At 39.2% G+C, this 61,281-nt stretch overlaps 1 protein-coding gene across 7 annotated transcripts; it reads left to right on the forward strand.

Annotated features, from left to right (window-relative positions):
• The first annotated feature begins 13,225 nt into the window (after positions 1 to 13,225).
• On the forward strand, positions 13,226 to 60,337 carry tnca (tenascin Ca). 7 transcript variants are annotated; one of them, XM_035183807.2, is made up of 30 exons: positions 13,226 to 13,433; positions 27,897 to 28,104; positions 35,268 to 35,830; positions 36,471 to 37,784; positions 38,126 to 38,389; positions 38,484 to 38,599; positions 39,177 to 39,330; positions 41,189 to 41,458; positions 42,147 to 42,332; positions 42,445 to 42,534; positions 43,148 to 43,411; positions 44,185 to 44,583; positions 45,844 to 46,290; positions 47,150 to 47,425; positions 48,867 to 49,139; positions 49,265 to 49,537; positions 49,644 to 49,916; positions 50,397 to 50,705; positions 51,671 to 51,943; positions 52,199 to 52,321; positions 53,105 to 53,248; positions 53,385 to 53,504; positions 53,704 to 53,847; positions 54,757 to 54,887; positions 55,327 to 55,459; positions 56,423 to 56,574; positions 56,745 to 56,841; positions 56,932 to 57,093; positions 58,038 to 58,201; positions 58,823 to 60,337. In XM_035183807.2, the coding sequence occupies exons 3-30, from the start codon at positions 35,353 to 35,355 to the stop codon at positions 58,931 to 58,933; spliced, it is 7,140 nt and encodes a 2,379-aa protein (XP_035039698.1). In that variant the 5' UTR covers positions 13,226 to 13,433; positions 27,897 to 28,104; positions 35,268 to 35,352; the 3' UTR covers positions 58,934 to 60,337. The 7 variants fall into 7 exon arrangements, with proteins under 7 accessions (XP_035039698.1, XP_035039704.1, XP_035039699.1 ...); XM_035183808.2 differs by lacking the exons at positions 13,226 to 13,433; positions 45,844 to 46,290 and having other exon boundaries at positions 27,760 to 28,104; XM_035183809.2 differs by lacking the exons at positions 13,226 to 13,433; positions 44,185 to 44,583; positions 45,844 to 46,290 and having other exon boundaries at positions 27,761 to 28,104.
• Positions 60,338 to 61,281: the final 944 nt, after the last annotated feature.

Here is a 61,281-nt window from a genome sequence, read left to right on the forward strand (position 1 = left end):
AAGTGAAAAGAAGAATCCTTAATCTGCCCCTCAATCTGCATCCACACCAAACTCTAAAAGGCTCTTCTCCAGCTCCATTCCTCCACCAAGTGTTGGAAATCTGTGAATTAGTTTTTGCATAATCCTTTTTAAAAACCAACACCTGTGAAAACATAACCTCCTTAACCTCCATAACCTATTGTACTTCATAATCGTATTTATTTTTTGTGGAAAATATTAATTCATCAGAAAAGATACTAATTAGCAAGTTTATAAACATATATCATATAATCTATTTTTTAAATTTTATTTAGAAGTATAAAAAAGCCTCAGTAATCCTTCAAAGTTGCATAGGAGTAAAGTATTTAAGTGAATGTATTTAGTTACTTTCCAGCACTGCTCACTAGAGGGAACTATAGATCCATTAAAAAACAGACAAAACCCTTGGGAGGCTGTTCTGGTAGTTACCCAGTACCCAAAAATAAAACATTAAATTACATTACATGTCATTTAGCTGACGCTTGTATCCAAAGCGACTTACAATTAAAACCTGATTGAAATAGACTTTATTATACCTTTCCTGGCAGTGTAATTTACAGACTATTTCCAATTTCTAGTTCAATCAAATACAGGCCTTTCATTACTGGAAGTGGACACACTGGCCAGTTGGACCCACCAGACAACACTGTGCATTGTACACAGCTGAGAGCTGATGTCCGGATGCACATTTAGAGGATGACACTCATTTGTTTCCTTAATAGATGGACAACGACAGAACCTCTGTGGTTCACACAGGACGTGTTGTACAAAACATGTACAGAGCTTCTTTTTTTCGGAAATGAGAGCAATTTCATTTCTCTTTTATATTTTTAGATGTGAAGTATCTGCCCTCGTGTTGCAGATGTCATGTTAACCTCAGAGTGCTACTACAGGCCTGGTTGGTGGAGGAAGTGCTGTGATGAAGCTGTACAGGATGTGGTCGGGTGAATCGATTGGGACAGTGACGCAAGTTGCTTTTTTCACGATCCCCATCTGTTAACACTGATGTTGTTTTTTTTTCATCTTTGTGCAGCCCTGTGCAACCCAATGTTTTTTTTATTTGCAACATAAATAAAACTCAACACACTGCACTACTAATAATAGTTACAGTAAACAAAAATGACAAGAAAACCACAATATGGTGACTTTAGATAGGTTTAAAGAAAAACACCAGTCTGTGGAAAGTAACATTACTCAATTATTGTAGGCAGGTCAGATATTGAGCAATTTTGATTGATGTGATATATGTAAGGTGTCTCGAGAGGCACCCATGAATAAAATACATTATTATTATTATCTACACTTTTAAGGTACTTGTACTTTTTTGGTGGTACGTTAATTATGTACTGCATCACATTTACCACTTTTTGACTCTAGTACATTTAGTCCTATTAGAAGAACTGTAGTTAGGCCCTGTCTTTGTGTTTAAGTAACTGTTTTTTAGTATTTTTTACTAAATACAGTGTTAGTTGGTGCGGTGCTACACTCTCACTTAATGTAAATCAAACGCACTCTTCTCAATGACGCAGTTTAAATGGTCCTTGCGTCTCACCTGGACAGTGGCTAACGGCTAAGCTAACGGCTCAGCTAACCTGGCTACCTACAGTGAAACACGCTTTAAAGAGGAAATAACCGTGTTTGTGTTTTGTCGTTAGCACCGTTAGCAACTCCCTAAACAGACACTTAAAACGTGGGCGCCGGTTTCCTGCCGGGTGGAGATGGAGACCAACGCCGCACACCAGCTAAGCTAAGTATCTGCTACTTGTGCTAACAGGCTATGGCTAATGTCTTGGGGCTGTACGGTCAGATTTGAACAGTGAACAAAAGCAGAAACATTGTGAGCTAACTTGAGGCTGCTGGTTGTTTGCTGGTCCTGCAGAAGTTGACACTGGTCTGGTGGATTCTGAGGGTTTTTTAAAGGCTGAAAGTGCTGCTGCATATTTGTATAACTTCTGTGAATCAGCTGTTTTCTGTATCTGACTTGAATCTTCTATATCACTGTACCTGAACATGATTGACAGCCTGCTCCCTGTTCACACTGGTATTTGTGCGTCTGGATCTGTGCAGTGGTTTATGGGGGGGGAGGCAGTGAAACCTGCTGTAACAACAAGGCCTGTCTTGTAATTGGACTTGTGTAACAGGGGACCTGTCACTGGCAGCTGGAGAAAACAGCTGTCTGATGTTTGACAGACTCAGTCCCAGGTGTGGGTCACAGAAGGAAAATGTAAGAGTGTTGCTGAAGTGTGTTGTCTAAGTGTGACTGGAACGTTTCTCCATCCAAATGTGGGCGTTAAGTTTGTTTCACACTGGCTGTGAATGACCTAGGTCTATACTCCTGCTTTTCTTGACACAAGTTCCTCTGTTTCCTGCTTCACAGGAAGTCCACTTATCTTAAGTCACTCAAACATTATTTTCATGATCTTAGAAAGCAGAAAGACAGGGGGAATCTTCTTCTTATTTTGAAAGCAGTGGGGGACCTTTACCATGAAACTGTGTGGAAGTGTTAACCCAGACATTTACAGTGTTTATTTGTCAAACTACACATATTCTCCACTATTTGCAGAGAGAGAGAAACAGTTTCACGACACATCAGTATTGTTATCAGTGTAGTTAACAGCCTCATTTCCACACAGAGGTGTATATGTGTGGAGATGTTGAATTTGTGGAAACATGATGGATACTACTGTTATTGGGGGGAGAATATGTTGATGGATGCTATTAAGCACTCTAAAGAAGAGGGCATTTGTGTGCTCCCTGGTTTTAGGGTCTTTATCTTTTCACTATTCAACACCAATATAAATGTATATCAAGTAGAGCTTTGACTGCTTTACGTGGCCTTTGATGCCACATTGTCCTCCATTTCCAATAGACGTCAGGGAAAAATGCATTTAGTAATTTAGCTTACAAAAGGTACAAATATTATATTTTCATGAGATTGTATCAGTAAACAGACAGAGAACAGATGAGACACACATCACAATGAACAAAACAAACAAGAATGATGGACCAGTAACTTGTACATAAGCCAGACATTGAGAACAGCATATTCTGAACACCGCTCCACTTTTGGATTGCTCTCTTTAAGTCTGACATCAAGCTCTAATGCCAGCGGCATCCCTCAGACTAAACAACTAGAGTAATGAATGTGTTGTTTGGTTTCATGGAACATACTGCAGCTTTGACCCAATGTGGGATTACATTATGTCTAAGCATGATTCAGCCTGCAGAGGTTTTTATTAAACCAATCAATTGGAATTCAGTCTATGTGACTGTCTATCTATCCCTATCTGAAATACATTGATGATTTGGTCAATTCCAATAAACTTTAATAATATTATTATTAAATATCAGACAGAATGCAAGTTTGCAAGGCACATAATAATGTCCTGTGTGTTGTCAATTGTGAATTGTGTTGACGCTGTCAAAAGGAGAGTTCTTGTCACTTGGGACAGACAATAAAGTGTATCTATCTCTCCATATATCCATTCATCTATCCATCCATCCATAATGCACATAATTCAATTTCTTACTTTTAAAACTAGAATGGCACTCAGTAGAGAGGCCCAACAGTCTCCTCATGAAAACCCATTTAAAAGGACTAGATCCAGATACAAATTTGGATCTAGTTGATGATGAACAGCATTTAGGATTTGGGTCTCAATTCATTTTCCTGTGCCTGCTTTACATTCGCTTTGTCTTCCCAGAGATTGAGGTCAGCAGTGTGGGAAGCACGAATTACTCTACTCATAGTCATGTATACAGTAGCAGCAGTTGATGTCTGATGACCTCACTACTCTAGAGACTCTGCACAATGTAACTTTAACAAGAGGTGAAGCTGGGACACTCATTTCCCTGTTATGTGGTTGTGTAAAGCATCGAGCCTGCAGCATTAGTGAATTTAAAATAGAGTGGTCTGAAGGATGTCACAGTCTCTGGTCTGTTAGGTGAAGAATGTGATGTGATGTGTTAGGTGTCATCAGTGGCTTAGCAGAGACAGGCCTGCATGTTTTTGGCGGAGGCAGTGACGTAGATAGGAAGGGCAACGTCAGGTAGTTGGTCATCCCACCACTTTAGCCCTGACGGAAATATTTCAAGAGATCTTGGACAACTATTCATGGTCCCCAGATGATGAATTGTAGTGACTTTGTTGATCACTGGAATTTTCCTTTAGTTACCAGCAGAGCAAACGTCTTATCATGTGGAATATGTTGATTATCTACTAGATGAAGTGGTAATAATGTTGTACAGACTGGGGTACAGAGACCGCAACAAAATTAATCAGCAATTTTTTATATTATCAAAATATTTTAAATTTCAACCTTCTGAAATGCGATAATTCACTGGTTATTTGTCATATCTGTAAACTGATTTTTTTGTGTTTTTTGGACAGTTTGTTTAATAAAACAGCAATCTAAAACAAATTTTCAGATTAATTGATACTAAAAATAATTATTATTTGCAGCTCTAGTATACATTCATGTTCCCCTCAGGATGAATTATCTTTGCTGATGCAATGACTTTCAATTTAGCATCATCATTAGGTTGATTGATTATATCAAATGCCCTTTGTGATCCATGCCATTAGCTGATATTCCTATCATCCTTAGCTGTGTTAAAATAAATACTAAGACACAAAGCTGTGGACAGAGGTCTGGCTATGAGAGCCGATGTAAATTGTAATTTTTTGTTCTACTTGATGAGATTAAAAATAATTGCATATTTGACACTAGATTTAGTTTTAAATTTGAATTGGACTAAAAGTTTTTTTAATAGTTTCTGTGCTTCAGGACTTATCCTGTTAATTTCTTTTTTAATCATGTTTCTCCTCAACACCTGAACATGCGTTTTTTCATTTATTAAATCTGTAAAATTGTACAGCTGATCCTACTTATCTTTCCCTAATAATCAGAGTCAAACTTTCAAATGATCTGACCTTATTTGCCATGTACAGTATTTTTATTTGATTCAGCGACAGCATTCCCATATGGAACAAATGTGTCCCAGTGGTGGTAAACTTCCACATGTTTTCTTAACAGACACATGTGGGAAACGAGGCAGTCACAGGAAATACTTAACACAAGTGGCGCTAGCAAATACCGTAAACATGGGTGTTTGGACATAGTCGGGTACGATACCTGCTTAACATCCTCATGTTAGCACTGTCACCTTGGACTTGTTGTTGGCATTAGTACTTAACTCAAAGTATCTCTGTGTAGTACAGCCTCACAGATCCGTTGGCATGACAGTACTGTAGAATCTCAGTCTTCATTTCTTTACTAGTGGCAAACATTCATGAACTTTAGAAAAAGACTCTGTTCCTGTTAACAGAATTCAGTATCCTTTGTCATCGAAACATTTACTTGTGCTGTCATGGGTGACGTATGCTGCCTTTGTCTCACTGAAATGACAAAAAAAATGTTTTCATGACAGTGATTGTCATGGCACGTTTGGTCTCCATTGTTTGTTGGCAATTATTCAGAGGGGATTAGAAAGAACACCTGCAGAGCCTCTGTTTATTTAGTCTTCATACTTCTGAAAGTCTGATTCCAAGAAATCGACTTTAAAGCATGAGGCAGTTTGAGGTTGCCAGGAACCACGGCAGTCAACAACTGAAATTGGATTCTATTAGGTTCTTGTAAAGCCCACTGGATATTAATGTGTCTATAGCCGTTTTAAGACAATCTGGAGAATTGGCTACGCAGTTTGCCTTTCACACATGCACAACACAGTGGGAGGTTCTCTGCACAGATGCGTTCACAACAGCTTTAGAAGCGTCATCAACCTCCCCAATCGCTGTCTGTGAACATAGTGGGGGGGTCAAATATCGATTTCTCTTGGATTTCTACGGACTTTATGGGGGCAAAGCGTCTCACGCGGACATTTGCGTTCACCCAATTCTGAGAAAATACGGAGGAACTGCAGAGTTCAGTGCATGTCTGAAAGCAGTTTAAGGGAAATCCATCAGCTGCAAAATGATAGAAAATACATTATTTCACACAGATACGAAGTCTGTTAAAAGGTCTAATGAGTTCAGGCTGTAAACGATGTGTGGACTGTGGCCACATGGTGATTCTGTGGATTTTACAGGAGCCACAGTTTCCATTGCCGTTTCCTGGATGCCATTTTACTGCTTGAGATTAAGCCAAATGAGCTGTGCCTAGAGTTTATTAGCATGATTAAGACCATCAAAATGCCTCAGCTGTTCAATTTTGTCTGTCTAATAGTAATATTTAAATGATACAGATACATAGATAGATCCTGACTATTGTAAGTGACTTTGATAGAGCCTAAAATCATTCGCATAATAATTAGAAAATCTGAGCTTTTAATTTCATTCTTACTTACTGTACTGAATACAGTTTCTACTGAAGAGATTACGGTACCAAACCTGCTACTGTGCATCATTGAGTAGTCTCTAATTAAGGCAACTGACACTCACTTCCTCCTACCACTGTTTCCTCTCACTGTAGGACATCATCAGACTGTCCTATAAATCACATGACTCAGTGTTTTTGATGTTGTGTGTTTGTGTTATTATCAGCACAGCAAAAAGCTTCTAAGAGACTCCAGTCAAAGAATGGTTTACGTATTCTTTGTGCTGTATTGTGCCGTGTTCTTGTTTGCTTCCATGTCCCACATGGGCTCACTAAATGCTTGTCAGCTATGAAATTAGGTCACTCCCCAGGGTCTTGTCAATACATAATTAAAAAGACAGGATACAGATAAACGTCTCTTGCACACTCTGCTTGCACCAAGCAAACCATCAGTGGTGGATGTATCAGGTCATATGTTAAAGACATTTAATTAGTCTTTGGAAAATGTAAATAAGTGTAATTTGAGCGTTGATAAGAAACATTTTTCCATAATATTCACGTTAATTAAATAACAATTAATCATCAAATCTGCAGTAAAGGAGTGAATAATGAAGGGCTCTGCTGATGTCAGTGGTGCCACTGTAACTGAAACGTTTACATGACCAATGTTACTCCCCTGCAGCTGATTTATCCTCCACCTGGAAGCCAGTGAGCTCATTCAATAAATAGTTTCTGTCTCTCTAAAATATAACTCAAAATGTATGTCTCCTCTTTGGTAAGCCTGCCATACAATATTTGAGACAATATATTAGAATTTGTTTCACATTGCATCACATAATGAATTGTATCTTAAGCTGAGTGTCATTTAATCCTTCACATAGAGCAGTATTGATTTTTTCCCCACCAATGTAGAATTGTGATGAAACAGAAAAAAATGAGATCATACCACAAAAATATAATTTAGGAAGGCAAATAGCACCTTTGAACAACAAGGCCAACAAATTATGAAAATGGAAAGCAAGATTTGTTTCATTGATGACAGATATAGTTAAATAGCTATTTGCTGGATTTCCTCTGGCAGGGCGGTATGGGGGTGTAGTGGTTAGCAAAGAGAGAAGGTTCTAGGTTCGAATCTGAAGGCCAGACCAGAGCATTTCTGTATGTGGGCATGTTCTCCTTAGCTGTGTCCCAATTTAGGGGCTACATCCATCGACGGCTGCATTCGTAGACTGATTGTGTCACGGTGGACTGTCCCAATTCGAAGGCTCCTCCAAATGCGGTTGACAAATGTGTCCTTCCAACCCAGCGCAACGAAGGCTCACTGGGTGGATCCTTCCCGGTTCAACATATCCCATGATTTATTGCGCTTCAGGGACAGACTGTTTTTCAAAGAGTTAATGATGGCAAAAATGACGGAGTATTTTTAAATGTAAGTACTCAACCGAATAGCTAAAGGTACACATGTAAAAAAAACATGTTCAACATTTGAATTAACCGAAGAAGGCCAATAGGTAGACCAGACCTGCTCATTTAGGTTTGGCTGACGTGGTGTATGCAGCCGTTGGAGGATGCAGCTGACGTCAGCTGCGTATATACCAGGTCCTTCGCAGGATGCGACCGCAGAATTGAGACACAGCTCTTGTGTCTTTCTGGGTCTTCCCCTGGGTGCTCTGGCTTCCTGCCAAAGTTCCAACGCATGCTACTTAAGTTGATTTGAGATTCTAAATCACCTAATATGAATGGTTATTTGTCTCTATATGTTACGGATCTGTCCAGGGTGCACTCCATCTTTCACCCAATGTCAGCTGGGATTGGCTCCAGCCCCCCCGCAACCCTCAAAGGATAAGTGGTATAGATGATGTATGGTTTGTGACAAGAAACTAGCTTCTTACCTCTGTTGCTGCAATGTGCTGTCTTGATAATCAGACTTGTTTTTCATTCAGTTCATTAATTGAACATTGCCAATGTGTTTGTTGTAGCCCAGCCAATATACATTGACACTGAGAGCACCTAATTATATTAGTATTAACAATCTTATGTTCCTTTCCTAGATTTACCTACACTTTTTAATATTGTGAACAAGATACATTAACATACCGTGATTGACATTTTGAGGTTAAATATCAACAGTGCTCTCTTCGTGACAATGTACTATAGCAGTGTAAGAGGAAGCAGGCTGTGTAATAGTAGATGCAACAAGAAAAGCGCAAATAAAAAACAAAATATGAAAAAGGGCAAACACCCACAAACTATAACAAGTTAAAGCTATATAAAATATTTTACATTACAGTGCAATAATGAAGTATATAGATGAAAACGAGACAAAGAAGTCACTGAAGGACATTTTTTGGATCAAAATGTCTTAAGTTTTTGTAAGTTAAATTGATTGATTGAAAATTATTTTTTACTATACCATTAAAAAGGATAGTATAACTATAACTAGGATAATGGAAAACATTGATAACTAAAGGAGTGACGTATAGAGTATAATCTGTAGGGTGACATCACAATATTGATATCCAAATAAATGTTTAGCTTAACATAACATGAATTCAGTTTTATTGTTGTTTCCAAAATAGCAGTGTTCCACTAAATTAAATAAAGGGTCATGTTCCAGAACCGCAGTGTTTTTATTAGTGTTCTTGGATCAAGTAGCTTTGTCGAACAACTTCCTGAGATCTTCTAGGGCCACCGGGGACCTTGTGCTATTTGGAAAGACTCCTGGAGAAAAGAGAATATTTATAGTTTGAGCTTTCATATCCACTACACTACTAATGACATTGCCTGCTACAGGACATGTAGACAGAGACAGATACAGGTAGCTAGATAAATGTCTACAGGGGCCACGAACGTTTTGTTTAAGTTGCAGTAGGCACACAATAAAAATGGTACCTGCATGTGGTTTAATTTCTTATATATTGTTATAAGCTTTTACAGTGTTTTAAACAAATAACAAAAATGTGTTACATATACTCACCCAGTGTATTTTCATGGATGAAGTGGGAGAATATTCTGATAATTTGATTTGATTCAGAATCATTTCTCAGTTAAAAATAATTCATTTTAAAGAAAGGGGGGGTTACTATGTTTTGGCTTTCAATCCAGCTCTGCTGCTTTTTGTTGTGCCAACACAAAGTTCCTATTTGAAACCCATTACAGAATTGCCTACTAAAGAAGCCAACATGTAGAACAGCACCATTGAAGAACAAGTTTTGTTAACTTGAAAGGATAAACTCCAATCGGAGGGACATTTCACAATTTCCCAATCGAAATGTTGTTTGAATTAATAGCTTATGAATTACAATTTATAAACCGTTCCAGGGTTTATTAGGGTTCTTTCATCCTGAAATGAAGAGAAGCTCAAAAACATAGTGTCATGGTGTCATTTATATCTGTGATGTCCCATGATCACCCCAAATTGGTGTATCAGCTTCATGTGATGATGTCATCTCACAACTCCCTGATTTATTAGATTGCTTTCATCACCAAGCTGATGTTGGTTTTGGTTTTCTTTTTTTAATAACCTTTAAAGGTTTTTGATTTTTCTGACCAAGTTTATTGTCTTTGAAAGTAAAAGTCTAACGACATCTAACATTATAAATTACAGTTGTTAAATTTGTGCCAAAATACACATCTGCAATCCAACACCAATGAATCCTGAATGTGAGACATCTTAAACTCTGCTACTGCTGGCGTCCGGCCATGATGGATAACTTATGTGAACAGTTCAGTGGGCTCTGCACCATGTATTCTTAATGTATTCACATCCAGAGCAGGCAGCACTGTTATTGTTACCCTCAAAGTTTACTGAGTGGCCCAAAATGCAGAGTCAGGACTCTTGTCAGCCACTTTTGAAAATATTTGAATTTATGCTCACTTTACTCCGTCAGAAGTTTCCCTGGAAACCAATAATAAACACAGTCCAGAAAATGAAAACATTGAACTGTCGGGATTTTAGATTTATTTAAATCATTGAGAATATTAAAAAAACTGTCTTGATCACTTTAAAAACAAGTGAAAACTAGCTTGCCACAGTTGCCAGATTTAGTTTGTGAACCTGAATTTAACAGCATAATGTAAAAACCTCAAGTACAAATTTTACATTCACAGCCTGCAGTTACTCCCAAGGTCTGGACTAAACTGGTGACAACATCATTCAAATAACAAAACACAACCTGTTTAGGCTTTTCCATGATTTTATTCTCACGGGGGAAAAGCCTGAAGCACTTGGCAGCAGTGTTGTGTGCGGGCCTGTTTTCTTGTTGAGCTCACTTGGCTCTAGTTACATAATAACTACCATTATAATGCTAATGGTGCTACATGAACTATGCTCTTGCACTGATGCATAATATAGCTTATTGTAACTTGGGATACACTCCCAGGGCTGGTTCCTGGTCAGCAAAAGACCCACATTAGTTCAGCTCAACGACAAACAAACCATTTATTTCTCCTTTATTTATATTTTGTTAGCAATTCACCAATTTTGAAAACTTAGAGGTAAATGTTCTGATTCATAGCTGGCGATAACTGTTGCTTTACTAGTTGATGTAACCATAGTGGATTAAATCAGATAGCAGATAGTTAATGTTGTGAAGCCGATTCGAGGAATGGTTTTGATGAGATATGCCTTCCACAGACATTTTCATTTTGTTTGTTTTGTCCAGTTTGCCGTCCAAAATCCAAAAATATTTAAATTACCATAGTCTGAACTGAGAAAAAAGCTAATGCTCACATTTGAGAAGCTAGAACCAGTTTGGATTTTTATTTTACATAATTTTCACATGAATGTATTTAATATATTGATAAAAATGTTCAGCAACTGATTTCTTGTAGATTGACCAGAATGAATGAGTTCAATAATTAATGTAGTAGTAATATCCTTGCTTCCTTAATATCACTAATTTCAAAAACAGGAATCATACATACTCGTTGCATAAATGCTTAGCAGTTGTCGTTCTCTATGCTTGGTGGTGGCGCGATGGTCATAACCACCAGCAATTAATCCATTTCCTGCTTAGGATACACAACATAGCTGGCTGTTGTGCTAACATTCCATGTTAGCTGCCAATGCAATGCTAAAGGGAAGTATACAGAAAATATAATCCACAACCAGATGAACAGATACCAGGTTCACCAGCTGCTGCTGCCTCCTCTCTCCACACATCTTTGATGTCCGGCACGACCTGTATTTACGTTAAGGTGATTTGATTTGCTAACAGCTGCACTTAAGTATTTGTTAAAACACGATTTGATTGGCTGGTGCCTGCACTGTTGCTTGAAAAGTTGAGCTTTGCCGGAACAACAATGTAGTTTGGCAAGGCACAATGACACTCCATTTAAAGTGACTGAGAAGTGTTTCTGTTGAAGCCATAATAGCAGACTGAGCTGTTTGACCAGTTTTGGCCTCTGCTGCAGTGATAGAATCATTCTGAAGCATTATGGGCATTATACTGCAAATCTCATGACTAATGCATGGAAATAAGGTTGAAAATTGTCCAAGTATTTCTAATGGGAATGTGAAGTCAACTGAAGACACTCTGAGGAAACATTTAACATCCTCAGATTTCACAAGAGAGGAAAACTGGTGAAACAGTCCTGATTTACTCATCACCTCCCAGTCTCAAGAAACACCCTGAGGTAGAATAACATCCAACATTTACAGTGAAAGAGGGAAAGTCTTATTTTGGTCCTGGAAATTACATAAGTGTTAGTACTGGCTAGCAAGTTCTGAGGACTTTCCAACACTTTTTGTTTTTCAGCAACAACATAAATCAGGGGCCAAATGATTAGTTTCCCAAGGATCCCTTCAGGGAAGCCTCTGAAGGAAACACATCAAAGATGCCAGTAAAGTATCCATGTCAGCTTTACTGCTGACCTCTAAACAACCTGAATCCAAAAAATGTTTCGACGGATTTAACACAGGACCTTATAATGCCTTTTTCTTCTTCTTGTGAGAGTGTGATTTCCTTTTTCTTCTATATCTTCTATAAAAAATAGGAAAATAAACATACATACATAATGCCTCTTAAGCCAGGAGTTGTAGACGTTTAATCAGAATTAAAGCTACATTAGGTTCGAGTGAAGAAGATTGACTTACTGAATGGAGCATTATATGTGGCACTTGCCAGACCAAGGACAAACTAAAAGACATAGATGCATTTAAAATGTTTCCACAAAATATTTTCAACTTATGTTTCATATTCTGTGTATCGCTTTAACCATAACAACCGGTGGCTCACACAAGAAAATATTATTCAAATGAGATGGTTTTCACGAAAAAGAAAACCCTAACCCAATTTTGCAGGAGTGATACACCATTACAGCAATTTTTTAGAAGAATCTTGTTATCATGAGAAGATTTCTCCTTTTATTTAGAAACCTTGAGTCCTAAATGTGCTTACATGCAAGATTTTGTAAAAATGGCTTAAACAGGCTATATTGTATTGGCAAACGCAGATTCACTCAAATCTATTTCACATGTTCCAGTAGAGGAAATAAAATACCTACTATTTTTAAGGGAATTAAGAGTAGCTCTGAAGTATGATGGGACTTAGGTTATCATGTGTTTATTTGAAAACAAGAAAATGGCCATCTTTATGTGTCCCAGTAAAGTCATAGAGACAATAGATTATACAGGACATCTAATAAAAGGAGATGATTGGTAGTAAAACTTCCTTTGGCAGTGTTGTGGAGTGTTCAGACCACTGTACCCAGACAAGCACGCCAGCTCTAATCTGTCTCAGTCTGGAGGCAATGACCTCTTTTGTTCAGTTGATGGCTTATTACCAGTATTGATTTTGGCTCCTTTATTTTGCAGACTTCCTGCAGGGAGGCAGATGACCCGTGCACATATCAACCACTGTTCGACACTGAGAACACCAACAAACATTACCAATTTGTTCCGCTCAACAAAAATGTATCGTTTACTTGTATATTTTTTTCTTTAAAAAAAATCACACCGCGGTGGATAAAACCTCTCCTGCTGTGATACTAGATCGTGGTTGAAGCTCTCAGACTCTCAGTTTTTCCGACTCGCTGATGGAAGCTTCTACTACAGGACTATCATCTGCTTCAGTTGGATCTGAGCTGAAGTGTAATACCGTAAGTGCTAAATGATGTCTGATTTGTCTTACTCTGGTGTTTCAGTTAAATAGACAAACTTCTTGTTATTTGACATTATGCTTGGTCTTAGACAGCAGGCTCATTGAAATAGAGCTGAAAAAAGTACTTGGTGTATTTACAAACTAGTAGATGTATGTATGTCCCTGTCTTTTAACCTTTCAACTGTATTTTTGTGGTATTTTAATGAAGTATTGATTGCACACCCCAGTTGGTCTTTGGTTGGTTGCTCTTTTCTGGATCTACTGTGATACAGTGATACTGTAAATGCATAGCGATAGCATTTTAGAGTGCTACTTTCTTTTATTCTTGTGGATTTTATATATATTAGCCCTGTAGAAGCAATATTTATCTTTCACATACCATTTACATTTTTAAAACATGTCATGACCAAATTCTGGTTTTCAACATCAAATATAATGATTTAAAAATATAAGTAGGATTAAGGAAAGAGGAAGAGAATGTTTTACAGCGCTTGATGTCTTGTAAACAACATGGACAAAGTAGCTCACAGCTGTAATGCCACTTTGGGTTTTGTTTAAGGGTTGCTGAAAACAGCAGCTGGCTGATTTTTCAGCACATCTGTTTTAGACCGACGACATCCAGCGTTCAAGCTCCCTGCATCACTGAGCTTTCCCCCTATCAGTCTGTTTGTGATGTTTGTGTTTTCCTCACCATGGTTTTAGAGACCGGAGTCACATTCTCCTGGAGACAAATGGGAGTTTGGGCAAACAAAAAACGGATGCCAAATGCAACCCTTAAAGTGTGTCAGAGGTCAAACTGTTGAGGTAAAATCTCTGTATCCTCAGGGGACCGGCATCACAGTTGTACAGTTGCATGAATCACTCGTGCAATACAATACACTATTCTACCTATATATGTATGTCTTACTGTAGGACAGTGAGTGTGATTGCTTTTGTAGAAAATAACTTGTTAAACGTAGGTTTTTGAAAGTGTAATGGTAGTATTATTAAATATTATTTTCATCATTGACTAATGTTCTGACAATTTGCTCGATTAGCAGTTGGGTCCAATAAAATGTCAGAAAAGTTGGATTGAACATTTCGACTAAAGTCCAAGGTCACATCTTCATTTTTCTGACCAACACTTCAAAACAAAGATAGATATTAAATGTACAATGTTAGAAAACAGAGAAAATCTTTGAGAGCCTGAAATCATTCATTTGTGTAACTGAAATATAAATTATTTACGATTTAGAATAATTGGTCATTTTTTTCTTTCTATTGAATGAATGACTTATCAGGTATTCAATGCAGCTCTAATGATGGAAGTGTTTTGCATAACTAAGTTGATTTTAGGTCTCTAACAAAGTATTGACTGACGAGCAGCATGGCTCTTGGTAGAACCTGGACCATCACTTTGTTCCAGACTCAACAATTACGAAATGGATTACCATGATGTTGTGTCCAGACATTCATATTCAACCGAGGATGAATCATAATTTCCTTGGTTCTCCCCTGACTCAATTACTCCAATGCCACCGTGTCGTTCTAGGGGAAATGTCACAAGAACTATTGCATGGCATATGAATTTTGCTACAGACATTCATGTGCCCATCAGGATGAATGGAATCACTTTGTCGATTCTTAAAAATTTCATATAGAACCATCAGAGGGTCAAAATATTTTTGACTTTGGTTTATGGCCAAATTTATTCAAAACTAATGATATTCCCATGTTTCTGTCTTTTAAATGCAATAGGTTTACCATTAAAGTCTGCCTGAAGTTTAAATTGACTGTGAAATGAATTGCGTGGTGTGGTAAGTGTGTTGGCCATGTATTCTATGAGTAACATTTACAGAAATGTTGTACCTCCCACAGTCGCCCACATCTTAGGGCAGCGGTTCAGTTGTCATGGTCACAGCAGATCGTCTGGTTGGTCTGGTTTGGGGTTTTGATGGAGGCGGGGGTAATGAGTAGCTCTTCCCCACGTAAACCATCAGAAATATCCCTCATTGACCTGATGTACATGGAAAGAACAGCTGGTGCACCATTTGTAGAGTTTTGGTTTGATTGGGTGAAACATGAGTGAAGCAGACCGGAGAAGAGTATGCCAATAGATGTACCAGACAAAACACTGCGCATGTTGGATGTCTTGGTTGTGGTTAAACGCCACATCTCATGACTCTGAGAGTTTTGTGGAGGATTAGGATTTCTTTCATCTCGTGCTGAAAGTTCAGTTTCAGTGAAGTTTATCTGAAGGTGATCTCTTCAACTACTTTCTTCCTCACAAACGTTTGTGGTACTGATCTTCTCTACTGGCCCTCACCACTATCTGACTTCATATTTGGAAGCACGTCACTCACGTTCTGCAGAAAGACTGGGTGGATTGTTGCTTCCCAGTCCATTGAATGTTCACTTGCACCAAGTTGTGGATGTGATTTGTTCTACGGTTGCAGAAGGTCAGTCCTACTGCTGTTTATGTGAGAGAAAGAGAGGGACAGTGCACACAGTGCTACAATAAACAGTGCACAATACTTAGATTGACTTTATTTATACATGTATATTCCTGGTAAACATTTTTGTCATCTATCTTTTATGTGATGGGGGCTAAAGTCTTGAAAGGGAGATGACTGCAGTCACCTCTAAGTAGTTTGATGACAAATCAAAATTGTATCAATTAACATACTTGAAGAAAGGAAAACTTGTTCTTGTTCTTACATTTTTAAATGACAGTGCTCTCATATTAGCTTCTTTTTAAGTTTTGATTACTTTCCATAGTAATTAATCCTATTAATGGACACTTGGCACAGTAATGTTTAACTTAACATCGACATGTTTATCCAGTAGTTTGACCAGATTTTCCAATAGCCTGAAAAGCATGACATCACTGCTCATTTTCCTGGCTGTGTGCAGTATCTGTTGTGTTTAGATCACAAAGCAGCTGCTCCATTTTAAACTCATCTTCATCTTAGCTCATACTTATCTCTAACAGTGATGACAGTCTGCTGGAAATGACAGATCTGTCTCAGTTTTATATTAACATAATACAAGAGAAAGATATTTTCTGCAAAAATGGTAAAAACAATAACAAAAATACAAGTTGTCTTTTGTCCTGCTTCCTGATTTAGGATTATTCACATGGGTAAAAATATGGTGAATGAATTCTAAACAGACTGTCTTTGGATTATGCTTTTTATTAATCCATTTTAGCCATATTATATTTTTTCTACAATGGTGACTGAGCAGTACTGAGGTGAAAAAATAACACATGGAACCAGTGTATATCTCTCTAGACAGTTGTATGAGTTGTTCCAGGAAATACCATCTGTTGATTGACAGTGCGTTTTCTTTTTCTCTTGTAAATGGCATGACCTCATCTGGTAAATATTTGGTTGCACCTCATGTTTGTGTGTTCATGTGTTAATGTTTCCTACAATGTTTTATACAATTATTATCAAGTTGTCAAGCATTGACCATGCTATAGTCTCCTCCTGTGGCAGCTTTGACTTCTTCAGACTGCAGCTTCTGTTGTCTTGTTGTAATGGTGTAACGGTTCCAATGTGAATGAGAAGAGATGAAGCTCTCATCTCTGCGTACGCTCACTCCGAGTTAAGCATATGAAAAACAGCCATCATCAATGGTGATCTGACACTGTGGCAACAGGTATAGAGAGTTCAGAGTTTATATTTTATATGTGTGGTAAGACACATTTATCGATCAAAAAACAGCAGCAGCACTGAAAGACTGTTGGAAGTTGGAGAAAAGAGTCAATTAGTCATTATCACTATCACATTTTATCCAGTGCATTCCACAGTATTTAGAGTTTTATTTCCTCGATGAATGATCAAGTTCTGCAATCCCACTTTTTGCTAGATTACATTTTTTAATATTTATATATTATGCTGTACACTGATGGGTACACTAAGTGCTGCTGGAAGATTGTAACCTTGGGGAATTTACAGTGGAAAAGGTGTCTGTAAATTTGAACCTTAGATTTACGAATATGCTGTCAACATTTAATAATCCTACTTACAACTGCAGTTCAGAAATTGTCGTTACATTTTAAGACTTTTTGCAGCCCATGAATACCTCTCTTCTAAAAACCCTAGTCCAGTTTTTAAATGTAAAAAACTTTCTTTTTACTAATGGTATCGTAAAGGCACACCACAATCAACCTCACTCAGCAATGTAACAAGATACATTATGATATAACTGTGATAGGACTGTTTCATGAGTGTGGTCAATCACATCATTAGAAATTATTATTTATAGATCAATGTCATGTGTCTAAAGCTTCACACAGATTTATTTTTATGTACAGTGAGAGATTAATGTAGTGCAAATGTTTCAGAGCTGGGAACTGATAGACAGCCAGACAGTTGTCTCAATGTCCTGCAGGCAGTGTTTTAAAGACAATGTGTAGATTTATTTCTGAGTTGATGATGTAGTGAAATATTTGAATGTAGAAGATTGCTATCTCTTGATCAGAACAAGCAATGTTAGCAAAGGTTTTGGACAATAAACTCATGTCCAATAGGGATTCTAAACATCTCCCAATGCAAACTTCAGCAAAATAGTGCTCTCCCATATGTGCTTTGATATTGACTGTGCGAACGAGGAAATGAACCCTAACCCTAACAAAACATGGATGGAGCCAGCCTGATGATGTTGTGGAGCCTATGCAGAGGGCTCCACCAAAACGAGACCGGGTTATTCAGCAAAAAAGTTGAAATGCACTTGTCTTTTGCTACAACTCAACATTGTCAAGCAAGAGACAAAAATGGCCCATAAAATACAAGGAAACCGTCATTTCTGGTAGATTATTTTCTACTGTCAAGAAAGCATCTCTAATGTTTAGTTCAGTCCTCACCACTTCCCTTGGTTTAGCAATGGAAAGAATCTAGGACTGACTCCTGTGCCAGTGGATGAATGTGTGATGTGGTGATGGTGGTCCATATGTTGTATTAAGGATATCTCTTTCCTCCAGATGAACAACAACTGCAAAATGTCATCTCCATGTCAATATTTGCCACGTTTTGTGTACAGGTTTTGTTTACGTTGTTAATTACACAGAGGAACCAAATTTCATTTTCCGTATCTGACAGAATATCTAATTTATGCATCCCCAACCTGCTTTTATAGAACTCTTAATGTGGCCTGGGAGCTAGTATGAAACATATACTGTCTCTCTATGTATTTATTTTAGCGGGCTATATTTGATATGTTTTATGCTCTCCGTGCTGCAGAGCCAGTGTTGAAAGGTATTGATAACTGCCTGGTTCATCTGCACATAAAAACTAAAGAAAAAAAAACAAATGTACATTTTTAAGTCCCCAGATGCAACTGCAGAACCTTGGGGTGCTTTTTCTTTTTAAACCTAGCCAAACAGACTGTCAGCAACAGACTGGAGAAAATGATTTAGCCCTCTCTGATCCCAGACCAGTGGTGCAGTTGTCACGTGTTAGTGCTGCCTTATTTCACTCCACCATGCCATGTATTTACTGTTCAAACAAAGCATTTTAACAAAATATGTGTTTGATTTTGTCTGTGCGAGCACATTTTTGCCACAAGTTTTGGAGCCATAACATCAATTAAGTTTTAGAAATTGGCCTTAGATAAGAAATGTGTTATCATTAAACATTTGTTTACAGATTTACCACAGAGATTTAATTGACTATTCTTATGTATGCAAAACTAGGACCTCACAATGAAAGACGTCACGGGAATGAGAACGATCATTTCGTGCTCCCACACATTTTCCATGTGTTGTCATCCAAGTGTGGAGGCAGCAAAGTTCCTGCATCTGCATGCATTAAAAAACTCAGTAACTGCTAACTAAGGCCAGACTGAGTAGCCTCTGTGAAGGCCAGCCATCTCCCACAGTGGGAGAAATGTCAGCTGGATGGAATGAGGCAGGCCTGGAAAACGAGACCCTGCTGCAAACACAACACAGCTCTGCAGAGAGCACCGGTTATAACTTATCTGAGACTGTATTCAGCTGGATGCCATGACTTCTGAAGGATAAGCTCAGCACAAAATGACATGTTTTAAAACCACAACATTAAGCTGCCAACATTGCTTAGGTCACATGTCAAAAAGGTAAGGAGAAACTACATTGATGAATATTAAAATGACCCTCAAGCTGTTTTTTAAAAGTTCAAAGCTCCATTGTTCATAGAAATATGCTAAGCAGAACAGAGATTTACCAGGACTGAAGCTGGCGTGAATGTCATCGATACCCGAGAGACAGTTACTGTCCAACACAGTCAACACTAACTGGGGCCTTGGCATAATTGTTAAGCATGATATCTTAGTTGACACATTTGCAGCTTTACTTTGGGAGATTTTTGGGACTTTGCTGATTTATTTTGCGGCAGTGTGTAATGCATGCTCTTAATGCTTAAGAAGATTTGTTTGGGGGAAAATACTGTTTTCTCTGTGTCCTTGAATTGGAAAGCTTCAGTGCTACTGTGATAATAGCACTGCATACTATTTGGAATAGTTGTGCTTGTCAGAAAAAATACATCAAAGACAAGTCATGAAAACTTTGCACTTTGTGACAATTTCTAGTAAAGAAAATTATAAGGTTATTTATAATCAAGCAATCACAGCCAATGCAGCAGTAATGGGTTTATTATAAAATTCTAGCTGAGACGGATGATATCTACGCACTGAATCATCTGCTGTGCTTTCATGAAACTGTGGTTAATAGGCTCCGAACACCTTTACAACACTGAGTTCACTGAAATGGCAACAGTGACAAAAGACCCTCATAACGCAGTCAATGGCTGCTTTTTATTCCTTTGTCTGTTATAATTGATGATCGTAATTTCTCTCTCCTTCTCAACAAGACCATTAACTCAACAAATGAAATGATCAAAAGGAGAAAATGAAGTAGTAAGATTATTTTGGAAATTATAATGTGTTGACTGGAACACTAGGCTAAGATTACTTTAGTTTTAATGATGGGGCACTATTTTAAGAATACCAAGGTCTTCAAATAATGACTATTGAGTTTTCGGAATAATTTCGCCCATTACATTTTTTTGGGGGCTCTCGGGATGACGGTCGTTCCACCAAGTGTTGGAGCATCATAATCTCCAGAGAATGAAGCCTACCAACTTAAGTGATCCTCAGAACTTTTGCCAACATTAAAGCAACTCAAAGTTTCCATTTGTACAGTAAAAACCTTCATCTGTGAGATGGATTGATAAAAGATTTTATAGAGACATTTTGGCTGTCCGAGGACATATAATGAAGTTTTTATCCAACATCAATAAGCAAAGGTTTTAAGTTTTTATAGACTTTTCTTCATCATCAAATTAATGACTTTTTCATCAGTCTTAGCTGCACTTTGTGTTTAGTGCTAATTGACAAATGGTAGGTGATAAACATTATACCTGTTAAACTTGAGTGGTAGTATAAGGACATATTCACACCTTGAAGTCTGGACCAAGGTCCAAACCAAGGTTAATGTCTTTGCTATGATATCTACATTTAATACAGTGAGTTTTTGTTTTACATTGTAACTTGGGGAGTGCAGTAAAAATGTTTGTTTGACATCCATATTTCCTGCTGTCGGCACCATGGAATGCGTTTACCTATACATGACATTGATTCATTTGTAGACAGACGTACATCAAATGTTGTAGTTTGGGGGATAGTCTGTCCTTTTGAAAGTCGAAAATGAAGGAATTGGTTAATTAGAAGAATTTTGTTGCCACTGTAATTTCATTATGCTATCACTACCAGCGTCACCAACTTCAGGCGAAGTACTCTACATGAGTTTGTTATTCAATCATTATATCATCTAAACATTTTTGTCTTCTTGTATTGTTTAATGCTGTTTTTAAACTGCAAACAAACCAACCCATGGTCAGAGTAAAAATGTTGGTCCTTCTGCCTAGACCTTGGTCCAAAGCACCTTTCACAATTGTTGTTTTGATTTGGACTGAAACGTCTGAAAGTCTGGACCAAACATGGTAGGTGTGAAAGCGCCTAAACATTGTTACTTTTTACCAAAATACAGCCTTACAGAGTTGCTAGCATGGCTGTAGACTCCTACTCTCATTCCAGTGATAGTGATACTTAAACAAAATCATTTCAGGTAACTTTAAAAAGGTGTGAAGAGTCAAGGTACAGTTAAGTCACAGTCAAGGTACAGTTAAGTCACAGTCAAGGTGCAGTCAAGTCAAACCCACTAAACTGAGCCAAACTCCAAACACATTAAATCTGTTTACGTGCTGTATATAAGATAAAAGCAATGTAATTCTTCTAATAACAACACTATTACCTACAGTAATGATTGACTCATCACTGATCCTATTAAGGATACCAGGCTTTGTTGTTGATTAACCTCTAACTCAACACAGCAAAAACAGCTGTTGACAGAGGGTCACATTCAGTCCAAGTCGCTTACCAGTGTCCCTCTAATCCTTAAACTAATGCCTGGACATGCGAATCCTCTAATCTGCAACCAGCACAAGCTTATTAGAGCAACCCCTTTGAGACAACAAAGCAAGTGGGAACTCCGTGCACAGATTGCAGTCTGCGGTTGTGGTTGAAGGCGCCCTCAGTAGTGACTGCAGTCAGAAGCTCTTGGCAGCAGATGTCCCTGCAAGCCTCAGGAGTGACCTGAGAGAGATTTGTGATGCCTTCAGAGCCATATTAGTTCATGTTTGTGTGAGCTGTGACAGCTCTGGTCTGCTCAGTGTCTGCTGGCCTGTAGCTGACGCAGGTTTAGACCGATGAGGATGTATTACTACATTTGAGGATGCAGAGCTCTCTGTCTTTGGGGTTTTGGTCTATGTCACTCATCTCACAAGTGTTGAGCTTTTTAATGCGGTATGATGTTTAACAATATTTTGAGGTTTCATGAAACACAGCTCTAAAATTGCTCACCTCACACTGCCAATATTTTGTCATTTGATGTATGTAGAGATGTCGTGCACTTGTAGCTTGCTCTCATTATTTGACCAGCTGGGATCTTGAAACCAAGCGCTGGCAGATGTAGTTTGTCATGTTATTGTAAAAGTTGTAGTGGGTCATTAAAAGTAATGAGGTCATCTGAGAAGTAGCTTCTTTGTGTTTATGAGTTACTGACAGTGTGTTGATAATAAATCTAGTGAGCCCACTGGAAAAAACGCAAAATCCTAAAGTCTAGAGAAACACATTTGGCGCAATGTTATCTTGGACTATGACCTAATTATTTTTGTGGTTTTTGGTTGTTTTTTTGTTTGTTTGTCCTGGAATTAGTCTTGTCTTGAATTTAACCACAATTAAGGATAGCTCCTCCAAAAAATTGTAAATTGGTATTATTCTAAATCTAATTCTTTCTTTATATCCTTGTATTTTGTCCCATTCAGTATTAGTGTTTATATGCAGATTTGTTTGCATGCTTTTGAGCCCAGACATTGAGGTTGGCAAAGTGTACAGATTTTTTGAGTTACTTACTTGAGTTCTTATTTGCAAAGATCAATGTAATGTTTCAGTTAGCTGCTTCTCATTTTCAGCTGACAGGGACATTTGCTCTGGGACTTGGCACCCTAGTTAAATACGAGCAAGCACACATATCGATGGCATTTCTAACACAGGATGGATGCAAAACAAAGATAATACAAATATCCGATAAGGATGAAAAACAGGTGACATGTATGTGATGATGTTGACAACGAGAGTCAAAAGCTTTAAGTGAAAAGGGCAAATGCCAGTGTTGACGTGCTGCAAACAAAAAAGCTGGAATATGGACGTCATTTCCTGCTTCCTGCATGCTCTGCTCAGATGCTACTCCTCACCTGAATGTTGAAATCTCTTGAGTTCTTTATGTGAAAGGCAAACTTGGCTTAACTTGACTCTGTAAAGGACTCATTGAGACCAAGGCTGTGCATTGAAGGTACAACTTTTGATGAGTCAGTATCATGGCAAAATAGAACAAAAAACTCAGAGCAACTCCAAGAAATGTTGATTGAAAGGCACAAGTGCAGCGATGTTTATAAGGAAATTTCTAAGTCACTGAACATCCCTTTTCAGTGCAATGGAATCTGTCATTAAGGAATAGCACAGCTGTAAATATAAATCTAAACTGTGCATGGAGACGAGTGAGGCAGGCCACCAAGAACTTTCAAGTTGGGTTTAAATTTTTTTTATCAACACTGTATTAAGATATGCATTTCTATTGATGCATTTCAGAATAAAGCTCCTGCATCAAAAAAAAGTCCAGAAATAACGGCACAAAACATTTACACAGCAACTTTGTTTTTAGTCATACTGCTCCCTGTTGTTTCCTCCTCAGTTTTGTAGTCTTTAACTAGAAAAGATCAAACAGAACATTCAGTATACCTCCTAAATTACAGCCACTTGAAGGTTGAATCGTACATCCAAAATGTACACCCTACATAAATAAACACTATGTAAGTTTCATCAACATCAGTAACAGAAGTCTTCTTTGGCAGGGTGGTCAGATTTATCTCTGCCCGTCTTATTTCAATCATTTTAATTTAGTTTTTGACATGTTCTATGTAAAAATCCAGTGTTTTGAAACATCCATATTTTATTTCTACGTCATGCTAATGCATTTAGCCCATACATACTTGGGATTACGAGACATCCCTCATTTATAAACACATACATCTTCTTTCGGTATTCTTGCGAACATTTTAAGTTACCTCAAAGATTATCAAGTTATTATTTGATATATTTGATTTATTGAAAATTAAACTCCACTGTCCAAACTCTGCCCAAGACTGAATAGCAAACTAACTGTCACATGACCCTTAAAAACATTCATATCTACATTTGAACCAGTGAACTTTATCTTAAAATTAAAAGAACTATTGATCACAATTGTATTTTCTTTGTTGCTGTGTATTTAGGATGTTCTTAAATCCTATACTTAAATTTTCTCTTAAATCCTAACTTCACATTAATCTCTGCTATGTTGAAGCTATAGCTGAGTTCTTCTTCTAGCCCCTGTTTTAGACTCATATTTTATGGCCATATGTTGAATCAAAGTTCAGAATAAGGAATTGGATCCTTTTAAAGTTGTGGAATATAAGTGTCAGTAACGCCTACTTTAATCTCCAACACAAGAACACCTGTGTTGCTTTAACAGTCATTGGTTTTGGTCTTGTCTGAGTCTCCTCACAGAGACATCTGCTCAGCAGATTTACTCGTGAGTGTGTTTGACCATTAGAGTTGGCTTGAGTTTCTAGCAGCATTGTTTTCGGGGTAGTGTTTGGACTGTTTGAGGGTCTGTCCACCACTTTGGTCTAGACTAAGGGTGCTTTCACACCTACTTTCTTTGGTCTGGACCTTCTCAGTTCCCAGATTAGTTCAAACCAAAATAACAGGTATGAAAGGTGCCTCGGACCACGGTCCAGACCAACGGACCAAGATTTAGTCCGACCAAGGTGGTTTCAGTCTGGATCAAACTGAACCATTATTTGGAGTGTTTGCTGTGTGAGAACACTCTTTAGTTCAGACTTTCAGACCAATTGCAGAAAGTTGAGACAGCATTTAACAACAGAAAAAATCTACTGCTCAACAGTAGATCAGGTGAACAAGCTCAGAGTTTTGCTTTAAAACTCCATCATTGCTGTGGTGATCTAAAACCCCAAATTACATTAGTTTGTGATACTGCCCCCCCATGATCTTCTGCTAAATTGCTTCACACAGACGTGTGTAATCCTTGTTAGGAAGCAAACATCATTACTCACGTGTCTTATTTCATCTTTCTCTTTATTTTCCTATTGTAATAAACTGACATTTGTTTAAAGTGTCAGTAGCAATATCCTGCGAATGTTCAGTGGTTTGTGTCTGAACCACATGGGCTGTATTGCAGTGTGCAGTGCGTGTGAAACACATGTGGAGCTTTAAATTGAAAGGGGCCATGGTGTGACCTATTTACTTCGCTCCACACACATTTTCTCATTCTTCAGAGACCCTCCCTCAGACCAGATCCCTGGGGTCTCCTGAAGCTCAGCAGAAGACTTGATTTGATGAAGGTTGGCAGATTTTATGATTTTATCATCCTGCCTTAAGAAGACCGTTAACACATTGTTGAACTCTTTTTTAGAAATGCACATGCTTCCTGTTTTGGATTACCAGCACAGACACTTGGTGTCTTTGTATTTCTGTGGCTTTGTTTGCCACCCAGCAATGAAAAGTGACAAATCCACTTAGTTCTAAACGCTAGATTAGATTTATTGTTTCGTTCCATTATTTTGATTCTTTGATTCTTCTCTTGTTTTTCCCCTGAGTCACCTTGAAAAACTGTTATTTACAATATCCCATTTTTTTCTGATAGCATAGACCAAATTATTAATTTATCCATAGTAAATAAAGTGATGATAATCAAAGAATCCATCAACTATCGCCTTAATTTCCATTATTGCGAACAACTGAGATTATAACAACAACAGCAGTTGACACAAATCAGCTTGTAGTTTGACCATCGAATTATATATCATTCACTGTCCTTTTTTCACCTCCTTCCTCTGTTTATGTAACATTTTATTTTCAGAGTGCAGGCCTTTATTAGTCTCGCTACAAGCATGGCTCGATGGCAACGTCTGTCTGTTGGTCCACCGCTTCAGTCCAAACTGAAATTACTCAACAACCAGAATGGCCTTCAGTATGTGAGGGAAATCTTTCAAGATGAATGAGTGAAGTTTTTTCTGGAGATGGATGACGTACGAAGAATGAGTTTTTATTCTCTATACCTGATGCAGTACAGGGTTTAACAAGTTGTTATGTTGCCATCAGGCCTAAAATAAGTCAATGTATACTAAATGAAAGATAATCTTTTTAATAATTCCAGAAACTGTTCATCTTATCACTTTGATACTTGGCATGTGTATTTTTAAGGGCTCAATAAAGTTTGGACATGTGATACATTCAATACTATTACATTTTAACTGCAATGATAAATGACTCTCCACTAGTAGAAATGCATAAGAAATGCAAAAATGTAAAGAATGTGTGTGGATGTGGATCTTCCCTTAATCTGCATCTGGGCCAACATTTTCCAGGCTACAGGGTTTGGTGGAAATCAAGTTTTGCATAAGCCCGCTAACAAAAAAAACTAACAAACAAAACGTATGGGTTTGAGTTAAATGTCTTAAAAACAATTGGAAGGATTGTAAAGACATTTAGAACAAGCATGTTTGTCCCCATCAGAAGAACTCAAGAATCCCATCAGCCTTCTCTGTGTTTTTTAAGTCATGCTTCTATCATTGTTTCTGTGCACAGTGTTCAAAGGAAACCTCAGACAGTCTTCAAGTTGTGTGACATTGCCAAGTTTAAATGCACCGTTGCTGAAGTAGCTGGTACAGAGTTTTAATGTTGTTGTTGGAATCCATGAACTGAGTTGCTCAGACAGGACCTCACATTATGAACATTGTAACTTGCCTCCAATAGAAATGCATGTCTTGAATCAACCCATTCAGTTTTTATATTTCCGTATTCACAACAAACAAACAAAAACAACAACATGTACTGCTTCGTTTTATCCCACACAGGCTCACTTTAAAGATTTAAGCTGATGCTTGCCTTATCCTCATTTAATCATTAAGATTAAACCGTGTGGAGTCTTGAGTCCGTATGGTGGCATTTTGCCTGTGTCACCAGCTGAGCTTCAAGTAGTCTCACAGTTTTACATTCAGGTTCAACTTATCACATATTCCCTCACAGCAGCTTGCTTTTTATTTTAATCTGTTTCCTGCTCTTCACATCTGTTAAATGTATACAAATGTAACAGTGTTTGCAAGAAAACAACTGTTTGAGCAGGGAAACATTTCCTCTCTGTTACATTTCCTCTTTTACTTTATATTTGTATTAACGTTTTACCAGTTGGATATTTACTTACTAGTCAATTGGAGAATCTGAAATGCATTTCTTCCTTCAGTTCAGTTAAGATTGCTTAAAATATGAAATGATCCATCCATCACTATGACATAGCTGGAGGAGGATTCACACTGTGATTCTTTATGAGCTGAGGGATTAGTGTGAAATATGAAAATAAGGACTTTAGAAGATTGAGGGGGGATTTCCTGATAAATGACATGAAATCTGAGAAAATGAGCACAGTTCAGGATTATTTTTCCAGCCTTATTTATGCAGACTAGAATCATAAATCATTATCTTAAAGTTAATACGGTTGAAGGGAAACGTCTGTCTGCTGTCTGCTGTCTACAGTCTGAATTCACTTTCCTCTCATTCCCCATCTTTCCCCTCTAATTTTCCGGCTCGACCACAAGCACCGCGTGCTCTTTCATGGCTCCCACTCACACTGGCATCTTATTTAAAGGCAGCAGCCGAGCGCCGCATCCATTAGTTGCAGTAGAGGGAGGGAAGAAGGGACTGTGGAGGGAGGGAGAATGACGGCTATTTAAGGGATGGAGTTAAAAAGCAATGGGGGTCAGACCTAAACACTCACACTTTAAAAGACATTCACTCCCACTCTCTCGCTCTCCCTCTCTGTCAGTGAAGGAGCAGAAGCCCAGTTCGAGCTGTGAGAGCTGAGGGGAGGATAAGCAGCTGGCTGAAAGACGACTGACAGAGCTGCCACCTTGCTGGAGAACGGCGAGACAGAGCAGTGACACAACAGGGCACTGTATTGTTTTCATGGCTTCACTAAAGGTGTGAAGACTCAAAGGACCACTCAAAGAAAAAAGTAGATTGCTCTTGTACAGGTAAGAAAACCTTTTTATAGATTTCAGTGACATAACTTTCCTTGAATTGCATGCAGCAAAAGTCATTTTTCTTGACTTTTTAAATTTGTTTGCTCGTACTTTTGAAGTTAAATTCTCTTTAAATTGAATTAGAATTATTCACTTCAAAATAAAAACATTTATAGTCACATACATCATTTGCTGATACTGTTGTCGTAGATTTTTGTCTGGCACATAATACTAAAATACCAGATTTTGTACTGGCATCGATTATAGCTTATTAGAAGTACATTCCTGGTGCATAGTGCAACTTCTTCCTCAGTTAGACACACACAGCAGCCATTGGCACGATCAGAGGTGATAACAGCTTTGATAACCGTAGTAGAAGGCACGCTCCAAAATCCTTCTCACTGATTAAGTCAAGGTTGTAGACCAGTTCCCAAAAACCCCACAAAAACTCTGCATCTGAGTAAGTTGTTTAGTATCCCTGAGTCTGCTGAGGTTTTGCAGCTTGATGATTCATCACATTACCTTGAGAAGTGCAGTTAACTTTTCATTGTGTACAATTTTTCCATTATTGAGACGAAACGTTGGGAAGGGTGGGTGATGCGACAGGATTTGTGAGCGTGGGCAAGGAGGAAAAAATACCTCATCCGCTCAGCCCATTAGCGCTGCTTAATTGAAATCAAAGTCTCGTGGTTTACAGGGTTTAAACGTCTGTTATATCCTTTGTGTGGTGGTGTTGAGTCAACATTTCCAGTCCACACTCAGCAAAAATGAATATTTCAGCTGAAGAAGATTATAATCACTCACTTCTTCTCATGTACAGACTCATCCCAGTCCCCACAACTCCTATCTAAAATTCACATCATGACACATCTGCAGATATGGGGGCCAGGATGTTTTGCATCTTGTCTGCCGTGTGTCCTGGGAAGTGTCTGTGCAGCAGAGTGTGAAAAGTGTCTCGCTGAACAAACCCCTGTGAGAGGGACAGCTGGTTTATTTGCTGGAGATCCCCCAGGGCTTTTCCTACACTGTTTCCCTCTGTGTGACCTCTACACAAAGAGCCAGGGGTTGATCGTAATTCAGCTTCACACGCCTCTGCATTTTATGTAAAATATGTTTTTTTTTTCACTGTCCCAAATTCCAGGGAGAAACAGAGTGTTGTGGCCTTGAAGTGGTGACAGTGAGGGTTAGCGAGGGCATTGTAGAGGGTTATTTGTCCGATAATGTCTGTTATTATCTTAAGCCAGAAGTTATGAAGTGAAGTCCTAATTTTACAGGACAGAGTACTTCACTAGAAATGTGTTTATATTATGTAACTGCAGGTTAGAACTGTGTCAGCCTGTGGGACCTGCAACCTTGTAAACTCTCTAGATTCAGGTGTGTTGGTTGTGAGGGGAATGAGCACTGACAGCTGTCTCTAGCTAATTAAAATCTGCTCCTATTTTCTTGACCATTAACCATCACCCTGATTTACTGTGTTCAATTTTGCATACTAATTTAAACCAAAAAACGAAAGCTGTTATTTTTAGTATTTTTTTGTAGAGTCCAAAACCCAAAAACCAATAAATGTATGTGATCATGCATTGCACAAAAAACCGGCAAACCCTCAAATTTTTTAAGCTGAAACCAAAATAATTCAATCATTACTGCTCTAAGAAAATCACTTTCTCACACAATTGATCTTAAACTGTAGAGAGACCCCATACTTGCAATCTAAATTGAATTCAGCATCCTGTTCAGACTCACCTGGGGACACAATAAAGCACAAGTATATTATTCCCATAGGATCGGTTGAGGATATCTGATTTGCAGCAGAGGGGAAATTTGCAATCTGTTAACGAGGTGTTGCAATTTCTGTTATTGTTTTATCAGCTGAAGTAACGACTCTAATTATTATTTTTCTGAGGCGATTTCCAGCTGTTCCAGATGCTATGACAATCAGACTTGTGCCATTCCTGGAAAATATAAAAGTTTAAATATCACAGATGAACAAATATAGCAGATGTACCTAATTTATGTTCACCGCTGACCAGAGTCCGGACAAGCTGCTCTTGGCCACAAATACTTCCCATCAGAAGCGTGTCCAGACATGTTGTCTGGGTATTGTTGTCATGAATGTGGACTTTTTGAATCCGAGTAGAATCCTGACTTGGTTTTGTCACCAGAATTAGACCTTCACCTGGATGATGGCACACATGGAGATGATCAAATTAACCCTTAAATAACGCCGCATGCAGTTGTGCTTCCAGTTTTATTAGAAGTAGCTGTTGTCTGGACACAGGACACAGAATCTCGATGCTTTTTTTTTTTTTTGACTAAACAAAACAGATGTCGTCAGTCCGGGGCCAACATTCCCAGTTTCTATTTTCCACGCGGAAAACTTCACTTCCCACTGCCAGGAGGGGGAAGAGCACTGAAGACACAGCAACTCTGGATTATAGTTTAGTGAACAGGTTATATTTATTTAAATTTTCTCTCCAGATTTTCTTACCACGTCCCAATAGCCGAAAGAAATGTCCTCAGTCAACCCATAGGTCAGCTTTCAACGATGGATTTTTGGCTTTTTTGGGCTATAAAACCACCTTTGTCTAAACAGAATATCTGCAGCTTTAGGAGATCCTTGAAGCTTTGAATACAGTTTTATCAGAAATACTGCTTAGAAGATACTAAAAGTTGGACATTTTATGGCTTGAATATTTTTGATTCTTGCATTCTTGCACGGTAACATTACAAATTACTTATTTTACTTATTTTAATCTGGTGTGAGCTGTCTGGAGACATCATACATCTACAAACTACAGTAAATGAAACTGCTGCACGAGGTTGTTAATTCATAATCTGATAAACTGTTGCTACTGTAGCTAAGAAGCTTATGGATTATGTTAGCATTTATACATTTTTATCATAAATTTAAATGACAAAAATGTTGTATGCTATCACTTTTTATTTAGTCCATCCATCCACCTGGGTCCATGTATTCTTTGATCCTTTACTGTCATATGAAGGTGTGGACTATAAGCTATATAAAAAGTTACATGAAGATTAAATAAATTAATGATCTTAATACATTATAATAATGAATAAAAGAAAATTGAATCAGTTTTCTGTCAACACATGGATCAGTTCACATATGATTAAATATGTCTTGAAATAAAAAAGATTTATAAATTTCATTTCACAGCACCTTTCTAGACAAGGACAGCCTACAAATATCATAAATGATTAAAGTAAAACAAAGCATTAAAATCAGATTAGGAAACAAACACTCATCAATACAACACGTTTAATAATTGTTTACGTAGCTTGGAAGAAATCAATTGAAATTCTAAATAATAGATTTTTAATAAATGTAGGCTTTGTCGTCTCCACTAATTTTCCATCACTCTTTGACATCTTATTTTTACATTTAATTTGGTTAGCATCGCTAAATAATATTCAGGCTTATTTACAATAAATATATAAACGTTAATTAAGGCACTTTTGAAGTGACCAAGAGCATCTTTACTCTAAACATATGTAGTTAGAGGGAAACTGAGGATTTGAAAGGACTCATTCTTTACCTCCAACCCTGTAAATTATTAGTCTTTTGTGTCTTGTAAAGTTTACTAGAGGCAGATCAGAAACACGTTACGAGACCTAGTTTTCAGATTTGAAACACCAGCTCTGACCTGCCTTTTCCTTGGCACTCACCAGATGTCCGACTGTGAAACTCGAGCTCAGTTTTATATCTGTGCCTTAATAGATTACTTGAAGGAGTGTATAAATACTGCTATAGGCACATGAAGAGAGAGAGGTCATCCGGTCAGACGTGAGGTCAAAGGTCAGGACAATAAAGAGAGACGATTGATGAGGAGTCTTTGTACCTATATCTTGACTTCAACAGTTTAAAGGCACTGCGGTGAAAGTAATGAAAACTATTTTTTGTATTGGTAAAAGAAATACATGATTCTGCCTATTAAGGAAACATCCAGTCATCGGGATCTCTGATCTGCATAAAAACAAAAAGAAAAGAATGATGGTATCAGGATTGAATTTAAAGTTCAATGTATTCTTAGTGCTCTAAGAATCCAGTAGCAACAAATTGCACACACTGATAGATATCAGTTCCCTACATATGCCTGTGAAATCTTGCAATGTTTAAGAAAATGGAAAAAAAAACATCCTGGCTCTGCCGCTTTGTCCAGATCCATGCCAAAGTTGTATGAGATTGTTCTTGGCCCATGTCCCATCCTTCCACCAACATTTGTGATAATCCATTCAGTAGTTTTTTTCATAATCCTGCTGACAACGCACAGGGGTGACAACATAACCTCCTTGGCAGAGAAAAAAACACACACACACACAAGTAAAGTGAAGCAGTGATTGTAGATGGTTTGTGTGGATTTAAGTAATTTTTTTAATTGTTTGAAATATGTCTAAGTTAATTTTGCCAGAGGGAAGATTGATGACATCTGTCACAAATAGGGTCAACGTCAAAATGTCGTCTATACAGCCAAACCATATAGTTAAAGGTTAGTAGTAAATCTTGCATGGTATTGACCTCTGCTCATCAGAGGTGGAGGAAAACTGGCTGACTTTTGAGGCAAGGTTTTGTTTCTTTCTTCATGCAACAATCCTCGTTTTGTAAGGTTGAAAATATTCAGGAACTTGTTGAGGGAGGGGGCATGACCTGTTTTGATTTTGTACCTCTTGAGGATTATGTCCTCTAATAAATAAACTTGTCAAGGGGGGAAAAAATCTATAAAAAAGATGGAATGCAGTCATGGTTACACTGAGATGCCTAAAACACTAAGCTGAATCTTTTGAGCATCTTTGTTACCTGACTGCTGAGTATCACCGTTGTCTATGTAATAAATCGTTTCCAGGCGATTTCGTGAGAACTCTTGAGTGCACCACATGCCTTTTCATTTCTACTGTATAACTGCATGAGCGATTCCTTCTTGGAAGTCATTTCTCACTGGTTTGTGTGTGCGAGCACTGTCAGCAACTCTCGTGCAAAAGAATTGGCACCAAATCCGTAAATCTATCACTAACAGAGATGCAACCCCTTTACAGAAGTGTAGTTTTCTGCCTCCCAGACATAGCAGCTGACAAAAGGGTGAACAAAAGGGCAAACATCCTTTCAGGTGGATAGACAGGTAGATGGATAGAAAGATAAGATAGATACAGACAGAGAAGCTAGAGATAGATATATATTTTTATTCTTTTTTTGCATCTGTAGCGTGTTACAAAAATCCACACACTGATGGGCAGGAAAGGTTTTGCAAATTGTCAGGAGCAACTCACTCTGACACTTGCGTTCTCACATACAGCTCCTCTGGATAACTTCAGGATATTATCTTGAGTTCAGTGCATATCTACCTTGCAGCTTTGCTTTTTTGGTGAGTCTGTATTGATAACGGTATCATTGCTTTTGGAAACTGTGAAAGTGACCTGCAGTTATTAAGCCGCAGTCACAGCTGCAAAAAGAGCTGTTTACCTGTTTATTCAAGATTCAGTGAAGCTCGATCTGAACTAGAGAATCAGTTGCCATTGTCGTGAACACACCCGGTGTCACGAACGCAACATCACTTTTGTTGATCAGTCCCAGCCGCCGCTGCTACACTGCGCTGGTCGTCTGTTTATTCAAAGTTTATTAATATTGAATGTATAATTTTGCACAAAATTGCACAAATGTTGACACTGCAGTTCCTTGAGCCCTCAAAAAAAAACACATACAAAGTGTGAAGGTGATAAGAGGAACAGTTCTCGAGAAATACAAGGCACAAAAAGACAGAGATTAACTAAACACCATATACCATAACGATAATAAATCAAGCTGTTTCCAGTAGTTAACAGGAAGCCGGTTCTCTCCTGTGCTCACCCAGATCTTTTGGAAACTCAGCAATGAAGGAGGCTTTCCCACGCTGAGGATGAAGCTAGTCATTATTTCAAGTTTGTCTCCCACAAATTATAGTGTTCCTCCTGTCCAGCTGATGAAGTCATCTGAGCAATTCGTGGGCGAATAGGAGTGGTGTCTACAGGATTATTCTTCTCAGGTTTTCACATTATTTTACCCCATTATATGTATAAATACAGCAGTGTTAATACACTGTAACATGAAAAACAGCTGATGTGCAGCAGTACTGTGAAAGAAGTTGATGTGCCAACACAAGTGTGGATACTTTCGTATTAAATCCTTTCTTAATACATGTTCTCTGTCTCCCTAATTTATTACTTTTCTCTACAAGTAATACATTGAATTTGTCGTGGCAATGAATCAGGGCTGGGTACGGCTGTTTCTTGCATTTTGCTCTGTACTGTTTTTATTTATTGTATCTCCAACACAGACTAAAGAGCAGCTGGATTCAATGTTACGCTTTAGTATCTTCAGCTCTGTTGTGTGGTGATGTAGAGTCTTGCAGTATTCTGTTGTTAGTGAAGTTTGGAGGTTGGCTACTTTTGCCATGTTGGAAGGACATGTGTTTGTGATTAGCTTGTATCATAAACGGGGGGTGCCGCATTTTCAGACTGCATTCTCTTGGAAGTCCTGGAAGACCAATCAGGATGTGACGTAAGTGAGAATGTTGGATAGTTTTGGAAACACTGACACATCCGTAATCCAGCTTCAGATAGGTTGGGGGGTGAGAATGTGCATGCATAATATATCAGTGAATTGTGAACACTTCAACCAAAGTTTTCCTTTGTCAACTTTGAATAGTTTCACAAGACTTTCATAAGTTTCTTGACAACCAATCTTATCCTGTTAATCATTTTGAACCTCCAAATGTAAATGACACAATCTTAATCATGAAATACATTATGGATCAAATCTGTCTGAGCTGTGTGCATTCATTTATTCATTCAGCTCCTCCTGACTCTTCCCTCTCTTTCTCTCCTTCCTGATTGACAATGACACATTACATCCAATGCAATGTGTCATTGTCAATCAGGAATTTAGGGATGCATCCAATTTAAAGCCAAAATAATCCCAAATAGCTGATTTTGCATCCTTCTTTGCATCAGACTCTCCACACACACACATACATCTGCAGTAATGTTGCTGGGCTGACAGTGGTCAGTTGTCAAATTTTAGTATACCGATTGTCTTGCTTGTCTTTTTTTAATGTTGAATATTAAGCATTAAAAATTACATTACATTGAAGTTGCATTTGTCTGTTTGTCTATCTGTTTTCCAGGACCTTCACCATTAACCTGGATCAGCCTTTAGTCTGAGGTTAAAGCTGATATTTATTTTTGTATATTCACATCCTCACACCTACCATGGGTAGAAGAAGCATCCTGGGCTGCTTCCTCCTGACCGTTCTGCTCAGCTTATCAACCGCTGGGCTGGTTAAGAAAATCATACGTCATCGAAGACAGACTTTGCTAGCTCCTAAAGAACATAACATCACCCTCCCCAGCGCAGACCATCCTGTGGTTTTCAACCATGTCTATAACATCAATGTTCCTGCCAGTTCTCTGTGCTCAGTGGACCTGGACGCCCCGGAGAGCACACAGCTTCTTCCCAAGGATTCGCCAGCTTCGTCAGGGCATCACATCACTGAGCACACTGTCGACGGGGAGAACCAGATCGTGTTCACCCACCGCATCAATATACCTCGGAAGGCCTGCGGCTGCGCTGACGACCTGCCCGGCCTGAAAGAGCTCATGAGCCGCCTGGAGATGCTTGAGGGAGAAGTTTCAGTTTTGAGGGATCAGTGCAACAGCGACAGGCCCTGCTGCAGTGCACAGGTCGCAGGTGGGTGTGATTTGTCTGTCAGTCATATTTGTATATTACAGCAATGACAATAAAATAATCCATTATTTCTATGAATTTGCATTGAAAAGTGCTCCATTAAGAATACACATGAGTCTCCTTCAGTATAAAGCACATCTGTTCCATCCATTTGTCCAACAGTTCTTTGAAATCCAATGAGGGGGTGTATATTTCTCCTTCATACAGTAGAGGACAACAACTGCTGTAATATCAATGAAAGTAATAAGTCTTCTTTTGTAACTGCCAAAAATAAGCCTCAGACCACATCTAAATGATGCATTCTTGAATGAGTAGTTTGACGTTTTGGGACACAATCGTATTCACTCTCTTGCTGAGAGTGGGAAGACAGAGTAATGGCACTCAAACAAGAAATAATACCACTCATAACCTCCCATAAATCTGTAACTTTCTGCTATAAAACTTGGATATTTGCACAGATTAAACCATCTGTTTCCAGTCTTGATGCTAAACTAAGATAACTATCTGCTTGGTTCGTGTTTAGTGTATAGACTTATAACATGATAGCATATAAGTGTATTACCCAAAATTCTCAAGCTGATTGTATTTTAAGAATAAGAGACTTGATTGTATCAAAAATATTCCTTTACTTTCTTTATCATAGGTGAAGTAGGAACAAAACCTTACTGCAACGGCCATGGAAACTACAGCGCTGACACTTGTGGCTGTGTATGTGAGCATGGCTGGAAGGGACCCAACTGCACTGAGGCCGAGTGTCCCGGTAACTGCCAGGACCGGGGCCGCTGCGTGGACGGAAAGTGTGAGTGCTTCAAGGGCTTCTCTGGAGAGGACTGCACGCTCGAACTCTGCCCTGTGGACTGTGGAGCTTATGGCCTGTGTGTGGAAGGCATTTGCGTTTGCTCAGATGGTTTCTTCGGTGACGACTGCTCTCAGACCAAGTGCCTCAACAACTGCAGAGGCCGCGGCCGCTGTGATAAGGGAGACTGCATGTGTGACGAACCTTGGACTGGCCTTGACTGCTCTGAGCTCATGTGTCCCAAAGACTGCTACGACCACGGGCGCTGTGTGAACGGTACCTGCTACTGTGATGAGGGCTACACCGGGGAGGACTGTGGAGAACGCAATTGTCCTAACAACTGCCAAGGTAACGGTTTCTGTGTTGATGGTCGATGTGTCTGCACTGCCGGCTACAGCGGAGAGGACTGCTCTAAACTCACCTGCCTCAACGACTGTAACGACAGAGGGACGTGCTTCAACGGGATGTGTATCTGCGACGTAGGCTACCAAGGAGAAGACTGCAGCCAGTTAGCATGTCTGAACAACTGTAACAACAGAGGCCAGTGCATAAATGGACAGTGTTCATGCGATGTTGGTTTCCAGGGAGATGATTGCTCTGAGCTCTCCTGTCCCAGAGACTGCCTGCACAGAGGGCGCTGCGTTAACGGCCAGTGTGTGTGCGAAGAAGGCTTCGCCGGCGAGGACTGCAGCATCATGACCTGCCCCTCAAACTGCTACGGCCGCGGCGAGTGCATCAAAGGACGCTGCGCCTGTCATGCAGGCTTCACTGGCGAGGACTGCGGTGCACTGAGCTGCCCTAACAACTGCCAGAACCGTGGCCGCTGCATCGATGGGCAGTGCGTTTGTGACGAAGGCTTCACTGGAGAAGACTGCAGTCAGAAAGCTTGTCCCAACGACTGCCTGGCCAGAGGATACTGCGTCGACGGCAAGTGCACGTGTCAGGAGGGGTACTCTGGAAATGACTGCTCTGTGCTCGCCTGTCCAGATAACTGCAACAACAGAGGGCGCTGCATCAACGGGAAGTGCACATGTGAGGGTGGATATGAAGGAGAGAGCTGTACAGAGCTCAGCTGCCTCAACAACTGCCAGGACAAAGGCCGCTGTGTGAACGGTCAGTGCGTCTGTGATGAGGGATTCATCGGAGAGGACTGCTTTGAAGGTAACAAGCTCCGTTCAGTTTGGTCCAAATATACAGAAGAAAAGGTTTTTGCCAGTTTTCCATGTGTCAACTAGATGTAGTATATAAGCATATCCAGAATGATGTAATTTCCTTCTAGTGTCAAACTTCACTCACCACTCATCCTGAGAAACTATTTCAGTGAATTTAAAATAAGGTTCTAAGTGTGTGTGTTGTTGCTGTCTGCACTTTGTTCGCACTTTTTTGGCAGTTCCTCACACCACAGCCAGATGTGGCTCTGCAGTTTACATTAGCGTTCAGTGGTGGACATTTAGTGATTGGGGTTATAAGAAAACGTCAGCAATTTCTTTTCAATTTTCCAGTGTCTCCTCCAAAGGACCTTATTGTCGGCAAGGTCACCGCTAACACAGTGGACCTGACCTGGACCAATGACATGTTGGTGACAGAATACCTTGTGACGTATGTACCCACCAGTCCCGGGGGTCTTCTCCAGGAGAACAAAGTGTCTGGGGACAAAACTTCCTCCACTGTCAAAGAGCTTGAACCTGGCATTGAGTATCTGATCAGTGTCTATGCTGTCCTGAGCAACAAGAGGAGTGTCCCTGTCAGCGCCAGGGTGGCCACAGGTACCTCACAGTCATACACTCTGCTGGTTTACTGAGAATCACTATGGAAAAAGATGAATAACTGTTTTGATTATTCTTGTTTCCATCCCTCCAGCTCTCCCACAGCCAGAGGGTTTAAAATTCAAATCAGTGAGAGAGACCTCAGTAGAAGTAATGTGGGACCAGCTGGACATCCCCTTTGATGGCTGGGAGATCTATTTCCGCAACACGGTCAGTCTGCACATCACATTTGAAGGCTTGCCGAGAATTTTATGAACTGACACGGAAAAAGGGCGAAGTGACAGCCTCTGCCAGCTTATTGGAACTGTCAGCAAAACATGGATTTATTTCACTGCTAACCATTAAAATTATTTTGACATATGGAAAACTTCAGTGAGGGCAAGTCTGGACGTCTTACAATTGCGGGTAAATCCTTTTTGCTTTGAATACAAGCCAGTAACTTTAAAAATAAATTAAAGTGCTTGCTGATAAGAGGTCTTCCTAAAGTGTAGAGGCTCTGCAGAGTTTTTACCAATTTTAAAATGTGTGTTACTTTCCTCCATACATAGACATGTTCAAAGGAAGAATCCAAAAACATATCTTAACTACTTAGTATATTATTTGTTTATACTTTTCAGCAGTAACTTGATTCGTTTCACGAGAACCTCTTTTAAAAATTGTCAGGCATTGGAGGAATCTAAATGCCAGGTCTTTGTAGAGAAATTAAAACTACCACAGTCAGTACATGTCTTACCTGATTTCCTGTGTGGATGTTTTACATTAGTTTATGCATCATGTGTCTCTGCAGAAAGAAGAAAATGGAAAAGTGGTGAGCACCCTTCCATCCTCTCAAAACCAGTTTCTCCAGTCAGGCTTGGGACCAGGACAAGAGTATGAAGTCTCCATCACCATCATCAAGAATAACACGAAAGGACCCCAAACATCCAAAACAGTCACTACCAGTGAGTTTTCTCAGCACACTGATTATTTTAAGTCAGTTGGTAAATCATAGATGCTCAAAAACCTATCCTGTGTATTCAGCAAATGTTCCTGCTTTGTCTGGCAGCAGTTTGATTGGGTAGAAATAATCTCCACATCACTTGTGCTCGGACTAAAAAAATACTATAATGTCACAGAGTGAAATTCCATTGTGAAAAGTAAAAACAGGAAATCCCTGCTGGCTCTCTGTGGTTCCATCAACCGATTTTAGGTAAAGTGTAATAACTCAAGCAAATTGAATTTCAGTCAAGCACGACCATGTCATAGTTTTCTCTCTAAATCTTCCTCTTAGCTCTCGTCCTCTGCTAGCTGAAGCTTTTATTGCAGTATTACTCCATACGTTAAAATATTTTCAGTTGCTAATGCAGTCAGTACGACACGCCAGGCCAAACAATCATCTTTGTGCATGGAAAAGTGATTAAGTTTACAAGTCTGTGTCGATGGACTCCCTGAGTTTTGCACCATTTCATTTCTGATGTCATGTATTTGTATAAGCTGAAACTTGACACAGCTCCCAGAAATGAATGATAGACCTAAGGCTATATCTTGTATCCCCAGAGGTCCTTTCAGGAAAGCCCCAAAACATAAAATGATGTCTCCTCCACACGTAAACACAGGAGATTTGTCCGATAGTAAACACAAAGGCACAGTGAAAGGAAACCACATTATATTTTATGATAGTTTTTCCTGTGTTGATCCAAGCACAGGCTTTCGTCTTATGAGAGAGCCAAGGTGAGTTTTACTTAAGCTGTTTTGTGTACTTGAACTTATTCTCTCTGTCATACAGACAGAATCTTGGACTTGCACCTATTTAGACTTAGACATGTGTTAGCCAGTTGACTTATTATTTTAAAAGCTTTCACTTTGCAACTATTCCTACAGATCAGTCTTTTGATAAGCTGTGCACTTCAGGCTTCTCTTTGTGCACAGTGAAAGCTTTACACATGGTCCAGTTCATAGCAGCATTTTGGTCTCAGCTTGAAAATCTCAAATCTGCATTGTTTGCCGACAGTGTGACTCTATTTGAATTCAGTCATACGGGTTTATGTTCCTTAAAATCTAGACGGTTCTCTTTTGTGATTCCCAAATGGTGGACCATGCTCCTTCAGGGGGTGTCCCCTCTTTGGCTTCAAGAACCTCTTGATGACCAAGAGCACTTACTTCAACCTCTGCTACTGTACTACAGCTTTAGTGTTCTCCCTCAGTTTTTAGTCACTTTGGATAAAATAATCTGTCAAATGAGTAAATGTAAGTTTACTTTTCTTCTTAAGAAGCTTTAAGGAATAGTGCATATATTTTGGGAAATGTGCTTGTTTCACTCTCATATGTATGGTAATTAAATATGAAGCCAGCCGCTGATTTCATTAATTTAGCATATAGAAACATACTCATGTTACTCTATTACTCCATCAAAAGTTTAGAAACCATGAATCTTTACATCTCAAACTTTACTGTGTTTAATGTGCAGTGCTTTCAGTTACCTTGATAACAGGTAACAGAAAGTTGAAGCTCTAATTGCTCCAATATTTCTGATGAATCCCAACTATAAAGACCGTCAGACACAGGGAGCACACTCATACCTCATCCTTTTAATGCTGCATATGGTTTTGTCTGCAACTTTAAAAATTGATTTGTGTCAACCATGTTCACGGTTGTGTGTCATTTTTATTGCATGCCAGACATTCACTGTCAGTAATGTTATTACCATGTATTGGATCGTAAAGGACATAATTTCTCCTGCATATTTTCTCTCACTCAGTGTACCACTCAAATATTCTTCACTTTTAACACCTGCCACCCTCACATGACCTCCCTCCCCAGAGATTGACGGCCCTCGGCAGGTGGAGGTGAAGGATGTCACGGACTCCTCGGCACTGGTGAGCTGGTCTCAGCCAGTTGTTCCTATGGACAGAGTCACCATGTTTTACAGGCCCACCTCCGACCCCTTAGACGAAAGCAGTGCAGAGATTTTCCCCCCAGACAAGCAATACAGCATCGATGGTCTGAGACCAGACACTGAGTACACAGTGATGCTCTCCTCCAGGAGTGGAAACATCAGCAGTGACCCTGTCACCACCAATTTCACTACAGGTAGGTTTGTCATAGCAGAAATATTTCCATTTGATTTACTTTAAAGCTGCATATGTAAAAAATATATTTCTTATTTAAAGAATGGTGCACATGACACACACCATGGAAAGTTGATTGTAGTAAATAGTAAATATTGAAGGTTAAATAAATAAGGCTGGGGATATTCTGTATATTTCTTTTTCTCAGCAAATGTACAAAACCAGCAATGAATGTATCCTACTAACTGTAGTCTTATATATCTTATTCCTTTGTGCCACAGATATGATATCCAGAAATCATTCAAAACATACCAGTGAGCAACACTGAATTCTCTCCCACCTACACTGTTCTACTGCTGTTATAAAAACACTATGTCAAGTTGTTTAGGGAAAATACTGAGATTTTTTAAGATATGAATATAGATAATAAAAAAAAAACACAGAGTTAAATATTCTTCAAAACCAGATTTATTTTTCAATTCTATGTCAATATTCGAAAAATATTTAAAAAAAAACTTCAGTGATACCACACAACATGCTAATGAGTTATTTTACTTTATTAATATTTATTTGAAGATGATTTGGGATGCCCGTATATGTTTTTCATACAGAAAAACGTTGTGGCTCAATGTCTAATAGTAACCGAAATAATACATTTGTTGTCTGTGCAAATATTAAAATACTATTTGATTGTTATATTTGTATCTTAGCCCTGGATGCCCCAAGGAACCTGCGGGCCGTGTCTCAGACGAACAGCAGCATCACTCTGGAGTGGACTAACAGTCGGGCTGATGTCGGCAGCTATAGGGTGAAGTACACCCCGATCTCTGGAGCAACTCACGGTGAGGACGTGTTCCTGCGAGGACCAGGAGACACCACAAAAGCTACAATCACTGGTAAGGGTCAAATAGATGAACATTAACTTCATTAAGTATGCCCACGCAAAACCGCAAAACTTAAATCTCTCATGCCAAAGGGTAACTTTTCTTGTGTCTCTCTGTTCGGCAGGGCTGAATCCAGGGGCGGAGTATGGAATCGGTGTTACTGCCATGAAGATAGAGAGAGAGAGCCTCCCGGCGACTACAAATGCAGAAACTGGTGAGAGACACTTCCGGTCAGCTGCCAAAACACTCGTAGCCTACGCGTAGACGTGTACCCTATGCAGAGCCCTACACCATAACCTGACGTGCACCTCCACCAAACATGTAACTACATTTCGAGGTGACGCAGACCTCAAGAGCTGTGATTGGTCCGCTTGGTAGCGTTGCATCTCCGGCAGACTCGCCGCCATTTTTTCTCGTTCTTCTTTAAGAAACAGTAATTGCGTCTATCAGCCCCAACTCCAACATGATCTGCTTAGTAACACTCGCCATTGTTCTGAAGTAAACAGAGACGCTAGAGAATTTGTAAATAAGCGGACCAGAAACAAGAAGACACTCAACACCAGCATAGAAACTCTACTGCCACTAGCGCTTCGGCAGTGTCATTTCAGGGCATCTCACACACCTACACACAACTATGAATGCTCGGCCCTGTGCATAGGCTATGTGTGCACCTACGGCAAAGCTTCGACGCAGAAGCCTTTTAGTGATCAAACAAAATAGAGTGAAAAGTAATTTATGAGTTGTGTTGAGTATGCAACACAAGCAGACTTCACAAGCAGTTAAACATTTCTTTATTCGCTTCATATTATTTTTGTCACTTCTGTCAGACATCGATCCTCCAGGAGATTTTGAAGAAGTTGAGTCCACAGAGACCTCCCTCACTTTGAGGTGGGAGAAACCTAGAGCCAAGTTCGGTCGCTACAGGCTGGTATACGTCTCCAGAGATGGCCAGGTCGAGGAGGTGGAGATCCCGGCCACTGCAACGAGCCATGTCGTGACCAGCCTGACTCCTGGAATGGGCTATACTCTCACGTTGACTGCAGAGAGGGGACACAAGAGAAGCACGCCTGTCATCCTGTCTACATCCACAGGTGGGAAGAGAATGATTTGTGACGCAATTGGATCTTTGAATCAATGACAACACATGCTTTTATGTCCCTCTCAATTTCAAGGTTTTTGATTCATTTAAAAGGGATGGTTCCCTTTTAGCTGGTAAGTTCAGGAGTGTGGGGATCAATAATTGTGATAAAAGTGTTTCACAAGAAAAATTGATGTCATCCAGCATAATTTCACTCATTGATTTAAAAACCTCAGTGTTTAATCCAACGTGTATCAGAGTTCATAACATTATTGGGAATGCACACTGCTGCTGCTTCACATCAAAAGACTTCAATTGGTGTTACAGAATGACTTTTATTGTGAAGCAGCCATAGAAATGTGTTGTTTGTCACTGAGGTTCATGCTCACCATGATCATTCATTCAGAATGCTTCCACAAGGCAAGACAATAATATTTGTAATTTTTTCATCACTGGATTATTTTTTATTTTTGCAAGGGCGTTACGGAAGAAGAGGGAACAGCCACAGGGAGCTGTTCGATGAACAACTACTCTGCAAATCAGTCACCATTGTTACATGTTACATTTAACCTCCCTTGGTTTTACCTCCAGTAATCTCAGTAGTGCTTTTAAATCAATCAGGATTGAAATCTTAAGGATTCAATCTTTAAAAACTGGGTTTTGGAATCAATATTAAAGAGATCTAATGCCTGGAAATAAATCTTCAGCCAATTGATACAAAGAAATGAGATGCACCTCTACCTAATCGATGCTGTCTTGATTTGTGCTTTTTTGTTTTTCTTTTAGCCTCTTTCACATTTTATTTAGCCGACTCAGACGACGCTGAGCTAACAACTCCTACAGGCTCGGAGGACAATGTGATTAGCTTTGTGAATTTAGAGCCCTCTGAGTCCCAGTTCTCTGGGATGGAGCCTGAGGATGAGCTCGGAACGCTGACTGTTTCAGGCATCACGTCTGATGGATTTGACCTCTCATGGAGACTAAAGGCTCACAGCCTTTATGATAGCTTTGCAGTAGAATATAAAGACCCTCAGCGATTATGGGATGTGAAAGAGGTCCATCTTCCTGGAAATGCCACTGGCTCTAAATTTGAAGGCCTGGCGGCATCGACAGAGTATCAGATAAAACTTTATGGAATAACCAGTAGCCAGAGATCTGCGCTACTTGAAGCTGTCGCAGTCACAGGTATAAGCTTCTCTTTGACTGAATATTGACACTTTTGTCACCGTCTCTTTTCAGTGGAAATTTTGCTGGCCTGACATTAACATCCGTACTGAGTGATCCGATCACAAGTGCCAAGTTCAGGTCTGAATTCCCGAACGAAATGAATACCCAAATGTTTCCTGAGTGCATCCTGAAATCTCATCATTCAGACCATGTTCGCAGGTGGTCTTGGATGTATGTCACCACATTTTTTTCGCTGTGTGAACTTGAATGCATCCTGGGCCACTTCCTACTTAACTAATGTCCTCTGACCCACTACAGTTTCATAATAAATCAGACTCATTTTTGAGATCCGATCACAGGAGACGCATTCAGGACGCATATTAATGTCAGGTGTGAACAAACCAACCTGAATTCTGACCGCTTGGGATTTTATCTCTCAGGACGGATGTAAATACCAGGTCTGACAGATAAACTCAGATAGCTTCTGAGATCAGAGTAGTGACGTGATTTGCATGCTGGCTAACCATCATCAGTAAACCTATAGCCTGATGCAGTATGATGACAAAACCCTACAGAAGTGATTTAATTTACATAAAAACTCATTCAACCTCATCTATATCATCCAAGGCTTCAGAACTGCTGCAAAATGTTGCTTGAACAAATTCAACCACAGGAAGAAATCTACAGTCTTCATTGTTGCATTCAGATACATTGGGTTACAGTGCACTGGCTGCACTCATTACTTCCTGCATTTGAACTTGTAAATGCAACCATTTCTGTCTCTGAAAGCCACCATCTCCATCCACCTCATTCTTTGAGTTCTGTCCCGTTTGCAAAATGAAATGATTCTCTACCAGTCAGAGAAAATTAAACCACACGTCACTCGCATGCCAAACAAGTGACGGTTTGACAGTCTCTCTTTAGGTCAGCAGGAACAAAATGGCTGTGCATGGCTTTTTCATGAAGACTACTGTGTACCTCCACTGTGGTGGGCTACTCAGAACCTTCAAAGAATTAACAGCACCGGCTCAGGTGCTGTTAATGCCTTAGCTGTTGCTTTATAATATAAACTGGGATCCTGGAAAAAACGTGATAATAATCAATTTTTGAGACAAGAAGAAATGATGAAATCTCATGTCGACATGGACGGAATTATATTTATTGTGCAAAAATAATGTTTTGATGTTAATCCAGTTTTTCATTGCAGGTTGCTTCTTGTTCTCTTCTCAGCAGAGCCAGTAACACATTTAATACCTTAACTTCCTTTTTTCACTGTAGCACCCGAGCCTACCTCCCCAGATGTACTTATGCTGAGTATTAAAGATGCCACAACAACCTCACAGTCTTCTCTGGATAATGACACAATTCAAACCCCAGATCCCCTCCAACCCGTAAACACTGAGGCTCCTTCCACCTCTGATACTGTTGTGAGGAGCTCAGGGGCTGAAAGCTCAAACCTGGATGTACTTGGGGACCTCAAAATCACAAATGTTACCTCCACTAGTGTAAGCTTGGCTGGGTCGGCGCCCGACGAGGCGTTCGACAGCTTTATGGTGGAGCTCAGTTCTCCATCAGGGGTGACACAAGCTCATGTGACCACATTACCGGGAAATGTGAGGAAGGCTGAAATAGAGGGTTTGACCCCCTCGACACATTATGATGTTACATTACAAGGGCTGGTGGATGGGAATCAATCTTTGCCTCTCAAAGTTGTCGCTACTACAGGTACATGAAGCAGATACTTCATACATTCATCAGAACCCATCAACATCATCTCATGAATTCTTTTTTGTGCTCTAAATATTTTAGAGCATGAGAAAGTTTTTTCCACAGATGAATGTATTTTATTTGTACTTTTATTTTAAAGTACAAATCATCTGATATTTTGTGTTGCTTAAACCTCTGACTAGACTGTACAATGGTGTGTCAGGGCCAAAAACTGAGAGAGAGATTTTTAAATTGCATTCATAATATTGACAATAATTATAATATTTCAAGAGTCATAATGGTATAAAACAAGAAAATAAGTTGTTATATTGCAAGAAAATGAATAATATTTTATAAGAAAGTTATATTTTAAACCTTTAGTTATATTATTTTGAGATTAAAGCTTTAATTTTACAAAACCAAAGTCATACATTTCAAGATTCCTGATTCAACTCAAGATAAGTCCTCATGCTAAATTTTTTTTAATTGTATATCACGATCAAAGTTGATGATTTTTATTATTATTATTGTCAAAAGTAATCTTATTTCAAGAATATAGTTTTAATAGGGTAGGTCTCAAGTTATAAATTAAAGAATCAGGTTATGATTTTTGACATTTTATATATACTTAATATATTATATTTTAAAAAATAAACTAATTTTAATTATAAGACTTTATTCTCATAAATGTCCAACTTAATCTTGAAATATTCCAACTTTTTCCACACAATTTTATTCATCCTGTTACATTTTGATTTCAAAGTGTGGCCCTGATAATCTGTTGTACCTTATGATAAATAATGCACCTTATGTGACAGTGATGTTTATAATCCATCTTGCCATTCAGTTGACCCACTCTGATCTTTTTATCTCCCAGAGGAGCTGAAGCCCATGGTGTTGAACCTCACCATCTCTGACATTACATGGGACAGCTTCACTGCGTCCTGGAGCCCCACAGTTGGGGACTTTGACAGCTTTGTCATTGAGGTAACAAACTTGGGGAATTTCGCAGAGAGCCAGAACCTCTCACTGTCTGGAGACGCTTTCAGCCTGGGCATCTCCGGGCTGAATCCCAACACCAGCTACATGGTTGGCCTGTACGGGATGTATCAGGGCTCCTTCCTTGAGCCTGTGTACAGTGAAGCCACTACAGGTACCTGCAACTTCAAGTGTTGCAGAGTTTTATCCTCTTTAACTCTTTAACTTTCTTTCTTTCCTTCGATTTTTAACAACTTTCAGTTAGAATCTGTGAAGCAAACACAGCCACATACAAGACCCACCCTGTTGGGTCGACATTTCGCTGCATGAATCAAGAGCAACATAATAACCTAATTCCTGTTACTGTTCAACACAGTGAACTGAACTGCTTCATCCTAACCAACATGCCATGAAACATTCTTTACCCTCCAGCCACTGTTTCTGTCTCGCTGAGAGAGGGCAGGGTGATTGGCGCCCGTGCCTCATCACCGAGCCAAGCAAACGCCCCTCAAATGTTCACCCTTTACCCCCGGACTGCTGCCTCCATCCCAGTTACCAAAGTGCATGAAGCCCCCATTCCCCCTCCCCCACCCTCTATCATCCCCTGCATCGTGGTCCGGTTTGATGCTGATGTGCTGCAATGATTGCAAAGGCAAAGCAATAACTTCCACCCTCCACTGCCTGTCACCCAGTGACAGCGTGACCATCTCATCCCGTCCCATCAACCCTCATTCAGTGTGTAATTGATTAACCTTGAAGGATCATTTGCCCGTGAATGTGTTCAGTAAGTGCTCACAGTATGTGTGAGTTTCAGTGGCTTTTGAGCTCTGTTAGTTTGTGTGAATGACACTGACATAGTTTAGTTTAGTCGATTCTGATAAAGTTGATTTTCATAGAACTTAAAAGTAAATATCCTAATTTCCTTTTGAACTACTAGGTGGCAAATGATTAAAACCTCTTTTCCATATCAAGGTAAAATGCTAATATTTCATCTGCAGTTAACACTAACGCCATTTTGATTTACATCTGATTGATGCCTAAATTGTCTTCTGCACGCTTGCATGTTACTGACTATATAGTTGTTGCATGTAAAGAGATGTTTTAGTTTATCTTCCTCTGGGGCAGTCCTACTCTGCTGGGAACTGCTCTTCTGCCACATTATTGATTCTGTACTCGGATCAAATCTTGCTCCATATGCATGAAAAAGATTTTTAGTCCTATTTCATTTCTTCCTTAACCACATTTTCACATTTAAATCAACACTTGCAGGCCAATATTCTGCAGCTATTTACCATGATGGCTTTTTCTGTCTTTCTTCTTGGAGTTTGATTTTAGTCCATCTTATCATTATCAGTGTTATGAAAGAAAATAGGTTTAAAGGGTTTAAAATTCAAGCTGTTAGGACTTTCAATATGCATTTAATGCAAAAACCTTTGCATGTATTTAATAGGGATTGCAAGTTGGTGGTGGTGAGTTTACTGTAACATTATAAATATTTTCATTTGATGAATCAAACCAACAAGCCACCAGCCACACATTTTCTTTATATTTCCGTTTGACGTGTGTGTTCTGCAGAGGGGTTTTGATGAAAATCTAATAATGCTTTCTTTCTTTAGTGAATCAGCCGGTGCTTGGCACACTATATATCTCAAACTTAACGTCAGAGAGCTTTTCTATCCTGTGGAACGCCACTGAAGGAGAGTTTGATGGTTTTATCCTGGAGATAATTGATTCTGATTGGCTGATGGAGCCAAAGGAATATAACATATCCCGCAATGATAAGTCACACAATGTCAGAGGGCTCAGGCCCAGCACTGATTACATAGCCTACCTCTATGGGACGTACAAGGGATCCCGAACCAGTGCTGTCAGTATTGTTGCATCAACAGGTATTTTGATTTTTTTTTTCGTCTTAAATTCTGGCCTGTATGCAAACACTGGACTTTAAAAAGATACAAATACATGCTTTCTATTGCAAAAAATAAATCTATACTATATTTTCTCTCCCCTGTAGCTGAAGAGCCTGATTTGTCCAGGCTAGTTGTTTCTAACATTACCTCAGACAGATTGTTTCTGTCGTGGCGGACAAGAGAGAAGCCTTTTGATAACTTTATAGTAGAAGTCAGAGAGTCTGCTTCGCCCTCTCAGGCAATGGGGCGCGCTCTGCCAGGAGACGTGCACTCCACAGTCATGGCCGGGCTCAAAGCAAGCACAAGCTACAACATAAAGCTGTACGCTAGCACTGGTGGCCAGAACACACATCCTCTATTTGCTGTAGCTTCAACAGGTATTGCATCACATGTGCTTCTTGACACTGCATGTACCAAACACATTGTTGCTTTGTAGTTATCAGCACAACTTCACTGAAAAGCCGTGTTCTGTTTTTCATTTAGAGGATCTCCCACAGTTGGGGCCCATAGCTGCTTCATCTGTGAGTCCACATAATCTCAGCTTGTCCTGGAGCACTGTGTCAGGCCATTTTGATGGCTTTGTTATCCGGGTCAGTGACTCCGAGCAGCAGTCTGATCCACTGGAGTTCAGACTGCCTGGTGAAATCCGTAACATTACAGTCTCGAACCTGATGGATGCCACAGGCTATGACATTGAACTGTATGGTATTTCTCACGGGCGCCACACTCCCTCTGTGTTAACCCACGCCGTCACAGGTACTATATATTTTACTCATATTTTCAACTCCCATCACTCGTAGGTTTAAATGCATTAAGATCAAACTTGACTTGCATCATAAGCAACTATTATTTATGATAAAAAAAGTTATGATTTGAATGAAACCATTTAATTTATTAACTCCAAAGAGTTCAGGCATGGATAAACACAGACAATATAGCTTTAAAAACCTTTGGGTGAGAAAGGAGACGTATCAATCTTTCCACTGTCTGCGGCAGAAATATAAATCGCTACGATGCATTTCAAATTTGCCCTTAATTTGTTGTAGCCTTTAAATTCAGGAGATATTCTATTTTTAATAGATGACTATTTTTGTCCCTATAAAGTATAAAACCTCAAAAGAAGAAAAGACTGATTTTCTTTTGCAACCATTGCACACATTACGCTCCTAATGGAATCTTATTCCCTTTCCCAAATCTGTTCCCGCTCACAAAACAATGAAACCCGCTCCCCTCCAGCTTCTTTGCCTAAAGTGGAAAACTTGACCATTTCCAACATAACCCCCTACGGCTTCCGTGTGTCGTGGGAGGTGAAGCAGCAGCTGCAGCAGGAGGATTCACCCCCCTCTAGTGGGGGCTTCAGCCACTTTCACATAGTGGTGACAGACTCCGGGTGGCTGCTGGAGCCTCAGGAGTTCACTGTGCCTGGAAACCAGAGTCACCTGGACATCTGGGGCCTCATCACCGGCATAGGATATGAGCTCAGGCTGACGGGGGTGTCAGAGTCAGGGCTTCTCTCTCGGCCTCTGAATACAGTGGCTGTGACAGGTACCACCCAGTTCACTGCAAGGCCCCTCGTCTTACTAAAAAGTGCAACTACTCTGTGTGTATTGATGGAAAATCATTTAACTTTATGATCTGAATATGAAGTTTCACCATCACAACTTGGCTGCTCTATAAATTGTATAATTCTGTGGTATTAATGCACTTTTAATGATGATTTAACTTTGTAAAGGTTTAAATAAGATCTCTTAAAATGAATTTGGCTTGATTATTGATACATTTCGATTAATGCAACCTTTCGATGGTGAGGCTTCAGATCACCTACCTAACTGTAACACAGATTTACAACTCATCTCTTTTCTGATCTATCAATTCCTTTGGTTGGGGGCATTTTCTTTGTATGCAGTTTGGTCCCCGGGAGAAAGAGATGTGGAGCTCCCATTTTTTTCCCCATTTATTCTTATTCCCAAAATATGAGCAAGCATATTTGTTTGTTTTCATATTTTAAATGGTGTTTTCCTCCAGATTTTTGTTTGGTTATATACAGCATAAAACAAAATGATCAGAAAGTAGGAAAACACTGATACATCAACAGACAATCTGAGCATGAAATGTCTGTTGATTTAGCTTCTAATCTCATTTGTTTCATTGTCTTTGAATGCACTGAATGCACCTCGGCCTTGAGGACGCATGGCGACCTCGTCTCAACCAGAATTAGCTGAAATTCTTCCAACACGTCAGTTAGAGCCTTTTATAGAATGTGAATCTGTTAACTGACATTAATCAACGTCTAATAAAAAGCATATTGTCTTTCTTTTACACTAACGGATGCCAGAGCATGGCAGATGGGAGGTGGTGGACAAAAACGTCTGCCACCTGGAAACCTTTCTTGTCTTTCTGCTGACCTCTTCCAAACTGAGCCAATGTCTTTGGCCGTCTCTCACAAGTTGATGATTATTTCTGGGAAAACCCCAAAACCAACACAACGTTCTGTTTCCTTGTCTAACCAGAGGCTGAGCCGGAGGTGGAGCATCTCTTTGTCTCTGACATCACTGCTGACAGCTTCCGTCTGTCGTGGGCGGCAGATGAAGACATGTTTGACAGATTTGGGATTAAAATAAGAGACAGCAAAAGGCTATCCCATCCTAAGGAGTACAGTGTCCGCGGTGACGAGCGAACCAAGGTTTTAAATGGACTCTTGAGTGGCACTGAGTATGAAATCGAGCTTTATGGTGTCACATTGGACCAACGCTCCCAACCTATTATTGGGGTTGCTCAGACAGGTATATGAAAAACACTGCAGATTGTTTAGTTCTGTACTAACTTGTAAACTTTCTGTGGTTTGGCTTTGCAGAGAACTGAACCCACAGTGCCACTAATCAGATTTCTTCCTCTGCTTTAGGCTCCATGTTTACTGGAAACATTGTCCTAAGTTTATTGTTGTTCTCTTGAGCCAAAGCTGCTTTTTTTCTTTTGGAAATATTTTATTCACTTGAATTCTCCTTTTCCTGTTTTCCTATCTGCATCTGTCTATTCAGGCCTGAGCACACCACTGGGACTTCATTTCTCTGAAGTGACGGATTCTTCTGCCGTAGTTCACTGGTCCATGTCTCCCTCTCCTATTGATAACTACCGCATCGCCTATGTGCCCTTTGAAGGAGGTAAGCTGTCGATCAAGGTTTTTGCATTTCTTCTTACAGATAAAAAGTTCTCAATGACTAGGAACTACAGTGCCGCTCACTTATGGAAAGTGCAGTAAATATGCACCCTCTGAAAATGCATAATAATTATAAAACTTTATTTCTATTGCACTTATCCAAGGTTACAAATTGCTTTACAATATAAATAATGGAAATAAAACGACATAAGAAAACAAGATGAAACAAAAATAAAGATGATATAGAAGAAAATATTGAAATTAAACAACTTCCATTAAAACCAGTTATAAATAGGCCATTAAAATACTTTTCTATAAAAATATGTAAGGCAAGGAGCCTCAAGGTCCTGATGGTAAAAGCCTATAGTCACCGTTACCTGCCTTTACTTAGAAACTACTAGCAAGTGTTGGTTGGGAGATGTTAGATCACGGCTTGGAGCATAGTGAGTTAGTTGATCAGTTATATAACTGGGGGCCAGACAGGCTGAGGTTTAAAGGTTATTAAAATAATTTGAAAATGAACTCTAGATTTAGTTAGCAGCCCATGAGGGGAGGCGAGGATTGGAGAGATATGGGCCCGATCATCAATTAATCAAATTTAATTTTTATAGCCCATATTCACAAATCACAGTTTGGGCAAATCATAGGGCTTAACAAGGTGCAACATCCTCTGTCCTTAACAAGAGTATGGATGCTTGGTGTTGGGTGTGAATACGTTTTTCTAGCTGATTTGAGCACTTCATTTTGATATGTGATGTTTTAAATGCAGGGCCTCTCTAATCCACAGGAAGCCCGATGACAGTGACTGTGGACGGCAGTGTGTTTGAGGCTGTGCTGCCCAACATGATCCCTGGCAAAACCTACCAAGTGACTGTCAGTGCTGTGAAAGGTCTGGAGGAAAGCGACCCCAGCACCGACACTGTAACCACAGGTTTGCTTTGTTTCTTTCTCATTTGATGCTCGTAACCTTTGCGTCAGCCCCTCGAACTCATAACTGCATTGGCATCAGAGTCTAGAAAATTTAATTGAAGCCATTTCCTCTTTGTGTTCCTGTTTGTGTCTTCCAGCTCTGGACAGACCTCAGGGCCTGACTGCAGTTAATGTCACTGACACATCAGCCCTGCTGCTGTGGCAACCGTCTGTGGCCACAGTCGATGGCTACGTCATCACCTACAGGGCAGATTCAGGTAAGATTGTTTTTCTGTAATGTTGTTTATCTTCATTAGCTCCTAATAAAAGCAGCAGGAGTTGGTAATCCTTGTAAGAAACATCTCTACCTCTCACATTGTTTTTCTTCTATTAATTGTTGCAGTGTAAGTCAGTGACTTGCGTTTTTCTTTTTCTTTAATCCTCTGATTTTATGAACTGGTGTACTTTGTCTTGCAGTGTCCCCGGTGGTGGAGCATGTTTCTGGAAACACCGTGGAGTTTGAGATGGGCTCCTTAGTTCCTGGAACCCACTACACAGTTGGAGTTCATGCCATGAAAGAATCTCAGAAGAGTGGATCTGCAGTTACTGAATTCGTCACAGGTCAGTCTAGAGAGGAAACATGTGTGACATTTGAGAGAATGTGATAATAATGTGATAATAAAGTGGTGGCACACAGTGAAGAACTGACAAATAGTTTTCACCTGAATCTACAGCTGTTTCAGATTCAGCTCATTGTTTACCCGTCTGGTCCACAGCTTAACGGTTTACTCTCACCCGTCACCATGTGTTGTTTTTCAGCTGCAGAAGGCAAATGTGCCTCAGTAGAGCGCATACTGTAACTCTGCCAAGGCTCAACACATCCTTTAAAATCCTTTTAGCTGAACCAAATTATGGAAATTTAGGAATATCAGTTCACTGGCCTGATCAAGATCCATAAATTATTCCCTAGGACAATGGTGAAAATGTTGAAAAACACCCAATCTTGCAATGTTAAAGAAAGTGAAAAAGAATCGTGGATCTGTCCCCTGACCTGGATCCACACCAAAACCTATTTATTTTGGTGTACTGCCTAAGAAGAGTGAAAACAATCTTTTTTTACGATTTCTCTCCTGATAAATACCTGGTGAGTTCAAAACTAGGTGAATAGAAAAGCCAAAATAAAGATTTTAATAAAAATCCAATTTGTATCTTAAAGAGCACCTTAAGGCTTCCTGGATTAAGTGCACTACTTGGTCTCTCCATGTGTTTTTGCACTCACTGTCCTGCTGACCTGCTCAGCAACAAACAGCAGGCAGACAGTCAGAGAGCAGCTGGTGAACATGATTGAGCCTCAATCATCTGAAGAACTTAACAGAGCAGAGAGAGTGAATATCGGACTCCAAATTAATGATATTGTATAAATTAAACTTTTTGCTAACCGGTTTCTTGTATCTTGTCACTATGTTTATGCTGCACACAGCCAAATAAATCAGTCATTTTAGTTTTAATGAATAATTAATTAATTTGCAGATGTGGACCCTCCTCGTGATCTGACAGCTATAAACATCCAAACTGACAGTGCTACTCTGACATGGAAACCTCCGCAGGCTGCTGTGACCGGTTACACACTCACCTTCTCTTCTGCTGATGGTGTGATCAGGGTACGTTCACACCTGCATCAGTTAAATCACTGTCAGCGATGGTGGTTTCACTTCATAAAGATTGTGTTCATTTTACTGAGGATTCTATTCATGACATTAACTTTTAGATTGATTTCCTAACCTCTTGGCAGACATAACTTGTATGTCTGCCAATGTGAAATTAACACCCTTATTGAAACTGACACCTGATTTGATGCCCATTGTTATTAATGAATGCAAACAAAACAAAAAACTACAATATTTTCACTGTTGTTGATGGTCAAGTCAATTTTTGTTGCTTTCTTTACAGCATATAATATAAAATTGCAGCTATAACATTTATATATGATGTGATTTGATATGTTATTATATTAATTGTTGTGGAATCTCAAAATGGTCCTGCTTTTTTGTAAATTATTTGTGTTTACTTGCGTATTTCTGTGTGTGTGTCTGGATTCAGGAAGTGGTGCTGAGCCCGACAGCTTCCTCTTACAGCATGGCTCAGCTCAGTGGTTCCACAGAGTACAGTGTCAAACTGCAGGCCATCGCTGGGCCCCACAGGAGTCGACATGTAGCCACTGTCTTCACGACCAGTAAGCATGAAAACATCATGCATGTACTTCTTTTATTCATTTGTGTGCAGTGGTCGAACATAAGAACATTTACTGAAGTATTGTACCTAAATACAACTTTTAGGTACTCCATTTCAATGATAAATTGCCCCAAACATTTTAGTGCACTACATTTATGCAATAGCTATAGTGTCTTTTTTCAGTTTAAGGTTTTGCATAACATATGAGATTATAAAACAAGATTTAACAACTTGTTTCCACTTCTGACGCTTAAAAATGCTTGTCTTGGCTCAGAAAACAAGTTGACGTCCAGTGAAGTTAAATCGTTTGATAATTTGCACAATCTTTTTTAAATATATTCTATATTATTTATTTTTGTATTATTTCATCTCTCATTTATCATATCTGAACCTTTTAGATGTATCTCTGACCTTTGACACTTTGGTTAGCCAAAACTAAAGGAATATATTAGTTACAGGGACCAGAATAAGTCATATACTTTTGACTACTTTTTATGTACAATTTAATATTAATTTGTGATCATTTTGAGTGCAGCACTTTTACTTAGTATTATATTAGTAGTAGTATATTAACAGTATTTCTATTCTGTGTTGTAGCTGCTTTTGCCTAAGTTAAGTAATTTTTCAACCTCACCCTCGTGGTTGCTACTCTCTTGAAGGGTTATGCAACAGCCCAGATGCACAGTAGAGAGTTAGAACTTCTCCTAACCTAAATTCTTTTCATTAAATTCGATATCCCAGTCACATCACCTGCGCTTATTTTCATTCTGCCTGAGCAGCTGCTGATGGAAAATCTTTTCTTTTTCCTTTCTTTCCTTTTTCTCAACCTTCTTCTCTCCAAGGTCCTTTCTCTCACTCAACACCATTTACAGTCTTGTGCATTTTCACATAACAGGGATAAAGATAAAGCAACTGTGTCCTCTGAGGTCTTGAAGATGATTTCTTTTTAATATGTACGTTTTAGTTGGACAGTTGTTCAGACGACCCAGGGACTGTGCTCAGATATATCTGAATGGAGAGACGACCTCTGGTCTATACACCATCTATGTGGGAGGAGAGGAGGGCCAGCCCATCCAGGTTTACTGTGACATGACCACAGATGGCGGAGGATGGACGGTGAGGAAATCAACCTTTTGGAAACTTTTAACAACCGTTTTGACACCATATTTCATATTGAATTAGAACCAGTTATGCAATGCCTTTTTTTAAATATATACAGCATCACACTGACCACGGTCGTGGTTGGTACAATTGTTGTGACACTCATGAAAGTTAGTCCTCTGCAGGTTGCCCTCAGACGCCAGAATGGAAAGCTGGAGTTCTTCAGGAACTGGAAGAACTACACCGCTGGCTTTGGTAACATGAATGATGAGTTCTGGCTGGGTAAGAACCCTCGATGTTTAACCCTATTCACTACGCACCTCTCTCCCTCTCTCTTATTACCATCTCAGACATATTAAATCTGGGTTGCAGGTCTCTCCAACCTTCATAAAATCACATCCTCTGGTCATTATGACCTGCGAGTGGACTTGAGGGACAAAGGGGAATCAGCCTACGCCCAGTATGACAAGTTCACGCTTGCAGAACCAAGAACACGTTATAAAATCTACATAGGGGCATACAGTGGAACAGCAGGTAGGTTCTACTTTAAGGAGTAGTTGTACATTTTGGGAAGAATGCCTAATGGGATTTTTATTCTCAAGAGTGAGTCGAGAAGATCCATTATTTGCTTTGCACAAAAACAAAATACTTGAGTGGAAACACCAGAAACTCAAAGAAAGAAAAGGCCAAATATAACTAAATGGAAACAGGCTTAGAGTAAATCATCAAGCACAAGTGGCATGATACTTTATTGCCAGCTGAAGAAATGAAAAATGGTTTCAGTATATAATAGTGAGGAAAAAGGATCAATTTGAACCATGTGGATCTGTAGCAGGTCTCCTTCCACTGTAGGTCACCCAACACAAACCAGAGACAGCTGCTCACCAGTACTATTATTTCACTGTTAAATTATTCAAATATAATCTAGAATAGCACTCGGCTGGTGCCTAGCAGCTGACTTAGAACTGGTGCGGACCAGGGGAATCCGACTGTTTAATTAAGGTACAAGGTACAACAGTCCCCTTCTGAAACCATATTTGAAGTTCCAGATTTTTATTTGGATTAGCAATTTTCCCTCAAGATCCATCAATTATTCTCTGAGAAATTAAGAAATCTTTCAATGAGAGAAAGTGACAAATAAAATCCTGGATCCACCCCCTGATCCGGATCCGCTCAAAAATGTACTGGATTCTTTCCTGACACATCCTTCCTCCAAGTTTCATGGAAATCCTTTTGGTATCAGATGTGGCCATGTTAGCTGTTTCCCTGTTTCCAGTCTTTATGCAAAGCTTCATACTAAACACACAGATGCTTTTTATCTTCTCATCCACATCTCAAAAGAAATTGAACAAGTATATTTCCAAAAATGTCTATTTGCCTGGTTTAGTTTTTTCCAGTAGAACTGAGCTCACATGTTTCTGTGCATTGAGTCAATGATAGAAGGATGAGCTTTACTGATCAGTTCCCATCTTTCTCAGGTGACTCCATGACTTACCACCAGGGTCGACCGTTCTCTACCTATGACAACGACAACGATATCGCTGTCACCAACTGCGCCTTGTCCTACAAAGGTGCCTTTTGGTATAAAAACTGTCATCGCGTCAACCTCATGGGGAAATACGGCGACAACAGTCACAGTAAGGTATGTACAGTTCCAACATGTTTCTTTTAACTTGTGTCATTACAAGTGCAAAATTAAACAATGACTAAGAAACCTGTCCTGGAATTGTGTTTATATTTTCCTATCAGCCCTCAAGATGATGGATTTGCTCATACTAATGCCAGTATTTAGAGTTCAAAAAATTCACTTTTTCCTATTTTTATTCCAGTTGTGCTTCTCTTAGTCTCAAGATACTGGATGTTTCATTCTATTCTTCTTTATCAGGGGTTCTGCCTTCCCCTACTTCTCCATAAAAGGCCTTTTCACTTGCTATTATCAGTATTTTACCCAAATATCCGTCATACCTTCTTTAGTAAATAAAGTGAAATACAACTTATGATCTTATATCCTAGTATTTGTTGTAATGTTCTACATAGCATTCCTAAAAACATTTTATCTGATGTTTCCAAAATGTGTGTGAGCGATTGACAAATTCCACAAAGTTTAATTCCTGCTTACAATCATACAAACCATCCAACAAACGGATGGAGGTGACAACATAATCCCTCTAAGGATTAACAAATCAGATTCAACAGAAGACTTTGATCCACGTTGGTGAATTGTCGGATGTATGATGTAGTGACAGACTCCTCTTTTTCACAGGGGATCAACTGGTTCCACTGGAAAGGCCACGAACACTCAATTGAATTTGCGGAGATGAAGATCAGACCAGCCAACTTCATAAACTTTGAGAGCAGAAAAAAACGATCATAGACCTGTGAACCCCCTCCACCTCCTCCTCTTCCTCACCCCCTCCTCTGCCTCACCAGCTGTCATGAACTTCGGTGTTCCCTCATCTTTAAGTTGTCTCTAAATTACTCACAAACCAAGGTAATCACACTGAATGTAATCAATTCTGGCTGTGAGAAACAAACTTGGTAAATTTACACCAAAGAATCAAACATTTGGTTGATTTTGTGTAATCGCCCCAGTTTGGCACCATTGTGTGAGTGAATATATATTGTGTGTTCCAGGGGAAAGTAGCTGTTGAGTTTAAGTGTGAATGGACATAATAGTACATGTGTTATCGAGACCTAAACAGCAGTATTCATATAGGAATTAATCGTAAAATTGTATAAATGAATCCACTGAATGAGTAACATGTCAAAGGCACATATAGTCGGAAGGCGTCAGGGCCACATCCTTCACATCCGCTGAGGTCATGGGAATTTAACTCAGATGCATCATGTGTTGAATTAGTTCAGTTCCTCCATCCTCAACATTGTTATGTTACAAAAATCAATCATTTAAAAGAATAAGAAAATTATTTGATTTATTTCCAAATATTCTGCTAGGTTTCTCGGAAAGAACCATATAATTTGTTAGTAATTATATTTAAAATAGAGTGATCACTTTTGTAAATGCTAAGACAGAACCAGTATGAGACTTTTGTTCAGAGGAGATCAGCTGAGCTACGCAGACATGTTTAATGTGTCTACAAGCAAACAACATGCATACAATTCAGTAGTCAGTGGCGGATCTAGGATTTTTCTACATAAGGGGCCACAATTTACACAGACAAATAGAATTCCTTTTCATAAAAAGTTTAGAAAATAAAAATTCCTAACAAATTTTCATATTTATTGTTAGTAAGTGACTTACTAATATTTTTAAAGACTACTGAGAGAACAGGGGCACTTTGAGGGCCAATCAGAAATTTCAGCTGGAGTGTCCCACCCCCTGACAAATGAAGAATAATGTTTCCAATAATAACCTAATAATAAATATTCACTGGCGTTTAAATGGAGCAAAATCTTTCAGGGAAATTCATCAGTAAGTAAATACTGAACTCTGCTTAGGAACTAAAACGACGATCTGCGAGCTGTGTCTTTTATTCCTGTGATTAGAACCAAACTTCACGGTTCTTTCCCAGAAACTTACACAAAGTTAATGATGAATTAAGGTACCTGTAAAATGAGGCCTAATATAAATGTATGAAATCATACATTTTAATCAGCATAATAAACTCAAAGAAATGTTGCCATATATTAACTGTACAACTGTGCATTTGTAGGCCACTAATACAATTTAAAATTTTATCAGCATATTTTGATTAAAAAAAGAACAAATTGGATGACCTGTAACTTTCAAGACAAATAAAAATGTTGTTTAATAAAAGCGTGTGTGATCCCTTTGTTCCTGAGCACACATTTAAACCGTTTCCATGGTTCCAGTCCAGCAGATGGCAGTGTTTACTCTCTGTATAACACTGGCTGGGCATGTTCAGTGTGATGAATGTGGTTTCTCACAAGCTGCTTTTAAAGAGCAAGAATCATAAATATTGATTATTCAGGTTATCTGCAGGGCTTGAAAATCACATTGAGGTCAATACAAAAAAAAAAAATTGCGTTTAAAATTTACGAAGTCTGGTACCACATTTTAAGGTATAAATTACTTTAACATAATATAGTAGAGGATTTAACTGCTGACAGATCTTGCACATTTGCACAGTAGCGATCAGGGGATCGAGCCGTAGTATCCAGGTCTGATCGCTACACACAGTCAACCAATCATGAGCCAGTCTCAGCTGTCATCATGATGTTTCAGCCCATTTGTTTAGCATCAAATAAGTAGTTAAAAAGTGATAAAAACTAACTAAAGTGACAGAAAACATTGTGAAAAGCAAGTAATTTGACTTTAATTTGGTCCATGTTGGGATTTATGACCTATACTGCAGCCAGTCACCAGGGGGCAATCAAGATGCTTTGGCTTCACTTTTGGGGAGCAGTCATATCCATCTAAATTGTTATAGGTTTGTATACTTTTTCTACCACTTATCAACACAAACTCAGGCAAGCAAAAACTTAACTTAAAAAATTTTAAAATATTTTTGTCGGTTTCTTTTACCTCATATCCAAGTTCAGGTCGTGTTAAAAAGATGTGATATCATAGGACATATTGTTCATACAGTTCAGAAGTTGTGACAAAAATGTTGTCAGTTCATGTCTAGAGTTAGTAATTGTTTGCCATGTTGTTCCTACTTTCCATCGTTTTCATCGTTCTGTGACCAGTATGACCCCAAAAAACGTAATAAATGATATCCTATTGGGTCTTGAAAAGAC

Source organism: Hippoglossus stenolepis, chromosome 18, assembly GCF_022539355.2.
Source record: "Hippoglossus stenolepis isolate QCI-W04-F060 chromosome 18, HSTE1.2, whole genome shotgun sequence".
NCBI classification, from domain to species: Eukaryota; Metazoa; Chordata; class Actinopteri; order Pleuronectiformes; family Pleuronectidae; genus Hippoglossus; species Hippoglossus stenolepis.

Excerpts from the sequence above, each read along its gene's own strand:
- tnca (XM_035183807.2), top strand. The coding sequence starts at position 35,353 with ATGGGTAGAAGAAGCATCCTGGGCTGCTTCCTCCTGACCGTTCTGCTC. Across the intron at positions 43,412-44,184 it reads CATCCTGTCTACATCCACAG|CCTCTTTCACATTTTATTTA; the intron begins GTGGGAAGAGAA and ends TTTTTCTTTTAG. Across the intron at positions 53,848-54,756 it reads AGTTACTGAATTCGTCACAG|ATGTGGACCCTCCTCGTGAT; the intron begins GTCAGTCTAGAG and ends ATTAATTTGCAG.